Source organism: Sminthopsis crassicaudata, chromosome 6, assembly GCF_048593235.1.
Source record: "Sminthopsis crassicaudata isolate SCR6 chromosome 6, ASM4859323v1, whole genome shotgun sequence".
Classification (NCBI taxonomy): Eukaryota; Metazoa; Chordata; class Mammalia; order Dasyuromorphia; family Dasyuridae; genus Sminthopsis; species Sminthopsis crassicaudata.
Window position 1 is genome coordinate 234565600 of NC_133622.1, and position 72089 is coordinate 234637688.

A 72089-nucleotide genomic window follows, 5' to 3' on the forward strand; every position below is an offset into this window, starting at 1 on the left:
CTAGCATCTGAGACCAGACTTGAACGCAGGAACTCCTGCCTCCCAGCCTGCAGCTCTATTCCTTAGTGACCCAGATGCCTTAACCCCCCAATGGCATCAGCAGTGTCCCTCAGCTTCCTGCCCTGCGAGAATCAGGCAACACTGGAGTGAGCAAATGCCATCGGGGGCTTCTGTAGAGGGCTCCATCCGAAAAATAAAAGGGAATGAGGAAGTTGGACTAGATGGTCTCAAAAGCCTCATCTAGCTCTGAGCTCTTAGGAGATAGGGAGCTAAAGTAATGAGGGTGAGGTCGGAGCCGTCCTTCACATTCAGGAAGATCGTTCCTGCTCATCCAAAGACCCTTCACCTGTGTCCCAGTCTGGGGAAGCGCAGGGGCTCCTGCCCAGAATAATGCCTTAAATGCATAAAACAAAATACACGAAATTGCAAAGAAAATTAATTTACTGAAATGCAGTCTTCAGTTTTTATTTAAAAACTCCAGGTTAGGAGTTCTAGGGCCAGTGGTAGAGGATGGTTATAATAAAAGTTGTAGTGGTAGTAATGGTGGTGGTGGTAGTAATAGTTAACATTTATGTACTTCCAAGTTTGTAAAGCTCTCCTTTGATCCTCACAACAGTCCTGGGAGGCGGCTGCTCTTATTAGTCCTATTTTACAGTTGACAAAACCGAGACAAACAGAAATTAAGTGATTTTCCCAGTATCTACAGCTAATAAGTGTCTGAGACTGGATTTGAATTCAGGTCTTTCTTACTTCATCCTCAATGTTGTATTCTAGATAATATGTATAGAGTGTTTTAAGATTTGCAGGGAAAAAAAAAAACTCCATGTGTGTGTTATATACACATACACACGCATGTACCTATACCTGTACACACGCACACACACATGCACACACACAAAAGGCAGAGGGATATGGGAAGTCTGGGGGAGCTTTCTCTCCCACATCCCTCTGTGTTTTACATCCCAGCTTCCCCAGGCTAGAGCTTTGCCGGGCGTAGGAAGTTCCTCTAGCTAGGTCACTTGGGAGGAGAGGGAGATAGTGGGCAAGGGGCCAGGAACGTTTATTTTTATGCTGCTTTTTAAAAGGAAATGTCTCCTCTTGCACTCTGAAAAGGCATTCCTGAAATAAAACCTCCCCGGCTCGGCCTCCCGGGGTCACCTGCTCAGGGCTCGCAAAGCCCGTCTGCCGCCTTGGCTCAGCCCCACGGAGCAGACAATGGCCTCGGATTCTCTTACTGATGAGCTGGAGTCTTTGGAGGCCTCGGGATGGAGGCTTCCAGTGCAAAGCTGACCCCCCCTCCTGTCCCGGGCTGGAGCTGCCTCTCTGTGACCTTGGAAGAGCGAGTCGGGCCCTCTGGGGAGTAAGGACAGGGCCAGGTCCTGATGAGGGGTCCAATGCATAGTTCCCCATGCTTTTATCTCCAAGGCCCTCTCTGCTTCCAGCAGCTGATGCTCTGCATCCCCAATTCCTGGTTCTTCCCTGGGGGGCCCAGCAGAATATCCCTCTTCCACGGGGCAGCCCTTTACAAGCTCAAGGACACCCAGTCTCCTGAATCTCTTCTTTTCTTTTTGCTGAGGCAATTGGGGTTAAGTGACTTGCCCAGGCTCACACAGCTGGGAAGCATTAAGTGTCTGAGACCAAGTTTGAACCCAGGTCCTCCTGACTTCAGGGCTGGAGCACTAACCACTGAGGCACCCAGCTGCCCTGTCCTGAATCTTTTCTTATCCAGCCAGTGTGCCAAATTCCTTCATCCAAGGATGAACTTGAGATGCTTTGCATATGAGTGTGATCCACAACATAGCATCTCCCCTCCTTTTGTTGTTGTTTGCCTGCATTTTGTTTTGCTTCATTTTTTTCTCTTGTGCAGTACAATAATTGTATAAATATGTATGCAAATATTGGGTTTAACATATATTTCTGCCATGTTTAACATATATTGGACTACTTGCCATCTAGGGAAGGGCATGGAGGAAAGGTTTTTCAAAGGCTAATGTGAAGAATTGTCCATGCATATGTTTTGAAAAATAAAAAGCTTTAATAAAAAAGAGATTCTTTGCAAGCAGCTGCAACATAGTAGGTGCTTCAAACTTGAGATGCTTTGCAAGCAGCTGGAACATAGTAGGTGCTTCAAACTTGAGATGCTTTGCAAGCAGCTGGAACATAGTAGGTGCTTCAAACTTGAGATGCTTTGCAAACAGCTGGAACATAGTAGGTGCTTCAAACTTGAGATGCTTTGCAAGCAGCTGGAACATAGTAGGTGCTTCATGCATGCTTGTTGGTTTGACTTGAAGGCTGTCAATCTGATGGCCTTCCTTTGGACACTCTCCAGCCTATCATTTCCATTCCAAGAATTTGAAAAACTTTATCATGATCCAAGTGTCCTTATTATAATTTTCAGCCCTGACATTTCATATTCTAAAGTTCTTGAGTTGTGATTTTTATCGGACCAAGGGAGATATTTGTAAAGCACTTAGCACAGTGCAGGCACATAGTAGGCACTATATTAAATTCTTATTCCCTTCTCTCGTTCCGCCTCTGGCTCTAGGAGCCCTGTTTTAAGTCCATTTTCAATTCTAAGTCATGATTTCCTGATGAATCCTTGGCCTCTGGTCTCATTCCCAAGAGGCTGTAGCTCCAGTGCTGACATTTGGTGAGTTTTGGAAAAACAGCTCAACTCCCAATTCAAACTGAAAATGAGCAACAAGAAGCCTCTCCAAGTCCTTCCATCTCTGCCTCCATAGGGGTTAATTGAGGGTGAACTCAGAAAATGCCAGCAGCTCAGGCCTTCCTAGACTGAGCTTTCAACTCTCTGAGTCTGCCATGATACAATGGATAAAGCCTGGCATCAGGAAGTCATTGTTGTTCAGTCATTTTTCAGTTGTGGTCTACTCTTTGGAACCCCATTTGGATTTTTGGTTTTTTGGGGTTTTTTTGGGGAAAGATACTGGAGTGGTTTGCCATTTCCTTTTCTAACTCATTTTACAGACGAGGAAACTGAGGCAGAGGTTAAATGACTAGTTAGTGTTCAGATATGTGCCTCTGTACAAATCACTTGATGTTAGGATTACTAAGTGAGAACTGAGGTTTTCTGGACAATTACAAGGTGAGAACTCAGGTTGACTTGATAGAGGGGGCAAGCTCATTGGCTGGGGTGGTTCTTCCCAGAAGCCCTTGCATTATCCCACGCCCATTCTCTGGGAGGATAAAAAGAGACAGCGCTGGGCGCAGAGAGCAGATCGGCCTGGAGAAGGATAAGAGCTGGAGGAGATTCAGAGCCAGGATTCAAGAAGGAAGACTCTCTGCATTACATCAGGCCTGACGGGGCTCTCTGCAGGAAGGGAAGTCACTTCTAAGGACAAGAGTTAACAGCAACTGCCTGGAGACAACGGTTCACTACAGGAAGAAGAATCTGTCTGAGAGATTTGAGTAGACACAGCAGATCTCTTCCCAGAGAGCGATCCGGCAGCTTCTGGAGACGACAGCTCAATACAACTTAATCTCTGTTTACCACCACTTCTTCAGTTGTAAGATGGAGCTAATTTTTTGGTATTAATTCATTAATTTATTTTAATACACTTTGCTTTATGAATCATCTTGGGAGAGAAAAATCAGAACAAAAGGGAAAAACCATGAGAGGAAAAAAACAGAAAAAAGAAGTGAATGTAGTATGTGCTGATTTACATAGTTCTTTTTCTGGATGCAGATGGCATTTTCTGTCCAAAATCTATTGGGATTGCCTTGGATCACTGAACCACTGAGAAGAACCAAATGTTTCCTAGTTGATCATCACAGATTCTTTTTTTAAATTATATATATACATATATATATATGTATATATATATATATATATATATATATATATATGAGTGTGTGTGTGTATAATATATATCTTTTCATTCTCAAATATCTATACATGGATAATTTTTGACATTCAGTCTTACAAAACCCTGTGTTCTAATTTTTCCCTTCCTTCCGCCCACTCTCTACTCCAATCCACAAGTGATCTGATCTATGTTAAATATATGCAATTCCTCTATAGATATTTCCACAAGTATCATGCTGCACAAGAAAAATCAGATCCAAAAGGGAAAAAAATGAGAAAGAAAACAAAATGCAAGCAAACTACAACAAAAAGAGTGAATAGTATTTTCACATTCAATTCCCACTGTCCTCTCTTTGGGTGCAGATGGCTTTCTTTATCACAAAATCATTGGAACTGGCTGATCATCGCACACTCTTGCTGTTATTGTGTAGAATGTATTCCTGGTTCTGCTCATTTCACTCAGCCTCAGTTCATGTAAATCTTCCCAGGCCTTTCTAAAATCAGCTTGTTCATCATTTTTAATAAAACAGTAATATTCCCTTCTCTTCATACACCACAGCTTGTTCAGCCATTCCCCAGTTGATTCTTTGCTACTACAAAAAGAGCCGCTATAAACATTTTGCACGGATGGGTCCTTTTCCCTCCTTTATGATTTAGATAGAGCTAATATTAACAGCATATTCTGAAGGGTTGTCTTGAAGATCAAATGAGATCCTATTTGGAAATCTTAGCCCAGCACATGGCTCCTTCTTAAATGCCTGTTCTTTCCCTAGTGCCCCATTCAGCTAGAGTGGGAAATGACCAGATTTGGAGTCTGAAGTTGCCTCTCAGCTCTATTGCATGTTCCCTGTGTGATCCTCTCTGGGCTCACCTGTGTGTACTTCTGCAGTGAGGTGACCTCCAGGTCCTTTCCAGCTCAGGCTGTGTGCTTCTGAGCCTCTTGGAAGAGGAGCCGGGACAGGGGCAAGGGGGGAGCTTCCGGGACAGAATGTGGTCCCCCTGCCACCATATTAGGCATTGTTGCTTAATCCAATCCACAAAGCATCTATTACGCACATGTCAAGCATTGTGATCAGGGAAACGGTTTCTGCCCACGGGAAGCTAAGCCAAGAAGAACATACAAAAACTATCTGCATCTAGAAGAGAAGAGCTGGGCTCTTGGGGGCAGGGGGAGAGAAGTAACCCCCCACTGCCGAGATCAGGAAAGGTTTCTTGGAGGTGATGACATGTGAGCTGAACTCTGAAGGAAATGAGGATTCCAAGGGGGGGAGGCAAGGAAGGAGTGCGTTATTTATGCCTGTAGGACGGCCAAAACAAAGACAGGAAGATGGAAGATGGAATGTTGGGAAGATTCCGCTGAAAAGGGGGGCAGTGGGAGGGAGAGGTCGGGCCATACATGGTTGTGATAGTAAAACAAAAGCCATCTAGGAAACATATTTTTAAATAGGGAAAAATGAACGAATTGTGTGACTTCTAAATTCTTTCCCTGTCAATCTGCCTTGAATAAATAACTGGTCTCAGATCACAACCAATTACATGCTTATATGCTAGGGGAATATATATGAATGTTCTATGTATAAGTATGTCTTGTAGCAGAAATATTATTTAATGAGTTTTTTATGAAAAAAATTTAATACTGAGAGAGTATACAAATTAAAAGTCGTTAACTAATTGAAAAATTAAAGCTGTCAGAAGCCATCTAGGCAAATTTCTTTCCCTACGTCCAGTTTTATAGATAAGGAAACTGAGACTCAGAACTGACCAGGATAGATGACATACCCAGGGTCATATAGATAGCTAAAGCTTGTTAAGCTACAAGTTCCATGAAAGCAAGTACTTTGTCGCTCACGTGGCCTTGGAGCAAATGCGTTAAGTGATTGCTCTGAGTATCCTCCCAATAATGAAAAATATTGCTTGTCCAAGATACCTCATCCTTACCACAACTCTGGGAGGTGGCTGAGCACATATAATTCCCATCTTGGGGTCTAAATATCAACCAGTCATCCAGCGGGGCATCTCACGGTCTGCAGGTTGCTTCGCCTACCCCTTCTCCTCACCTGGAACAGCCCAGACAGGATGTTCATCTCCTGTCCCAGGAGGAGAGTCAGTTAATCCACTTAGTGTGGAGTTCCTCTCAGGAGCTAAGCTGGGGAAGTTCACTACAGCTACTTGTGTCTCTAATATGTGTCAGACTTATGGACAAGCTCTGTCACCTTCTGATCAGATGCTCTGGCAAGTCATAGTTTCTGATGGTAAAGTTTAAATTTTAATATCGCTAGGTAGCTTGAAATTGGACAAATGAGGTACTTCATGCCTCAGTGGTGGGATGCGTCCCTGGAGGGAGGCTTCTTGGGACTCCCAGAAAGCACCGCCATGTCTGAAGCAGTCAAAAGTAGAGGGATGGACCCTGGCAAGGGCACAGGTGTGCCGGCTTTTTCTTTCATCTTGAATGCATGAGGCAGCTAACATTTACTGAGTAGCTCTTGTCCAGCTCCCAGACCTATAATCCTATGAGCTGTGTTATGTCAGCTTGTGAAAATGCCAAAAATCCAATGATCATCTCTGCTCAGACGACTCCTGGATCTGCGTACCCAGCTCTATTCTGATCTCATCTAAACTCCGGTCCCCCATCGGCAGCTCCCTGCTGACCATCCACACCTGTCCCCTAGGATGCTCCCATTCAGTGTGTCCAAAACGTAATATATCCCTATAAATCCCTCCATATCCAACCCTTCTCCTGCTCTTATTGCTGTTGAGGTACAGAGATAGCTTTGATCATACCCTCTCCTCTCACTCCTTCATTTACAGCTTTGCCTTCCATCACCTCCTCTCCACTAACCCCCCTGCTCCCTTAGTTCTCTAACTCTCACCTCAACTAGGTAACAGCCTCTTAATTGTTCCTTTTGTCTCTGAAAGAGATTCCAAGCAGAATAATTTTCAGTTGAAGGTTCAGGGATGGAAGGAGCCTTCATGGAAGAGGTATTCATTTTTTGGTTTGCTGATTTTCTGCAGCAAATAAACTTCCTAAGGCACAAACCCAACCATGTCACACCTGCTCAAAAAGCTTCAGTGGATCCCTATTACATAGAGAATAATGGATCCCTATTACATAGAGAATAAAGGATCCCTATTACCTATGGAACGAAGGATCCCTATTACATAGAGAATAAGGGATTCCTATTACCTATGGAACAAAGGATCCCTATTACCTATGGAACAAAGGATCCCTATTACCTGGGGAACAAAGGATCCCTATTACCTGTGGAACAAAGGATCCCTATTACCTATGGAACAAAGGATCCCTATTACCTATGGAATAAAGGATCCCTATTACCTATGGAATAAAGGATCCCTGTTACCTGTACAATAAAGGATCCCTATTACCTATGGAATAAAGGATCCCTATTACCTATAGAACAAAGTATCCCTATTACCTATGGAATAAAGGATCCCTGTTACCTGTAGAATAAAGGATCCCTATTACCTATGGAATAAAGGATCCCTATTACATATGGAACAAAGGATCCCTATTACCTATAGAATAAAGGTTCCCTATTACATATGGAACAAAGGATCCCTATTACCTATAGAATAAAGGATCCCTATTACCTGTGGAACAAAAGATCCCTATTACCTATGGAACAAAGGATCCCTATTACCTGTGGAATAAAGGATCCCTGTTACCTGTAGAATAAAGGATCCCTATTATCTATGGAATATAGGATCCCTATTACATATGGAACAAAGGATCCCTATTACCTATAGAATAAAGGATCCCTATTACCTGTGGAACAAAGGATCCCTATTACCTATAGAACAAAGGATGCCTGTTACTTATGGAACAAAGGATCCCTATTACTTATGGGACAAAGGATCCCTATTACCTGTGGAATAAAGGATCCCTATTACCTATAGAACAAAGGATCCCTATTACCTATGGAATAAAGGATCCCTGTTACCTGTAGAATAATGGATCCCTATTACCTATGGAATAAAGGATCCCTATTACCTGTGGAACAAAGGATCCCTATTACTTATGGAATAAAGGATCCATATTACCTATGGAATAAAGGATCCCTATTACCTATGGAATAAAGGATCCCTATTACCTGTGGAACAAAGAATCCCTATTACCTATGGAATAAAGGATCCCTATTACCTGTGGAACAAAGGATCCCTATTACTTATGGAATAAAGGATCCCTATTACCTATCGAATAAAGGATCCCTATTACCTGTGGAACAAAGGATCCCTATTACCTATCGAATAAAGGATCCCTATTACCTGTGGAACAAAGGATCCCTATTACCTATGGAATAAAGGATCCCTATTACCTGTGGAATAAAGGATCCCTATTACCTATGGAATAAAGGATCCCTATTACCTGTGGAACAAAGGATCCCTATTACCTGTGGAACAAAGGATCCCTATTACCTATGGAACAAAGGATCCCTATTACCTATGGAATAAAGGATCCCTATTACCTATGGAACAAAGGATCCCTATTACCTATGGAATAAAGGATCCCTATTACCTATAGAACAAAGGATCCCTATTACCTATGGAATAAAGGATCCCTGTTACCTGTACAATAAAGGATCCCTATTACCTATGGATAAAGGATCCCTATTACCTATAGAACAAAGGATCCCTATTACCTATGGAATAAAGGATCCCTGTTACCTGTAGAATAAAGGATCCCTATTACCTATGGATTAAAGGATCCCTATTACATATGGAACAAAGGATCCCTATTACCTATAGAATAAAGGATCCCTATTACCTATGGAATAAAGGATCCCTATTACTTATGGGACAAAGGATCCCTATTACCTGTGGAATAAAGGATCCCTATTACCTATGGATTAAAGGATCCCTATTACATATGGAACAAAGGATCCCTATTACCTATAGAATAAAGGATCCCTGTTACCTGTAGAATAAAGGATCCCTATTATCTATGGAATAGAGGATCCCTATTACATATGGAACAAAGGATCCCTATTACCTATAGAATAAAGGATCCCTGTTACCTGTAGAATAAAGGATCCCTATTACCTATGGATTAAAGGATCCCTATTACATATGGAACAAAGGATCCCTATTACCTATAGAATAAAGGATCCCTATTACCTATGGAATAAAGGATCCCTATTACTTATGGGACAAAGGATCCCTATTACCTGTGGAATAAAGGATCCCTATTACCTATGGATTAAAGGATCCCTATTACATATGGAACAAAGGATCCCTATTACCTATAGAATAAAGGATCCCTGTTACCTGTAGAATAAAGGATCCCTATTACCTATGGATTAAAGGATCCCTATTACATATGGAACAAAGGATCCCTGTTACCTGTAGAATAAAGGATCCCTATTACCTATGGATTAAAGGATCCCTATTACTTATGGGACAAAGGATCCCTATTACCTGTGGAATAAAGGATCCCTATTACCTATGGAATAAAGGATCCCTGTTACCTGTAGAATAAAGGATCCCTATTACCTATGGAATAAAGGATCCCTATTACATATGGAACAAAGGATCCCTATTACCTATAGAATAAAGGATCCCTATTACCTATGGAATAAAGGATCCCTATTACTTATGGGACAAAGGATCCCTATTACCTGTGGAATAAAGGATCCCTATTACCTATGGATTAAAGGATCCCTATTACATATGGAACAAAGGATCCCTATTACCTATAGAATAAAGGATCCCTGTTACCTGTAGAATAAAGGATCCCTATTACCTATGGATTAAAGGATCCCTATTACATATGGAACAAAGGATCCCTATTACCTATAGAATAAAGGATCCCTATTACCTATGGAATAAAGGATCCCTATTACTTATGGGACAAAGGATCCCTATTACCTGTGGAATAAAGGATCCCTATTACCTATGGATTAAAGGATCCCTATTACATATGGAACAAAGGATCCCTATTACCTATAGAATAAAGGATCCCTGTTACCTGTAGAATAAAGGATCCCTATTACCTATGGATTAAAGGATCCCTATTACATATGGAACAAAGGATCCCTGTTACCTGTAGAATAAAGGATCCCTATTACCTATGGATTAAAGGATCCCTATTACTTATGGGACAAAGGATCCCTATTACCTGTGGAATAAAGGATCCCTATTACCTATGGAACAAAGGATCCCTGTTACCTGTAGAATAAAGGATCCCTATTACCTATGGAATAAAGGATCCCTATTACTTATGGGACAAAGGATCCCTGTTACCTGTAGAATAAAGGATCCCTATTACCTATGGATTAAAGGATCCCTATTACATATGGAACAAAGGATCCCTATTACCTATAGAATAAAGGATCCCTGTTACCTGTAGAATAAAGGATCCCTATTACCTATGGATTAAAGGATCCCTATTACATATGGAACAAAGGATCCCTATTACCTATAGAACAAAGGATCCCTATTACCTGTGGAACAAAGGATCCCTATTACCTATAGAACAAAGGATCCCTATTACCTATGGAATAAAGGATCCCTGTTACCTGTAGAATAAAGGATCCCTATTACCTGTGGAATAAAGGATCCCTATTACCTATAGAATAATGGATCCCTATTACCTATGGAACAAAGGATCCCTGTTACCTGTAGAATAAAGGATCCCTATTACCTATGGAATAAAGGATCCCTATTACCTATAGAATAATGGATCCCTATTACCTGTGGAACAAAGGATCCCTATTACTTATGGGATAAAGGATCCCTGTTACCTGTAGAATAAAGGATCCCTATTACCTATGGAATAAAGGATCCCTATTACCTGTGGAACAAAGGATCCCTATTACTTATGGAATAAAGGATCCCTGTTACCTATGGAATAAAGGATCCCTATTACCTGTGGAATAAAGGATCCCTATTACCTATGGAATAAAGGATCCCTATTACCTGTGGAATAAAGGATCCCTATTACCTATGGAACAAAGGATCCCTATTACCTATGGAACAAAGGATCCCTATTACCTATAAAATAAAGGATCCCTGTTACCTATGGAACAAAGGATCCCTATTACCTATAGAATAATGGATCCCTATTACCTATAGAATAAAGGATCCCTATTACCTGTGGAATAAAATACAGATTCTCAGCCTGACCGTTTGAGGCATTTAGAGGCAAATTTTCCCGGAGTGCGGAAAGGCCGAGTCCACACCCAGGCTGGGCCACTTCGGAGCTTGGGCCTCTGCATGAGTCCCTTCATGTCTGTTTGCCCAATTTCCTTATCTATCCAATGGAGACAACAGTAGCTCCCAGAGAGAGTAACTGTAAGCCCTTATTTAGTACCTGGCACGGGAGATGCCGCGGAGATGCTAGCTGTCACTATCATTAGCGCCTCCCGTCTGGCTCCTCCTTCCTTCCTGTTGCCCCTCTTCACGCACCCCACGTATCTGCCAGCCTTAGTCCGCCCCAGCCCCAACCCGGCACTGCTGGCGCCCGGGCATCGGGCACGGGGAAGGCCCGGCTCTTCCTCTCCTTGTCCCCCCTCGGGCTCCCCTTCCTTGGCGCCCTGGCTTTACTCTCCCCTCCATTTTCCTTTGGCCTTGGTCTGTCTCTCCTTTGTTCCGTTGCCTTCTTCCTCCTCCTGGGGAAGCAGCAGACACGGGGGGGACTGCTGGATGCGGACTTAGACGGCCCGGACGCTCGGGGCAGACTCTCGGGGGCCGAGCTTCCCGGACCTTGTCCGCCTCATTTGGAAAGTGAGGAGCGGGCGGGACGGCGGCGGAGCGGCATGTGCGGTTCTGCAGCCCGCCACTTCTCTGCTCGCACCCCGACTCCGGGCGCCGGTCTGAGGGAGGCCGCTCTGTGAACGCCTGGAAGTCCTCCTTGTTTTAACCTTTCCGTCCCTAGCACCTAGGACAGCACCTTGCGCCTGTCAGTCAATCTAGAAGTCTCCGTGAAGTGGCCACTCCGTGCAGGCACATTATTATTAGCACCAGGTTACAAGGACAAAGAATGCAATCATTCCTACTGGAAAAGAGTTGGCTTTTTGATGGAGGAGACAAATGCATACAAAAATATGCGCAGCAAAAATACGGTGAATAAATACAAATATAGACAAAAGGTGGAGTGCCGGGCGGTCTAGAACAGGGTGGGAGCATCTGGAAAGCTCAGGAGATTGTTCTGAGAAGACAGGGCTGGAGCAGCCTGGGAAAGGAAGACATGGGCGACGGAGGGAGCCCACTGCACTCTTAGTGGGAGGGGGCTTTTCCCCGGACGTAGCTCTGGGGAGCACTCTCATTCTTTCCGCGCCCCTCGATTTGCCAACGGGAGGACTCGCTCAAGGTCACCCAGCCCGTGGGCCGCCAAGCCAGGCCTCCGGCCCTTAGCCCAGCGCGCTCCTCCTGACTCACGTGCTTGGAGTCAGGCGTCGGGGAAGACGAGGGGGAGGGGCGGGGGAGGGGGTAGCCCCCACTCGGAAGCAGTTGCCGCCGGCCCTCCCCCCCTCCGCCGGATGGCTGGTCACAGCCTCCCTCCCGCCCCCGCGCCACGTCCCGGGGTCCGTGGTAGCGGGAGGGCCAAGCCCGGCTCCCCCTGGGGCGGCCCCCCTCCCCGTTTTGTTTTCTCTCTCGCTGGCCCGTGGGCGTTTGTTGAATAAATATTATTCTGTGAAACGGGACCCAACCAGGGGAGGAAGAGGGAGGGGGAGCTCTTCAAAGGAATCTGTGACTGGGGGGGGGGGGGGGCAGCGTAGGCACGGAGGCCGAGGACAGAATTGGGAATTCTCCCGAGCCAGCGGAGCCAGCGAGCTTTCTTCCAATTAATTATCCTGGGAGAGCGGCGGGGGAGAGGGGCCCGGGGAGGGGAAGGGGAGGGGCGCGGGAAGGGGGGCTCAAGAGGATCCATTTATATGAAAATGAGCTCTGGTCTCAGCCAAAGCCTCAAGTAGGCCCCAGTCCGTGGCCCTGCCCCGCCCTGGGCGGAGCCTCGAGGGGCCTGAGCCCCGAGGGCCTTCCCTGCACCCTCCCCCCCGCCCCGCCCCCCCCAGCCCACCGAGGGGAAGCCTGGAGAACCTGGCGGTCCTCCGAGGGGGCGGTGGGCCGGGGCACTTGGTGGTGACAGTGGCCAATGGCCGGGCCTGAGCCCTGGGGAATGTTTTATTAAGGATGGGGGGAGGGGATGTGTTGGGGGGTTAGCGCCCAGAGGGAGCCCGCTCCATGGACAGCTGAGAAGAGTGTGAGCTCTAACTAGGGAAGGTAAGGGGGGCATCCAAACAGGGCGCCGCAATCTACAGGTGACTAACAACACCTGCACAAGGCCCGTCTCTGGCAAACACAAAATGCTCAGGGCAGAAAGGACCTTCAGACAGAGCCAGAGCCTTAGAACGCAGAATGTCAGAACGGGAAGGTAACATAGAACATAGAATGTCAGATCTAGAGGGGAACATAGAATGTAGGATGTCAGATATAGAGGGGAACATAGAATGTAGGATGTCAGATGTGGAGGGGAACATAGAACACAGGATGTCAGATGTGGAGGGGAACATAGAACACAGAATGTCAGATGTGGAAGGGAACATAGAACATAGAATGTCAGATCTGGAAGGGAACATAGAACACAGAATGTCAGAACGGGAAGGTAACATAGAACATAGAATGTCAGATCTAGAGGGGAACATAGAATGTAGGATGTCAGATCTAGAGGGGAACATAGAATGTAGGATGTCAGATCTAGAGGGGAACATAGAATGTAGGATGTCAGATCTAGAGGGGAACATAGAATGTAGGATGTCAGATCGAGAGGGGAACATAGAATGTAGGATGTCAGATATAGAGGGGAACATAGAATGTAGGATGTCAGATGTGGAGGGGAACATAGAACACAGGATGTCAGATGTGGAGGGGAACATAGAACACAGAATGTCAGATGTGGAAGGGAACATAGAACATAGAATGTCAGATCTGGAAGGGAACATAGAACACAGAATGTCAGATGTGGAAGGTAACATAGAACATAGAATGTCAGATCTAGAGGGGAACATAGAATGTAGGATGTCAGATCTAGAGGGGAACATAGAATGTAGGATGTCAGATATAGAGGGGAACATAGAATGTAGGATGTCAGATCGAGAGGGGAACATAGAATGTAGGATGTCAGATCTGGAGGGGAACATAGAACATAGAATGTCAGATGTGGAGGGGAACATAGAACACAGGATGTCAGATTGAGAGGGGAACATAGAATGTAGGATGTCAGATATAGAGGGGAACATAGAATGTAGGATGTCAGATCGAGAGGGGAACATAGAATGTAGGATGTCAGATCTGGAGGGGAACATAGAACATAGAATGTCAGATGTGGAGGGGAACATAGAACACAGGATGTCAGATCGAGAGGGGAACATAGAATGTAGGATGTCAGATCTGGAGGGGAACATAGAACATAGAATGTCAGATGTGGAGGGGAACATAGAACACAGGATGTCAGATCGAGAGGGGAACATAGAATGTAGGATGTCAGATCTGGAGGGGAACATAGAACACAGGATGTCAGACCTAGAGGGGAACATAGAACATAGAATGTCAGATGTGGAGGAGAACATAGAACACAGAATGTCAGATCTGGAGGGGAACATAGAATGTCAGATTGGAGGGGAACATAGAACACAGGATGTCAGATCTAGAGGGGAACATAGAACACAGAATGTCAGATGTGGAGGAGAACATAGAACACAGGATGTCAGATCTAGAGGGGAACATAGAACATAGAATGTCAGATCTGGAGGGCCATAGAACACAGGATGTCAGATCTGGAGGGGAACATAGAACATAGAATGTCAGATCTGGAGGGGAACATAGAATGTCAGATTGGAGGGGAACATAGAACACAGGATGTCAGATCTAGAGGGGAACATAGAACACAGGATGTCAGATCTGGAGGGGAACATAGAACATAGAATGTCAGATGTGGAGGAGAACATAGAACACAGGATGTCAGATCTAGAGGGGAACATAGAACATAGAATGTCAGATGTGGAGGGGAACATAGAACACAGGATGTCAGATATAGAGGGGAACATAGAACATAGAATGTCAGATGTGGAGGAGAACATAGAACATAGGATGTCAGATCTGGAGGGGAACATAGAACACAGGATGTCAGATCTGGAGGGGAACATAGAACATAGAATGTCAGATGTGGAGGAGAACATAGAACACAGAATGTCAGATCTGGAGGGGAACATAGAATGTCAGATTGGAGGGGAACATAGAACACAGGATGTCAGATCTAGAGGGGAACATAGAACACAGAATGTCAGATGTGGAGGAGAACATAGAACACAGGATGTCAGATCTAGAGGGGAACATAGAACATAGAATGTCAGATGTGGAGGGGAACATAGAACATAGGATGTCAGATCTAGAGGGGAACATAGAACACAGGATGTCAGATCTAGAGGGGAACATAGAACATAGAATGTCAGATGTGGAAGGGAACATAGAACACAGAATGTCAGATATGGAGGAGAACATAGAACATAGGATGTCAGATCTAGAGGGGAACATAGAACATAGAATGTCAGATGTGGAAGGGAACATAGAACACAGAATGTCAGATATGGAGGAGAACATAGAACACAGGATGTCAGATCTAGAGGGGAACATAGAACATAGAATGTCAGATGTGGAGGGGAACATAGAACACAGGATGTCAGATCTAGAGGGGAACATAGAACATAGAATGTCAGATGTGGAGGGGAACATAGAACATAGAATGTCAGATGTGGAGGGGAACATAGAACACAGAATGTCAGATGTGGAGGGGAACATAGAACATAGAATGTCAGATGTGGAGGGGAACATAGAACACAGAATGTCAGATATGGAGGAGAACATAGAACATAGGATGTCAGATCTAGAGGGGAACATAGAACATAGAATGTCAGATGTAGAGGAGAACATAGAACATAGGATGTCAGATCTAGAGGGGAACATAGAACACAGGATGTCAGATCTAGAGGGGAACATAGAACATAGAATGTCACATGTGGAAGGGAACATAGAACACAGAATGTCAGATATGGAGGAGAACATAGAACATAGGATGTCAGATCTAGAGGGGAACATAGAACATAGAATGTCAGATGTGGAAGGGAACATAGAACACAGAATGTCAGATATGGAGGAGAACATAGAACACAGGATGTCAGATCTAGAGGGGAACATAGAACATAGAATGTCAGATGTGGAAGGGAACATAGAACACAGAATGTCAGATATGGAGGAGAACATAGAACATAGGATGTCAGATCTAGAGGGGAACATAGAACATAGAATGTCAGATGTGGAGGAGAACATAGAACATAGGATGTCAGATCTAGAGGGGAACATAGAACATAGAATGTCAGATGTGGAGGGGAACATAGAACACAGGATGTCAGATCTGGAGGGGAACATAGAATGTAGGATGTCAGATGTGGAGGGGAACATAGAACACAGGATGTCAGATGTGGAGGGGAACATAGAACACAGGATGTCAGATCTGGAGGGGAACATAGAACACAGGATGTCAGATCTGGGCAGGACTACTATTACTGAAGAAGTGGGATCCTGAGCACTTGTCCCTTCACCCCCCAGACTTTGGCTGTAGGAGAATCCCTGGAGAACCTCTGACTTAGGATCATGGATTTAGGAGGGACTTCTGGAAGGGACTTTGGAGGCTGGTCTTTTGTCAGAAGACCCTCCCCAGGAAGGCCAAGGGGAGCCCTTTCCTTGACAGTCCATAGCATCCCAAGTGGGCCGATGCTCTGAGCTCTCTCCAGGCTTTCCATCAGCATCCTCCATCCTGGCCTCCAGCAGCCTCAGTCCCTTGCCCCCCAGAACTGGAGCTAGTGCCTGGTACCAGCAGGAGGGCCCCCTCCCTTGTGGTAGTCCCTGAAGCAGCTTCGGAGAAAGACGTCAGCCAGCAGGAGATGAAACCTCGTTGAGCCGGGCTCACTGTGAGCTTGGCTGACATTCCACCGGCTTCCTTTGCGAGGGAGTTAGAAAATTGACCCCATTAAGTTACAAAGCGCTGGGTAAACTTTAAAGGATGCTCGGAGAGTCCGCCTGATGCCCGCTGACAGTAACGGAGGCCTCCTTGGGAAAGCCCGGGAACAGAAGCCCGCCGCCGAGTCCCTGCCGGCCCCGGGGACTTCGGGGCTGGGGAGTCCGCTGCGCTCCTTCCCAACGGGCCTCTGCACAAAGCTGTCACTGGCAATCTCGGAACTTGAGCTTATTCATCCAAAGAGAGGCTGGTGGCCGGACACTGCTTCTGGGGAGGACCTGGAGGGCAGGGATCACGGAGAGTTCTCCCAGCCCATGACCCCGTGCACAAGGGCAGCTGCTGCTTCCATCCAGTCATTCTTACCAACTGGAGGCAAAGCTCGCTTGTTCCTAGCACCATACTGTTAGTACTGGCTAGACTTAGAATCTTGGGAGGAAGCCCTTGTCACCTCACCCTAGTTATGGCTCCTGCTCCCTTCTGAAACAAAAATAACAGCTCTGCACCTTCCCACTCCTCCATTCTGGAGCTGTCCCATGCCCCTGGATAGATCCACGACCATCCAGGTGCGGGGGAGCCCCCCTTGTGGACAGATGTACAGCCCAACATTTCAGCCAGACTGTAGCTTTCTAACGTGGCAAAAGCTGAAAAGCCAGTGAATAATCTCGACGCGTGTTTATTTAACTAAAATGTCCAAGGCACTGTGCTAGGCACTTGGGTGCAAAGCTGAAAAGGAAGCAAAATGTCTATGTCCTCTTGAAGCTTCCATTCAGTGAGAACTGACGTCTATAGGACATCTCACACAGATGCTCCCAGGACTATAGATCTAAAGCCAGAAGGAAGCATCTCATACAGCCCTTCATTCGGCAGATGGGGAAACTGAGGCAGGTCACACACAGTAAGCATCAGAGGTGGGGATGGATCCCAGAGTCCTCTGATTCCACAGTCTGTAATTTTCCCACTGCCCCACACTCTCAAGAGTTCCTCAAGGTAAAAAAGACAGGTCAGATCTCTGTCTACCCATTTTACAGACTCAGAGTAACAGAGACTGCATTCAGAGTCTTGGGTTCGAATCATAATCCACTACTATTGCCGTGACAATTTTATCTTTTCATAGACTCAGGCACCTCATCTATCCCATGAGGCTTTGGCTCTTTCCCCTCTCTGGATCTCCATTCCCCACCTGTAAAAGAAAGGCCCTGTATTCCTTTCTAGCTCTAAGCCTCGTGTTCCTAACGGCACCACCTGGACAGCGCCCTGCCACCCCTTTCCATGCAAAATTGGCCGGGAATCTGAGGCTGAGGCAGGTGGGAGCCCCCGAGGATTCCGGGGGGCTGGCTAAGAATGGGCCCAGAAGGCTCAGAAGTCAGCCAGCTCCCTCTGCCTCTTCCCCTCAGCACCTCCTGAGCCTGAGCCGGGTCTCCCTGCCAGGAGGATGATGAAACAGCCCCAAGAGGTGTCACATCATTTCCTTCTCCGAGCCCTGGGCGCCCCTCAGCCCCATCGATTGCCCGGCCCTCTCTCAGCCCGCTCCACCCCACCCCCAGCTTTCCGCAGCCTTCTCTAGTCCACACATGCGTGGCTTCCAGACCCAGCAGGGGTTTGCCTGAAAATCACTGGGATTACTATCCAATTTTTTCTCAGATAATTCAGCCGAGAGGCTTGGGTGAGCTGCACGGCTTGGCTGTTTGAAACCACTAATCTGCAGGATTTAGGGCTCCCCCTCTCCCTCTCACTAGCCCCGAAGTCCAACAAAGCCCTTCCATATTTTATCTGCAATTGGAAATCCGATCGGTTAGCATCCAGGAGGCTCGTGGGGTCTGGGGGTGATGTTTGCTGTGCTCCGGGGTTTTGCTGTTGCAGAATTGTGTGTAAGGTTCTGCAGTGGGAGAAGAAAGGTGGGCCATTTGGAGGGAGCATTCGGTGGGGGGGATGAAAATGACCAGCAGAGGCTTCAGAGGGCTTGTGTTGGCTTCTGGTGGGCCTGCCAGCTGGTCTCCATGTCACCCATGTCTTCTCTTTCCTGGGTTCCCCCCCACCTGGCTTCTGGGGCAAGCACCCAAATGCCAGCTTCTAGCAGGGGGCATGGGAGAGAGAGCAAGCTTCCATTCTCTGGACAAAATGTACTGAAGATAATACGATAACTCACATTTAGATAATGTTTTAAGGAGTGAGCCCCCAGGGCTAGAAGCTAGATCAAAGTCTCTCTGAAATGATGGATTTCAATTTAATTGAACATCATCTAGGAGAGCTGGAAAGGACCTCAGAGTATAAAATTTTAAAGTGTTAGAGCCGGCAGAGACCTTTAAATACAGACCATGGAATCCTAGAACGAGAGGGGACCTTCGAACATGGGCTGCATAGAATTCTGGGCTGGGAGGGCTATCAGGAGATAGATGCCAGAACGTCCGAGCTGGAGAAGGCCTTCCGCTACAGACCTTAGAACATGAGGGCCGGAGAGAACCCTAGAACACAGACTTAGAATGAGCCTTAATGCAGAGAACCGAGGGTTCCAGGCTTGGGAGAGATATTAATGCACAGAAGATGGAAGCTGAAGGAGACCTTCAAAATCAGCTCCCTCCACATCCTGACGACTGAGCCATTACCAAGCTAGGTAGAAAAAGTCAAAAGCAAGATCCCAACCCCCACTAAGCTCACCAGGAGAGAAAACATAACCTTCTTTCACTCACAGAAGCCTAGCTGGAGGGAACCAAACTCTAAAAAGCCGCCGCAACATCAGTGACCGGTGCAGACACCTACATCAAAGCTTCTTAAACCATGGGTGGAGACCCAGATGGGGTCACGGAACTGAGTGTGAGGGTCGGGACAATTTGGCAAATCTTTCACCAAGATGTAATTCTTTGTGTACAAATAAAGGAGCACATCCATTCCGCTAGTGTGCAAATTTATTTTCATCTTTAACAAATGGTAAAATTATACCAAAGAACTGTTTAAGATAAATTATCAGTCAGTGTTTGATTTGTATATCTATTTTATTTACCTATAAACCTGGGCTCATGTAAACATTTCTTGGGCAAGAAGGGGTCACAGATAGAAAAAGTTTAAGAAGCTTTGGTCTATATTGTTCCAGTAGAACTGGCCTGTGGATTGTTCTCCCTACATAAGATTATTTCTCTCCTCCGGGCCTTTGCCTAGGTAAGTCCCTTCTCCTTGGATGCCCTCCTCTTTCTCCTCCTAAGTCTTATAGAATCCCTGGCTTCTTTCAAAGCCCATCTCAGGTTCTGCCTAGGCCATGAAACTTTTCCTGCCCCCCCCCTTCTATCTCTTGGAATTACTTTGCATTTACTTCCTATGTACATAATACCGTATATTTCCTCCCCTCTCCCATCTCCAGAATGTGAGCTTCTTGAGGACAGGAGTTCCTCTCATTTTGTCTTTGTAGACCCAACGGCTGACACATCTTGTCATTGTTCAGTGGCATCCATGTACTGCGGCATCCAGGCCCTCTGTCCTCCAAATTCATGTTCCTACCTAGCACACAGTAGGTGCTTCTCCCCTCCCCAGACCAGACTCGGGATCTCACCAATGGTGAGAAACCTCCCTTTGCCAGTGAAGACTGGCCCCTCGCGGGCTACTTTCGGTCAGAGTCCGTCATCTGGGGCCGGGAAGGGCCAAATGGCTTCCCTAGAGCCGCAGCCAGTGTGTGTCAGCAGAAGGACACTGACTAAAGTCTTCCCTTTATCGCCCCACAATGCACCCTAATAATCCGATCAGATTTGGGGTATTGTTACTCACCACGATTTCTGTGTTAGACTTCTGAGGGTGTGAGACAGCAAGACTGACGCAGTTAAAAGGTGCGAGGATGATGGAATTAAGAGGCACTGTGTAATCCCCTCCGATGCATAATTCTCCCACCTCCACCTTCAGGCCCAGCACTGGCTAGTCTGTTTCTGAGATTTAGATGCGTTTAAGACCTATCTCCCCAGCACAGAATACAACCCACATCCAATTATCCCCCCTCGGGGACGCATTAGAGTTAACTGTTATATCTCTGTCTGTCAATAAAATTATAATCAGGAAATATGGAGGAGCAGCTTGTGAGGAGGGTGGTGGAAGACAGGATGGTTGGGGAGCTCAGTGTCTGGCTGGGCAGTGCCAGCCTCACCCCAGGGGAGCCAGCTTTACAAAAGAATCAGTGCCAATACATGGGTGGGAATAGATGGTGAGTGAGCGGGGGTGGTTGAGGGTACCTGTCCATGTCCACATGTGTATCACGGGTCTTGCCCAGCCATGGGAACAGTTCCAGCTCAGGGGGCGGTGGTCTTCGCCCTCTTGCCCCACTATGTGCCCAGATGTCCCGTGGCTCTGAAGCTACCCTTGCTTGTCCTAGGGGAAAGAACCATAATGGAGTCTATTTCCTTCCATAGAGCTTTAAGGGGGCAAAATGCTCCCCTCACACTGGCCCTCTGATATAGGTCCTACAATTATTATTACTCTTATTTTTCAGATGAGGAAACTGAGGCAGGTTTTAAGTGACTTGCTCAGTATCTCACAGCTAGTGAGGATCAGAGATAGGATGTTGGGTCTAGAGAAAGAACAGACCTCAAAAGTGCTAGAGTACAAACTTCCCATTTTACAGTTGAGGAAACTGAGGCACAGGAAAGGTAAGCAGCTTGGCCAAAGCCACACCGGTAATTGGAAGAGCTGAGATTAGAACAAATTCTTCTAACTTTGGGGACCTCTAGGCAGCGCTACAGAGCAGAGAGCACCAGGTGTGGAATCAGGAACACCTAAGTTCAAATCCAGCCTAGGACACTAAATTGTGTGACCCTGGCCGGGTCGCTTCACCCTGTTTCCCTCAGCGAGCGCCCTGGAAATTCTAGAGCCTAAGTTTCTTTCTTTTTTTTTTTATTTGAGGCTGGGGTGAAGTGACTTGCCCAGGGTCACACAGCTAGGAAGTAAGTGTTAAGTGTCTGAGACCGGATTTGAACTCTGGTCCTCCTGAATTCAAGGCTGGTGCTCTATCCACTGCTCTATCCACTGCACCACCTAGCTGCCCCCCTCTAGAGCCTAAGTTTCACTATTTTCTCCTAGCCTTCAGTCCCCGCCCCCCCCCCCTTGCTGGTCAGCACTGGCTCCAGGTTTTCCTCAGGACCCGGCAGCCTCTGTCATTCATTCATTGACTCATTCATTCCTGCATTTATTCAATGTTATTTATTGGGTGCTAGAGATAAAAAAGTCAAAAGTGAAACTCTGCCCCCAAGTAGCCTCCATTCATTCTACTGGAGGGGAAACTTCACAGAGGTGGGTAAGTCAGTTCAAAGTCATTTCCAAAGAGAAGTTAGGACTGGGGATCTGCACGCAGAAAGGGAAACTGAGACTTGGAGAAAGTGAGGGATTTAAGAGCTGAAAATGAAAAAGAAAAAAAGAAATGAAGAGCAGTCTAGAAGGGAGGAGACAAGGGGAGATAATGTGTGCAAAGTACAGCGACCTTACAACATAGAATACTGGAATTGGAAGGAAACTTAGGGCGCAGAATATAGAATGGTGGAGCCAGAGGGATCTTAGAAAATAGGATGCCGGGTTGGAAGGACTTGAAGAACATAGTGTCAGATCTGGAATGGATCTCGGAAGTTGGAAGGGACGCAGAACATAGAATGTTAGAGTTAAGGAGCCTTAGAATAAGGAATGCCAGAGTTGGAAGGGAACTTAGGACACAGAATATAAAATGGTGGAGCTAGAAGGGATCTTAGAAAATATATTCTGCATTTGTATGTGTCCATTTGTGTATACAAAGTCATGAATATATTTTAAAAAACAGACCTGTGATTTCATTAATCTATGAAATCTTTGGATGGGGAAACTTTATCTTCTATTGAGGGCCAGAACTTTCTCTTTAATTTATATTCTTACAGAGCTGCTGAGCACTGAAATATTTAATAAATTGCCCAGAGCCACAAGGTCAGTGAGCGTCAGGAATGAGAACTGTATTCAGGTCTACCTGTATCCACAGTATCTAGAAATCTGTTCTGTATGGGTTGGCTGAAATTCTAATCAAAACTTTTCCTGTTTAGTTGCTTTCAGTCACATCCAATTCTTTATTACCCCAAAGGAGTTTTTTGATTGTTGTTGTAATTGTTGTTGTCTATTTGTTTTTTGACAAAGGTAGTAAAATAATTTGCCATTTCTTTCTCCAGCTCTTTTTACAAATGGGAAACCTGATTTAAGTGACTTTCCTGCTAGTAAGGATCTGAGATCATAGTTTAACTCAAGCCTTCAGGATTCCAAATCTAGAACTCTATCCATTGTGCCATTTTACTGCCCCATAAATAAGACACTTATGCCAGAGTTGGAAGTACTTGAGGAGCATAGTGTCAGATCTGGAATGGATCTCGGAATATAGAACACAAAATGTCAGAGTTAGAAAGAATTTTAGAATATAAAACACAGAATATCAGAGCTAGAAAGGAACGTAGGACACAGAACACAAAATTCAAAGCTGGAATAGATCTTGAAAAGTCCAGAAAAATCCCCACATTCCCAAACCATATCCATGAAATTCTTCTCATTTGCCAGTTCAGTAATCCTGTCAAAAAAAAAAAAGTATGGTTAGTCTGGCACAAGTTTATCTTGACAAAGACATTGACTTTTCACCACTCCCTTTCTAGATATTTGCCACCTGACTTTTTTAATAATTTATGCTAGCATTTTCTCTAGGAATCAAGATGCTGACTGGCTTTTATTTTGCATATTCTGTTCTCTCCCCCCTTTTTTTCAAAAGTGGGACTTTCTTCTCCAATTCAGCAGCACCTCTCCCATGTTCCAAAGTGTTTTAGATTTCCCTGTCAGTGGTGCAGTAATTACATCAGGAAGTTTCTCCAGGACCTGAAGATAGAGTTCATCTGGGCTAGATGACTGAAATCATCAAGGGCAGCTATATGTTCTCTTCTAATCTTTTTACCTATCAAAGCTATAAAGCCCCTGCTAGTCATCTTTATTCTATCATTTCCAATATAATGGTCACTCTTGTTTGCAGAGAAAATAGAAGCAATATAAGAATTGGATAGCTCTGCCTTTTTTCTGTTCTCATTTATCATCATCCTACCTGCCAGAGGAATGGTCCTATTCCTTCTTTTTTTCCAATATAGTCTCCATCCTCCAAAAAAAAAGATTTTGGTTGTTACCGTTCTTTTAGCTTGCCTCACCTGATTCTGAGCTTTAGCATTTCTAACACTATTTTTACAGACAAGTTCTACTACTTATTTTCATCCTCTGTTACCCAGCTTTGCCTCACCTTCGGTGCATTTCTTTTTAAAATCTAAGTTGCTTGGCGATTTCCTTGTGCATCCATTGGTCTCTAGACAAATCCTGTTTTTTCTTCCTTATTGAAATTGTTTCCCTTGGGTCCTCAGAATTTCATTCTTGAGCATCTTCCATATTTTCAGGAATGAGTTCCCTTGGAGCATTTTATTTACTTCACGTGATCCTATATAGCATTTTTCTGAATTCTCTGAAATCAGTTTTCCCAATAACTGCATTAAATGTCAGAATATGATCATATTTTCTGTTCTCTACCATAGATTCTAAGTTCCCATCATTTTCACCCCAGCAGCTAGGTCTTTCCCATTAGTGAAAATCAGATTCAGAATCAGATTAGAATTTTCCCTAATTGATTTCTCCACCTTTTGAAAGATGAAAATATCACTCTGGAAAGTTAAGAATTTTGTTAGCTACTCTGGTTTTGGCAGAGAAACCGAGGGATAACTGCAAAATCAACGTCTATGCTATCTACATGTCTTGGCCACATTTCTGATCTGTTTCCCAAATTTCTCCTTTGTTTCTTCTTTCTATCCAGATATCTAGGGTATAGTTCAGCATCCCCCCCCCAAAAAAAAAATCAGTTTCTCCTTTCTTTGACTTTTACCTAAATATTATCCATCATATTCTTCCTATCTGGTTTCTGGATCTCTTCATATGGATATCCCTTCTTAATGTCTATCACCTTACCTATGTTTCTTTTGAATAAAGTATACTCATCCTGAACCATACTCCAGTCATAGGTTTTAGCCTCCCAAATTTCGGTGATACCTATGAGATCAAATCATCCTATTTGACCTCTAGATCCTGTTTGTTGCTAAGCTTGGGTATTTGTGCATAAACACTTGGGGCCATGGATTTTTACCACTGGATCCTTTCTTGGATTTTGTTTATGAATTATAACTACTAGTTTTCCTTTTTTGTGACTATTCTCTTTGCAAAGGCAGCCTTCTCTCTCTAGCCCTAGTTTTTAAGATTTAAAGCCTTTTTGGTTCAAGTTCTAACTAAAATCCTCTCTTCTCCAGAAGCTTTTTCCAATCTCTCGTAATTCTAGAATCTTTCATATGTTAATTCTTTCTTGTTTGGTTTATCTTGTTTGTACATTTTTATTTTTATTTTTGCTGGTTGTCTCCCACATTACACTGTGAGCTCTTTTATGGCCAGGACAGTCTTATGTCTTTCTTCATATCCCCAGGTCCTAACATAGTAGGTACTTTATAAATGCCTATAGACTAACTGATTGACATCTGGCAATTACATTCTTATCAGTCTTTGTTAGGCGTACTCCATCTCTGGCCAGGAGTCTGTTATCCTTATATTTTAAGCTATGGTCCAGAAATCATTCTCAGACCCCACATTTTTAGTCAACTGCTCACTTCCCAAATTAATTTTTCTCTTCAGCAATCCTTTAGGTATGTATGGTGGGCAAAAGGGGAAAAAATAACCTGTACCTTTAGGGTCTTCAGATTCTTACCCAAAACTTCATAATCACTGGCAATACTTCTGAGATTCTTTCTGAAAGTGTCATTTGTGCCCAACTGAGTCACTAGGAATAGATAGTTGTCATCAGTTTTGTAAATCTTGCTATGTTCTCTTTCTTGGATATATGCCCTGGAGACCTTAAGTTTATGTCATATGAGAAGTGGCTGAAGGAATTGGGCCTATTTGTCCTGGAAAATAATTGATTTGGGTGGAACACGATAGATTTATTTGAAGACTTCTTTTCGGCCCTGGAAGGAAGAGGGAGAAGCAATGAGTAGAAGTTCCAAAGAGATTTGATTTCAGGAAAGGCTTCTGGACAGTGAGAGCCATCTAAAAACAGAATAGGCTGCTTTGAGAGGGGATGATTCCTCCTCTTTGGAGGTCTGCAATAAGAGACTAAATGACCCTTGTTGGCTGTGTTGTAGTGGTGATTCCTATAGATCAGGGCTAGGCTGAATAGCTGCCTAGACTCTTTCTAACTAAAGGCTTGTTAGCTAATTAGGCTAGCTATTTTGCTAGAGCCAGCTCATAAAGGCTCTCAAAATCTGATTACTAAATTTTGAACGTGAATATTTATTTACACCTTGAAAACTGGTGAATTTTATCATCAATGCTTGTTTTATTGATTTGTTGATGTAGAGTTATAATGATGGAGGAAATGTTAATAATGCAATTAAAACTTAAAAGTGTATTAGGGGTACATTTTCCATCAGTTGTTATTTGTCAGCACACTTGCTTCCAGTTCTCAAATTCTGTGATTCTATAATAGCCCAACATCCTCCCCATTGTATAGTTGAGAAAATTGAGACCTAAAGACATTGAGTAATTTGCCAATGATCATGTAGAGAATAATTATCAGAAAGAGTATTGGAATCTAGTTTTTCTGTCTCCAGAGCTACAATTCTATTTTACTTTGACTGGGTTTGATCTCAGCTCTCCCATTTACTGTGTGACATAAGCCACTTCCTCTCTCAGCCTTGCCTTACCATATCAATAAAATGGGCTTAATAATTCTCGGATACCTAACTCACCGAGCCTTCCAGAGAGTGATCTATAAAGGTGTAATGCTCATTATCATGGATTGCCTTCATCCCTGAGCAGTCCCTCTCTTTTCTAGTACCTCCCCGGCCAACTCTGATGAGATACCAAGAAACCCCCTGCTCCATGCTCTCCTTGACCGACATGGACAATTTCTGGCATCACTAGTTAAGCCTATTTTTTCTTATTATTAATCATAAATGCCATTTTAGTCTCAGGTAAATGGATTAGCCTCGCTCTTGCCTTCGGATTGTCTGCTCCTGGAGGCTCCATCTTCCATGGAGAGTTTTTGGGGCTGGGAAATTAACACTGAGCAGCTTCCCCGCTGAGGCGTGTCTAATATGGAGCTGAGCATCCCGAGCTCATTGTCTGAGCGCCAGACAGACTCCACTGAAACTCCAAAGCCCAGGTCCCCGAGGGGATTTCTTCCCTGGCGCTGGATCTGCAGGTGCCCAGCCTGGCAAAACGGGGAGAGCAGAGCCTCTGGGTCAGCCTCGCTTTGCACCTCAACTAAGTGGAGACCGAAGAGCCAGAGGAAGTGGATTCAAATCCCGGATCCTCCACTCACTCCCTATTGGTGATTTCCTGGTGTATCCAAAGTCCCTTGCCCACTCCGGACATCAGTTTCTTGCTCTCTAAAATAAGGAGGGTTGGATTAGATGGTCTCCAAGATCCCTTCTGGCTCCCAACCTGTGATCTGGCAATTAAGTGACAAGGACCAAGAAGTCTGGGTCTGAGCAAGTCCTGGGCAAGCTTCCACTTCTCAGATATAATAAGAGATGTAGTTGTATGGAAAGAACACGGGTTTTGTATTAGCTGCCATTGGGTCAAATTCTGTTGTCAAGGAATCTTGACCTTGCCACTTATCTAACTCAGGACAAGTCACTGTAGGTCTTGGTTTCCTCATCTGTAAAATGAAGGATTGACCTAAATAATCCCCAAGGTCCCTTTTTCTTCTATAGAAGATCCTTTCAATAAGAGACATAGGAAGCAGCTATGGCATGTGGGGGAAAAAAAGTCTCAGTGTCAAAAAGACATGGATTTGAGTCCTGATTCTGAACCTCTCTGGTTCTGGGATCCCTCCCATCCATACTTCGGTCATTTGCTGAGTGTGCAAATTGCAGCCCAGTTTCGACTCAGAAACATTATAACTGATATGCCTCTGGTCTCAGAGCTAAGTGAAAGAGGATGAATGTAGGTTTTACCCTAAATCCTTGGAACAAATACGCATGGTCAAGCAAAACAAATCCCCGTATTGGCTGTGTCCAAAAAAATCTTAAATCTTAAATTTGTTACCTCTCTGTCAGGAAATAGTTACCGTATGTTCCTCAAGCGAGTTCCCAGGATGTTTATCTTTATCTCTTAAATGTCTTCATCTTTCCTGATGCTGCCAAAGGAACGAGACAGTAGCCAATCTCCATTTAGGAATTTCTGTAAACTCTGGGACAATTCTGCTTCTTACTATGTTTGTCAGAGCCTATCATTTTCTCAATGGAGACAAGAAATACAGATATACTGAAATTTTTTTAAAGTTCCAAATCATTTTAAGGATGGAAATTTTATAGCCTGCTGTTTATATGGCATAGTAGATAAAGGACTGGGTCTGCAGTCAGGAAGATTGAGTTTTAGTCCTGCCTCAGACATTAGCTATATGATCATGGGTGAGTCACTCAACCTCGGACTGTTTTCTCATCTGCAAAATGGGGAGAGAGGAAATAACAGTTACCTGACAGGGCCATTACGAAGATAAATTTGTAACGCGCTTTGCAAGCCTTAAACTGTTTTATAAATGCCAGGTATTATTGTGTTCAGATTTCACAGGCTTATTTGGACTTCTGACAATAGGTGGGGTAGAATTTGAGTGAAAGAGTATTTCATCGGGAAACATTATCTTATTTCACTCTTCAGTACTCCAGGTTTTGTACTGTCTTGCTTATGCCAAGCATCTTTTCTTCACAGCAATGGCGGGCGGTTAGGTTCCCCCCTCCCCCATCCAGTTCCTCACTAACGTCAAGCCTCTATATCACACTATGATTGACTCCTTAATAACCTCCTAGCTCCCAGGTCTCCCTGAAGAGCTTTATTTGTTTTCGGAAGGTTCATTGGGCTGTTTTACAATAGTTCTTGATCTTTGATTTTTCATTTTTGCCTCAATTTTTCTTTGTGCTTTGGTGTGACTAATCCTATTCCACTATGGGTTTGAGTGATGCTTAAAATGCTTGACTTCTCCACACCAACAACCACAACAATATATCTATCAGCCATTGAAGCGTGCTGGTAAGGGCTAAAACTTTTGTTCAATTCATTGAATAGTTATTTTTTAAACCCAAAGAATTAAAAACACAACAAAAGAAGGCAGTGAAATATGTGTATACCATAAGATTCAGGACTCAACAGAGAACTAACCCAAAGTGAGAAACCAGCTCAGCCCAGTTTCATCTGGTCCACGTCAGGCTGGTGTTAGAAACACAAACATTTGACCCCTGCTGCCCCAAAATGAAACCGCTTTAAAATTATTCACTTGTCCTAAGTAATTCACATATCACAGCTTATATGTACCTATAACTTCCGTTATTATGTTGACTCTGAGGCAGGATCTGGCTCTTCTTTACATCTGTATACTCCCCACTATCGAGCCCAGAATCTTTAGTGGGATTCAGCATAATGGAAAGAGCACTGTATTTGGAGTGACAGCCACTACCTAAGTCCAAATTCCAGCATCCAGTTTGCTATCTGGGTACCTCTTATCAATCTCGCTGTCTTGATATCTTCACCTGTAAGATAGAGGGGGGTGATATTGAAGCTGTTGCCTTTCTAAGATCCCTTCCAATTATCACTCTATTTTCCTACCCCGGTGAAAAATAGGTCAGAACAAATTAAATGTCACAGATAAATGGGGACATTAGGATTTAGACCAATAGAATAAGAAGAGACCTTAGAACATAGAGTAGTAAACCTGGAAGGGACCTTAAAAACCACACGGTCAAGTCTTCATTTTCTAGATAATAAATAAGAAACAGGAGATAAATTCTAAGAAGGAAGCCAATAATAAAACCCATGAGCTGGGTACTGACCAAAATGCATAAGTATTTTATGTACACAAAGCAAATGAGGTGAATTAAAGACCCCTAAAACAGGGAGAAAAAAAATTTATCTATATTGGAATCACTAGGATGGAACTTGGCAGGAGAAATGATTGTAGAAGGGGAAACCTTTTTCAAAAAGCACAGGATATAAAGGTAAGGCAGAATATCATTGTAAATTAAGAAATCATTTTCAAAGGAGGAAACTAAGAAACCAGAGAGGAAAGCATAGTTAGAAGAGTATTTGGGTAAAGATCGATCGAGGGAAAAAAATCAATGATATTATGATTGGAATAAACTACAGCCTGAGCAGAAAGAGGAAATAGATGAGGAGCTCAGGAAATAGGTCAAAAGTCTAACAAAAAAATATGATATTCTAGGAGGAATGGAGAGCAGCTTGGACAGGGCTAAAGGAAAAAAACTTTAGTTATCTGGAAATTGACTGGAACACTTTGTAAAGAAGAGCTGATCATTTTTTTTTTTGATTTGCCTTAATGATCATTTCATCCTTGAAAAGGTGGCCTGAGTCTTGCCAACGAGGAAGATTTGGTTACTAGGTAGAAATTGTAGAATATAGTTTTGGATGCCATTACAATTTCATCTGAGAATTTGTGCCAGCAAAGCAGAAGAAATCTAGCCATAATCAGTCATGTACCCTTATATGGGGAAGAACGCGTTTCAAAATGATTAGAGAAAGAATAACTAGATTCCCTTGGACCAAATTCTACATGAGATGTCAGTCTGTAAGGGATAACAAATCACCCGAGTATGAAAATCTGAACACAGAAAGGGAAACAATTTTGTTGAGAAAAAAGAGAGAATTGTTCAAACAGATTGATGTATGTATGTACAGAGACTCATCCACAGGCGTAGAACTGAAAAGCATCATGGTAGGGTGGGAAAAGTGCAGGATTTGGCATCAGAATTCCCAGAGGGCAAGCGCTGGCATTTTCTAGGGTAGCCAATCCTTTTAAAGACCAAGGGAAAGAAACAGGATAGCCTCAGGAACCACAGCCACGCGGCTCAACATGCTGGGACTTTGTCCAGTAGGAATGGAGGAAGTTCTTTCGCCTTGTTTCCACCTCAGCCATGCTCGGGGATTTTATTTTAGGTAGGCAGATGGTATGGGGGGAGGGGGAAACTTCTAAACTGGGAGTTCAGAATACTGAAGTTCAAGTCCTTGCTCTCCTATTTGTTGCCTGTGTACAGGCTTTGGGAAGACCATTTAATCCCTTTGTGCCTCTGTTTTCTGCCTTATAACAAGAAAGTTTGGGGTTCCTTCCAGTTCTAAATCATGATGCTACGATCCTGGAAAAAGCACGCAGAGAATTGAACAAAAGGGAAATGGTGGAGAAGGAACATAAAAGCATGACATGGTCCTATAAGAATAGTATCAGGAATGCTAAGGCTCAAATAAGCTGAAGCCAATGAGGATGTGGAATCGTAACAAGAAGGGGCAGTTTAATATTTTTACTCACTGGGGGAAAGAGAATGATTGAAGGAGAGATGGGACCACCTCTTAGAGGAGATGGGATGAGAATAATGGATGGCCAAAAGAAGGCAGAGCTGCTCGGCTTGTGACAGCTGACATTTACATGACACTTACTATGGGCCAGAAACTGTGCTAAGCATTTTAGAACGAATACTGTCTCATTTGGTCCTCACAAACCCCCTGGAGGTTAGGTGCTATTATTATCTCCATTTTTAAGGAATGAGAACAACTGAGGCAAACAGACGTAGAGCAGCCTGCTCGGGAAACAAGACTGAGTAAATATCTGAGGCTGGATTTGTATTCAAATCTTCCCCATTCCAGACTCAGCGCTCTGTTCACCAGGCTATCTACCTACTAATTTTGCATCTATTTTCTCTGTCAACGAGAGAGAGACTGCAAAGGACAGAATAAAAGTGACCCCTGGGAAGGATAAGTCCAAGATAAGGAAACAGAGGTCGTAATCAATAGGTCTGTTTGACTTTTCTCAGAAAACTCATCATGAAAGGGAGGGATAGTGGATATCTAGAGAAGAAAGCAAAGGTCACGAAGAACCCGCGTGTTTCATCAAGAACCAATCTGCTACTGACCTCCTTCCCTCTCTTTGGGAAGGGCTCCTCAACTAGCAGGGACGAGGAGTACTGTGACTATTGCTCTCATTAAAGCATTTGACAAAATCCTTCACACCGTTCTCAGGAACAAAGTCGATCGCTGGGGGCTAACTGATAACATACTTAGTTAGATTTAGAAGTGGTTGAATTGCTAGAACCAAAAGGTGATTATTAATCTTTCAGACTTGGCAGGTTTCCAGTGCAGCGTCCCCAGAAATCTCTAATTGGCCCTGTGTCATTTAACATTTTGATCAGTGACTTGGATAAAAATACAGACAGCAAGCTCAGGAAACCCAAAGCTAGGAGGACTGTGTCGCAACGACAGGGTCAGGGTTCACAGAGTTAATGACAAGCCAGAATACTGGGCTGAATCTAACGAGATCAGTTTTAATAGGGATAAATGTAAAGTTTTTCATTTGGGACCAAAAAAAGGAACTTTCTAAGTACAAGATGGATGACGTGTGGCCAGACGGCTGTTCGTGGCGGGTGAGGAGATGTAAGGAATATAAGGGTTCTTGGTAGTCTGAAAGTTGAGTAAACAGTGTGATGCACCAGCCCAAAAATGCTAATGTGATCTCAGCCCGCCTGAAAAGAGAGCTTGTGTCTGGGACAAGGACACAATAGTTCCCTTGTATTCCACCCTTGTCAGAACACATTTGGAATATCGAACGGAGGAACGTAAGAATGTCCGGAGGAGGGCACCGAGATGGGAAGCAATGGAGACCAGGCCATAAGAAAACGGGGGAAACTGGGGGTGGCTGTTTGTCTTGGAGAGGAAAAGTTTTTCTTGTACAACATGATATTTGTGGAAATATGTATAGAGGAACTTCACATGTTTAACATACATTGGATCACTTGCCAACTGGGGGAGGGGCGGGGAGGAAGGAGGGAAAAATGAGAACACAAGGTTTTACAGGGGTGAATGTCGACAATTATCACGTATATATTGTGAAAATGAAAAGCTACAGTTTAAAAAGGAGATGAAATGTTCTAAGAGAGAGGGGAGAGCAGGGTGTCACAGGGAAGAGGATTCTCTTTCGCCCGGAGGTCGGAGCTCAGGCCTGTGCAGGGATCGAGGAGAGGGAGAGGCTGTAGAAGGGCAGATTTTGGAGAGAAAAATCTTCCTAGTTGGGGCCAGAGATTTCCCCAGGTGGAAGGAACTGCCTGGGCAGGGAGTCGGTTCTCCGTGACCAAAGGCCATGCAAGATGCACTGGGACAGACCTCAGAGACCAGGCAGTTCTGTCTTCTCATTTTACGGATGGGGGACTGAGGTCCAGGGCGGCCACACTCTCTGGGGCTTCACACAAGCAACAAACAGGCCGTCCCCGTTGGAAAATTCTTGGTCCTAAGTACTTGCCCAGGGACCTGCTTGCTCTGGTGGAAGCCTAGCCAAGAATATGATGAGCTGCCCAAGTGAGGATCCCACACCCAGCCTAAGAACATGAAGCAGAGCCGAACAGCCAGTCCCGGAGAGAGAGGAGCCCCGCCCCCTGGGGTCAGTGAGCACAGGCTGGCCAGGTATGCGGCTCGTGCAAGGCTCCGGGAAAGAGGATTCCTGTCCGGCTCGAGGCGGGGTCCTTTCTGACCATGGGATTCTCTGCTGGGTCATTTTGTGAAACCGAGATGCAGACAGAGGTCTCCCCCGCGGTCTCCCCCGCTGTCTCCCCGAAGTTAGCCCCTGGATGTGCGCTCCTCGGAGGCCGGGATTCACAACGCTTAGCAAGGTGCTTAATAAATGCTGGCCTAGCTCCTGCTGACATATTTAAATCTCAAACCAGTAAAGGAATGACACAAGCCTTCGGCTGATGAGCACTGATTAGGCACTTACTGTGTGCTGCGTACTATGCAAAGTGATGGGTTCAAAGCCTTCAAGAAGCTTATATTCTACCTAGAGACAATCTGAATATGTTAAAAAATATGTGCAAACACATGTGCAGAATACGAAAAGGTAAGATATGTGCAGAGGCAGCTCCGCTTCCCCAGTCCCAGCCCCAGGTATTTGGTAGTTGAGTAAGTCACTTAACCCTGCAGGACTCAGTTTCCTCATCTGTAAAATGAGCTAGGGAAGAAAATGGCTCCAGTGTCTTGGTCCAGAAAACTCGAAATGGAGACATGAAGAATGAGACACGCTGCAATAACTGAGGGAAAAGTAGGGGGAGGGGAGGGAATCCAACACTGGGGGCGGGGAGAGCACAGGAAAAGCCTCAGGCAGAAAAAGGACATCGAGGTGAGTTTCCACAATCACTAGAAATTCCAGGAGCTGGAGACTAGTGGGAAGGGTACTCTCGGTATAGAGTGCATGGGCAGGGCAAAGGCTCGGAGGTGGGAGATGAGGCCAGAGTGTGTGAGGAGATGTAAGGCAGGAACAGCTGGGGGGGGGGGGGCAGTGGAGTCCGCGCAGGAGGAGTCACTTGGGCAGAGCTGCCCTCCGGCAGCCCCACGGGAGCAGACTGGGAAGGGGCAGCTGAGGCAGGAAGAGCGCCTGCGCCGGTGCCAGTGAGGAGCGCCGAGCCCGGCCGGCAAGGCCGCTGTGACGTGAGCGGAGCCCACGGAGGGAGGAGGGATGCGCTTGGGCGCCTGGGGAACAGCAGAAAGGTGACAAGGCGGGGGAGCGCCGGGAGTCCTCCCCAGAGCCTCGGAATGAGAGCGGAGGGAGAGAATTTCCCAGAACGTGGAGAACGACCCCCCCCAGCACCAGTGGCCGGACACACACTCACCCCCAGACCACCTGGGTCAGTGACTCGGCCACTCTGCTCCTGCCGAGGCCCTGGGGGGGGGCGCTGGGAGAGGCAGGCTGCTCTGACTGAGGCTGGGGGCGCCCCGAAGCTGGAAGGCCCCCCTGCCCCGACGCCCCTGCAAGGCCCCGAGCACTGACGGGCCCCCAGAGGGCGGGGGGGGGGGGGGCAGGGACTGCGGGGAAAGCGCTGCCTTTGCCGGCTGGGGAGGGTGAGGCGTGGGGGAGGGGCGGCCCGGGCCCCGCTACCCCCTTCCCCGGGGCGATCGGGCTTTGACGTCAGCACCCACCGAACTCCTCTGCTGGAAGGGGAGGCTCGGGCCGTCCCCGGCGAGCGCCGGCAGCCGCAGCGCAGAGGCCGGCGGGGCGCGTGGCGGAGAGCCGGCGCTCCCGACGCGGGGCCGTGTGAGCGGCCGCGGCCCGCAGCAGCGGGGTCGGCCGTGACGTCACGCCGGGAGCCGCCGGCTCCGGGACGCCGGGCTGAGGTCACCGCTGCCCGGCGAGGAATCCGGGGCAACGGCCGAGACGACGACTGCGTCCGGCGGCCGGAGATCCCGGCGCCCCCCGCGGCGCGCGCACTGGGCCTCGGTTCCAGGAGACGGACGCTGGACAGCGCCGGGCCCCGCCGGAGCGGGAGGCGGCTCGCCGGGTGCCAAGGTGGGGAGGCCGTTCCGGGCCGGAGCGGGGGGCGGGGCGGGAGGGTGACGGCAGCCAGGCCCGGCGCGGCCGCTAGGGGGGAGAGGTCCTCGGAGCAGGACACCCCGGCCCGCTGCGGGGCGGGACCGGGCGCACGGTGACCCAATGGGCCGCGGGAGGCCGCGCGAGGGAGCGCGAGGAAGAAGAGGACGGATTCGGAGCCGCCCCGCCTCGGGCCCTCCTGGCGCGGCCCCGGGTAGAACTTAACTGGCGGCCTCAGTTTCCCCGCTCGTACCTCAACAACAATAATCACTCCTACGCGGCCTGGAGGTCGGGCCCCTCGCGGGTTATTCCTACCCGTTACCCGCGGGGAAACTGAGGCAGCCGGCACTTGATTGGCGCGCCCACGGTGACGTCAGCACTCAATCACTTCCCCGTCCCGCGGGCCGCCGGGATAACCCTAGCTGCAGGCCCTCCCCCCCCCACCCCCCACCCCCGGGTTTCAGTGGAGCCCTCGCGTCCCAGACTGGTTCTGGAAGGGGCTGCAGGAGCCTTCCAGTCCAGCCCTTTCTTTTTCTTAATGAGGCAACGGAACCGGGAAGGGGACGAGGGAACGAGCGCGAGAGCTAAGATGGGATCCCGACGATGTTGCCTTGAGCTTTTCTTTTCTCTCGTTTTGCAAGCTCTATGATGACGTCACTAAAGGCCTCTGGGCTGTGCGCTCTTTGAGCAAGGGGATTGCTCGTGGAGTTTGGGGGACTTTTTGCCCTTTTTATAGCCCAGCACTTAGCGCGGCGCCTGGCACACAGGTGCTCAATAAGTATCTGGTGACTTCACTTCTGGGGAGCAAACCTGCTCGGCCAGGCCGCGGGCGATCGCTCTGCAGTGTGTAGTTGTAGAATCTCTCGGAGCTTTGCAAGGGTGCGGGATTTGGCCAGGATCCCACAGGGCTCTAATCCGTGCTGACTTCAGGACAGCGCTCTGTCCATCAGGCGTTCACTTGCTTGGTTGTGGATATTCTGTCTAGTTCGCTTGTTGACATCCAGCCTCCCGGCCTTGTTCGAGAGGGGCGGAGCATCCGGGTGGTCACCGCCCCACCCCCACCCCCGCGTGGGTCCGAACTCCCGCCCCCGCGTGGGTTCGGCCAGAACTCCCGGGCTCTGTCCCACGTCTGACTCATCCTGACCCGGGATTCTCTGAAGTGACTTAAGACCGGCGGTTTTGAAACTCTTTGGGCTCAGGACCCTTTAATTTCTTTCTTTTTTTTTGACCCCTTTAACCTCCTAAACATCATGGAGGAGCCCGAGAGGTTTTGCTTACGGAGGCTACAGCTCCTGGACTCGCCATATTCAAAATTTAAAATGATACATTTTTGAACCGCTTGTTAAGTCCGAACAACAATGAATGCAAAGTTGTCCATATAAATAACATTTTACGAAAACAGCCTATTTTCCAAAGTGAAAGAAAGTTAGCGAGAAGAGTAGCAGTTTTAAAATAGGCTTTTCCAAATCTTTTTCATGTCTAGGCGAGGTGTCGGAATTCTCCGTTCTCCTCTAGTCCGTCTGTTTTGATGCCTTGTTTGGACTGAAGTAGCTGAAGAACACCCAGCCCCGCACAGACACGGAGTGGGAAAGGAAGACAGTGCTGTCTCAGTGACATTATGGAAATCTCTGGCCCGCAGACCTTCGAATGGGTTATGGGACTCTCAGAACCGCTGACCCAAGATTATCCCTTGTCCGGAGCATCGACCCGAATTGACGGAGGGAGCTCACTGACACTGAGGAAATCTGGGCTGAGTGGGGAAGTGCTAGGCTTGGAGACAGGACGCCGGGCTCTGCTCACCAGAGCTCGGTGAGGGGAAGGACACAGCTACCTAAGCCCAGGGGAAGGAAGCAGAGGAAGAAGAGAAACCTGAAGAGATCCGAGGGTGTTGACAGGCAGTGGGAGGGGGCTTCTCCCCCTCCTTACCCTCTCCAGCCGAGCTTCCGACCTCGCCACTCTCCAAGGCGGCCAGTGGCCTTTTCTCATCCGTGGGGCCTGTGGGAAACCTCTGACTCTTGTCAGTCACCCTCTTCTCCTTGATGGTCTCCTCTCTCCAGGCTGTTGTGACATCACTCTCCTCCCATGGTCCTTCTCAGCCCCTTTGTGGGACTTCATCCAGACGAGGCCTAACCCAGCGCGTCCTCCAGGATTGTCTCCCTCCAGACGATTTCACTTGTGATCTTCTCATTCCCCTCAATCCAATTATCAGACAAATGCCAGTGAGTCTTAACTCACTGCTGACTTACAGACTTGCGTCTCAACTGCCTCCTGGACATTTCAAGTTGACTGTCTCTTAGACACCTCGCATTCATCCTGTCTAAAACTGAGCTCATTATCTTGCCCATGATATTTCCCACATATCTTCCCGATTTTCCTGTTGATATTGAAGGCACCATCATCCTTTTAGTTCTCTAGTCTTGAAACTTAAGTGTCTCTCCCATCCTCGTCTCCCCATCCTCTCTCCCGTCCTCGTCTCCCCATCCTCTCTCCCGTCCTCGTCTCCCCATCCTCTCTCCCACCCTCTCTCCCGTCCTCTCTCCCATCCTCTCTCCCATCCTCATCTCCCCATCCTCTCTCCCATCCTCTCTCCCATCCTCTCTCCCGTCCTCTCTCCCGTCCTCGTCTCCCCATCCTCTCTCCCGTCCTCTCTCCCGTCCTCTCTCCCGTCCTCGTCTCCCCATCCTCTCTCCCGTCCTCGTCTCCCCATCCTCTCTCCCGTCCTCTCTCCCGTCCTCTCTCCCGTCCTCTCTCCCATCCTCTCTCCCATCCTCATCTCCCCATCCTCTCTCCCGTCCTCGTCTCCCCATCCTCTCTCCCGTCCTCGTCTCCCCATCCTCTCTCCCATCCTCTCTCCCGTCCTCTCTCCCGTCCTCTCTCCCATCCTCTCTCCCATCCTCATCTCCCCATCCTCTCTCCCGTCCTCGTCTCCCCATCCTCTCTCCCGTCCTCTCTCCCGTCCTCTCTCCCGTCCCCATCTCCCCATCCTCTCTCCCATCCTCTCTCCCGTCCTCTCTCCCGTCCCCATCTCCCCATCCTCTCTCCCATCCTCTCTCCCGTCCTCTCTCCCATCCTCATCTCCCCATCCTCTCTCCCGTCCTCGTCTCCCCATCCTCTCTCCCGTCCTCTCTCCCGTCCTCTCTCCCATCCTCTCTCCCATCCTCTCTCCCGTCCTCTCTCCCGTCCTCATCTCCCGTCCTCTCTCCCATCCTCTCTCCCATCCTCTCTCCCGTCCTCATCTCCCGTCCTCTCTCCCATCCTCTCTCCCATCCTCTCTCCCATCCTCATCTCCCCGTCCTCTCTCCCGTCCTCGTCTCCCCATCCTCTCTCCCGTCCTCGTCTCCCCATCCTCTCTCCCGTCCTCGTCTCCCCATCCTCTCTCCCGTCCTCTCTCCCATCCTCTCTCCCTCCTCGTGGCTAATCTGTTGCCCCGGCCTGTCCATTTTACCTTCATCCCATCTCTTGAGCATTCCCCCTTCTCTCCTCTGACAACCCCCACTGTAGGACAGGCCCTCATCACCTCGTAGCTGGACTTCTGTGATTGCTGGTGACATCCTTCAAGTCTCTCCCCAATCAAGCCCATCTTTCACTCAGCTATTACAGTGATCTTCCTAAAAATCACATCTGACTGGGCCCCTACCTCCCAAAAACTAAGCTCCAGTGCCTCCTCTCCATCACCTCCAGAATCAAATATAAAATCTTTTTTGTATTAAAGTCCTTCATCATTTGCTCCCCTTTTCCAATCTTATTTTTTCCCTACTCTACCACGTTCTTTAATCCAGTGAGATGCTTCCTTGTTGATCCTTCCATAAAATATTCCATCCCCTAACTTCAGACACTTTTACTGGCTGTTCTCCATGCTTGGAATTCTCCATGCTTCCCAGCTTCTTTCCAGGCCCAGCTAAGATTCCAGCTTCTGTAGATTTTAGAGCATAAATCAATATCAGGAGGGGACAGACTGGAGATATTGGACCTAAACATGACCTTAGGGGCTGTTTAGCTCAACCCCTTCATTTTACAGTTAGGGAAATAGTTTCTAAGTTTGCTAAGTTTCATTTCAGCATCCCCTTCCTATTTGTGTATAGGACTTCTAAAAGCCTTCCAAGACCAAAATTCCATTTTTTCCCTTTTTCCTATACTCCCATCCCTCCTTCTATCGGCTTCAGGGAAGGCACCTTTCCCAGAGGAAGCCATGACAGGGTGGGAGGTATAGGGACAGCCAGATAGACGGTTGTATCCTGAGATTCCCTTGGTCCTTAAGGTTTCACTCACACAGGAATGCAGGAACAGCTGGCCTGAGTCAGTGGGGAAGGGGTTAGCCATGGAAGGGAGCCTCAAAAGAAGGGGCTCTTCCTTGTACCCCAGACTGCCAGTTGATTCCTCTCCCCTGTGCTGAATTGCAGGTTATATTTCATTAGTCACCAGCCAACTCTGCATGGACATTTCTGAAAATTGCTCAGCTCCTGGGGACAGGTGACAGATGAGGCTGTTCCCTGCTTCCTGTGGAGGGTGGGGGTGTTTATTTCTGCCAGCCATGCAGCTGCAGCTGGGGGAAGGGGAGGCAGAGAAGGCTGTGCCTAAACTCTGAGCTGCTCATCTCTTGATGGGGGATGACCCTGACCTTGATGAGGGATGGTCAAGGTGAGGGAACCTCAGATATCCCCATCAGGCTGGAGACGTAAGACAGAATTTTAAAGCTAGAGCATATGGGACATAGAATTTAAAGCTGGAGGGGACCCTGGAACATAGAACATCGAATGCCGGAGTCGGAGGAAGCTTTAGAACCTATAGCACATGGGGAGGGACTTCCAAATGGAGAATGTTGGAGCCAGAAGGACCCTGAGCTGATCCTGGGTCGGTATCCTACCTGCATCAGAGCTTTGTGGAAATCTCTCCAGTTCAACACACATTTGTTAAACTTGTGCTGTGCTCTGAGCACCTCAGGAATCCCAGGAGAAGTGACCTTGAGCAGGGAAGGATCTCGGAGGTCACCAAGCCCAACCCCCACTTCTGCATTTAGAGACCGAGGTCACGAGAACTAAGAGATGCTATAGATTTGACACGAACTCTGCCCTCCCAGAGCTCAGATTTAGAAGAAGATTCGAGTGCAGGTAGAGTGTTACATGATTAATAATAAGTACAAAACAAATGCTCTAAGAATTGAGGAGAAACATCTACTAAGGGGATCCAAGAAAGCTTCCTGCAGGAAGTAGCTGACCAGGAGTCGGGAACTGAGCAGACAGAGATAGAGAGGAAGGGTGTTCCAGCAGAGGATATAGCCTGAGCAAAGGCTTGGAGGTAGGAAAAGACAGAGCATGTTCAGGGAGCACAGACTGAGCTAGTTCAGGATCAGAGGGTTTGGCCATCAGTTAGGAACATAAAGTAACAATGGATGGAAGACTTGGGAAGTGCCATTTTGTAAAGAGCCTTGATCGGTGGATCCAGGAGTCTGAACTGTATTCAAAAGGCAGTAGGGAGCCTCTGAAGGTCGAGGAGCAGATAAGGGATAGAACAAAGGTTAAGGGGGCAGGAGAAGATGAGGATCCTTTCTCTGAATCCCCAGGAGTAATCACCACCTCACATTCATATTGAACTTTGCCCTTTAAAAAGCACATTAACCCCAGAGACCCATGCGATTCTCTCAAAATTCTCACATCCCTTGAAAGGTAGGATCAGGATTATTGTCCCCATTTTGGAAGGTTAAACAGGGCCCAGAGGGTAAACTACTTGCCCAGAGTCACACAGCCTGCGAGTAGACAGAACCTCAGACCTTCTGATTCTACATCCAGGGTTCTTAGCACTAATTTATTCACCTAAATGCATAAGGGGCTATTCATCCCAAGCAGCCACCCTGCCAGGTGGACCCTGTCTCTCCCCTGCTCCTCCTCCCACACTCCCCTAGCTTAAAACTGAAGCCAGGATAACAAAGGCTTGGCTCCCAGAGGCTGCTGGGATATGAAAAGGAATCAGAATATCCCCCCCCCCCTCCTCTGCCGCCTTTGTCCTCCAGCCCAGTTGCCCAGGCAGGGAAGGAGGTAATGAATGGCGTCCGTCTCTCGGTCCCTTTGGAAATGGCCCGGGCTCTGAGAATGGCCTTGCCCTAGTTTCTATAATGGATTTCTGCCTCCTGGACAGACAGCAGAACCAGGGGGCCAGGAGGGAGGGCAGGGGGGTGACAGGGAGTGAATGCTTCACTTAATATTTCCTGCCTGGGAGCTGACGGCGGCTACTGCTGAGAGGAGAAAGCTTCCAGAGTGCTCTGAGCAGCGGGGACCGAGTGGGCAGAGAAAGGAGAGTTAGACGTGCAGTCCGACCTTGAGAAAGTTTCCCTGTGCTGGGGGGGCGGGCCTGAGCAATGTGGTCAGATGGAACCATTCCCCCTCCCACTGCCATCTGGAGTTAGTCTATGGGAGGACCAGGCCCCGGGAGGAAGGAAATTTCATCCCCGCTGCAGGCCCCCACAAACACATGGCTTAGTAACTCTCAGGTATTTCCTGGACGCTTGGGGCTAGGAGGGACCTCAAAGATCATTTGCTTTCTCTCCCTGCTTCTGGACAGTGGAAGTCCAGGATGTGGGGTTTTAGCGTTAACCATCTGGGTGGTCATAGGAGACCCTCCGGGGTCACAGTGAGGGTCAGAGCTTAGAAAAAAGAGTGATGGCCCCTACAGGCCCAGTGAGAAGAGTGGGACTGCTGGGGAAAGCCTTAGATCTGGAGGCAGAGGAAGCGAGTTCGAATTCATCTGGGATCCAGTGCCGCTTCTGGATGTAATCTTGAGAAGTTCAGGTCCCTTCTCCCAGCCTGTTTCTTCATCTTTCCAAGGACCGAGTTGGATTAGATGACTCAGTTTCCTTCCTATTCTAAATTTTATACTTGCAAAACCTTTGGGGAAAAGGTGGGGGGGGCAGGGAATCTCTCCAAAGTTCTTAGGATTTAGAGTTAGGAGCGGCCTTGGAGGCTGGCTGATTCAAGAGGCCATCAAGCTCATTGATGGCAAAGCCAGAGCTCGAACCCGGATCTCCTGCCTCTTGTTTCTCCCCTCCCTTTCCGTCGGGATTTAAGCTCTGCTGCCAGAGGGCCGAGTGCATGACTGGGCAGGAAGCTGGCTCTCAGAAGACCCAGAATGCAGCTGATCTGGGCCTCCTCTTCCTTCCCCAATCCTGCCTCCCCTTCACCTGCCCCCATCTCTCAGCAGACTCTGCGCTCCCTCCCACCACAGACACGGAATGTTTGTTCCCTGCTCTGCGCCGGGAACTTCATCATCCGAGCGCCTGTCCCTCTTAGGAGATGTGTCATGACACCCCTAAAGATAGGATTTGACAACCTGGAGAGAAAAGGAAAAAAAAAAAGCTGCAGTGAAGGAGCCTTTGAAAAATCCACCAGAAAAGTGCAGGGAAAAGGGAATTCTGGTTAGAGGGGCCAGCTGACAACCTTGGGCTCCTGAGAGAAATATGGGTCAGGGTCTCCAGAATCTGCTTCAAAGGTGATCTCTGAAGGCCTTCCCGGGTCTGGGGCTCGGGCGTTGCCCTTGGGATCACCTTCTCCTTGTGTGATCTGGAGCAGATCTGGGCTCCGGTTTCTCCATCTGTCCTTTCTAGTCCCAGCAGTCCAAGATGATTCGGATTCTGGCATCCTACATTCTAAAGCTCTGACCTGCTAGGTTCTAAGGTCCTTCCCAGTTCTGACCTGCTAGGTTCTAGGGTCCTCTGACTCTGACCTGCTAGGTTCTAGGGTCCCTCTGACTCTGACCTGCTAGGTTCTAGGTTCCCCTGACTCTGACCTGCTAGGTTCTAGGGTCCCTCTGACTCTGACCTACTAGGTTCTAGGTTCCCCTGACTCTGACCTGCTAGGTTCTAGGGTCCCTCTGACTCTGACCTGCTAGGTTCTAGGGTCCCCCTGACTCTGACCTACTAGGTTCTAGGGTCCCCCTGACTCTGACCTGCTAGGTTCTAGGGTCCCCCTGACTCTGACCTGCTAGGTTCTAAGGTCCTTCCCAGTTCTGACCTGCTAGGTTCTAAGGTCCTTCCCAGTTCTGACCTACTAGGTTCTAGGGTCCCCCTGACTCTGACCTGCTAGGTTCTAGGGTCCCCCTGACTCTGACCTGCTAGGTTCTAAGGTCCTTCCCAGTTCTGACCTACTAGGTTCTAGGGTCCCCCTGACTCTGACCTGCTAGGTTCTAGGGTCCCCCTGACTCTGACCTGCTAGGTTCTAGGGTCCCCCTGACTCTGACCTGCTAGGTTCTAGGGTCCCCCTGACTCTGACCTGCTAGGTTCTAAGGTCCTTCCCAGTTCTGACCTACTAGGTTCTAGGGTCCCCCTGACTCTGACCTGCTAGGTTCTAGGGTCCCCCTGACTCTGACCTGCTAGGTTCTAAGGTCCTTCCCAGTTCTGACCTGCTAGGTTCTAAGGTCCTTCCCAGTTCTGACCTACTAGGTTCTAGGGTCCCCCTGACTCTGACCTGCTAGGTTCTAGGGTCCCCCTGACTCTGACCTGCTAGGTTCTAGGGTCCCCCTGACTCTGACCTACTAGGTTCTAGGGTCCCCCTGACTCTGACCTGCTAGGTTCTAGGGTCCCCCTGACTCTGACCTGCTAGGTTCTAGGGTCTTTCCCAGCTGACCTTCTAGGTTTTAGGGTCCCTCCTACCTTTGACATTCTAGGTTCTAAGATCCCTCCCAATTCTGCCATTCTTTGTTCCCTGGACTAAGTTTCTGTTCCATGTTTTCATTTTACTTTTAAGAGCCTTTTCAGGTCTAAATAATTTCTGTTTCTAGGTGGCCCCCAAGGCCACCCTTCTATGGTTCATGGTCTAGGGTTCCTCACTGAACTGAAGCTCTGTGCTCTCCGATTCCTTCTGGCTTGAATATTGTCCATCCCAAGGTCCCTTCCAGCTCTGGCATCCCCTCTCCCGGTGGTTCTCAGAAGAGAAGCAAGAAGTCTCAGTTTCTGACTCATAATCCTAGGGCGATGTTAGCATTTGTAAGCCGGCTTTTGTATAGTGTCTTAAGGTTTGCAAAGCAGGATTTTAAACAGTATCTCCTCTGATCCTTCCAATAACCCTGGTAAGGGAGGTTCTCTGGTTGTTATTATGACCATTTGGCAGATAAGGGGATTGAGATTCAGAGAGATTAACTGATTTCTGCCCACATTAGCAAGATCCATTAGTGGAATTGAGGTCCCTTAGGACTTCAGACCCAATGGCCTTTCCAAAATAGGACCCTGCCTCTGACACTTCCTTTCTTGGGGTTCAGAATTCGGGGACTGGAGACAAGACCCAGAGATTAGCCCCCTTCCAGTCTGGGCAGAGCTCCCAGTACAGGACACACTCACCTACAGTTCTAAAGTAGCTCCCTGTCCTCGAGCCCTCCCCGGCTTGGCAAATGGGCCTGCTGTCCCCGGGAGGGAGACCGTGGGCAGGATGCTGCCAGCACCAAAAGGCACACCCAAAGGTTCACCCTCAGGACCTCTAGAAACAAAGTGCCTTTTATAATGAAAATTACCTATGTCTTTGTTGTTGTTATTTTAACAAACCAAAAACCCTCTGACTGGAGGCTGGGTGGGGAGCGGACCGTCTGCATGGGCCTGGGACCCGGGCTCCAACTCCCCATAGCTTTGGTTGGAGTCAAGAGACCTGGGAGTTCTGGCCCCTCCTCTTATCCGCCATGTTGCTTTAGGCAGATGAATCTCTCTGAGGTTCAAAGTTCTTGGCTATAAAATGGGAAGGGAGAAAACCTAAATGTTGTCACAAATCCCTTCTGGCCCTAGCGGTCCTGATTGGAATTGGGATGGGGAACTCCATCTCAGTTCTCAAAGGATGCTCCAGGGACTCCCAAGGGTCCCCAAAACACTTTGGGGGGGTCTGAAGAGCAAAACTACGTTTATAATAATATTGAAATGGTGAATGCTTATTATCTAAACCACATTAGCAAAAGCTCTTTGGAAGGTCCTCGGCCATTTTTCCCTCTACACTTCCTTTTTAGCTCTGAGACACAGTAGGGAAAAAGGGAAGGAAGGGGACTCATCCATTTTTAAATATAAAAAAAAACCTCTGTGTTAGGGAGGGTAAAAGGAGGAAGAACCCGAGGAATGGAGGTGCTGGCTATCCTGGGGGGCTGATAAGTCCTGAATCACTGAGGGCGAACACTCTGGCAGGGGCTGGGCAGGGGACAACCTGGCCTAAAAGAGAGAGGCAAGAGTAGTTATGCTGGTGGGAGCTGACCAAGCTAGAGAAGATAAATTCACTCTCTCAATCTTCATATCCATCCGGAAAGTTCTGCCCTTATGAAGACCAGGTACACAAAGAGTATCAGAGAGTGGAAATTACCTGCCCACAGTCACACAGCCAGTATGTGTCTGGCTTCAGATCTAGCTCTTTCCATTATACACACTGTCCATGTTGGTTCTTTCCAGGCCTAGATATACAATCCCATGATCCTCTCTCACCCTACCAAATGACCTATGGGTCATTACTTCATAAATGTCTGGGCAAGAAAGAACCTTAGAACATAGAATGTCAGAGGTGGAAGGGGCCTTAAAATATAGGAGCTGAGAAAGATCTTAGAACATAGAATGTTAGACCTGGGAGGGGACCTAGAACTTGAAATGTCAGAGCTTGGAGGACCTTAGAATGCAGAATGTCAAATATGGGAATCTTAAGGAATATGGAGTGTCAGAGCTGAGAGGTCTTAGAACACAGAATGTCAGAGCTGAGGAAAACGTTAAAACAGAATGTTAGAACGAGGAGGAACTTTAGAACATAGAATGTCAGAGCTGGGAGGGGACCTAGAACTTGAAATGTCAGAGCTTGGAGGACCTTAGAATGCAGAATGTCAAATATGGGAATCTTAAGGAATATGGAGTGTCAGAGCTGAGAGGTCTTAGCACACAGAATGTCAGAGAAAGACCTTAGAATATAGATAATGTTAGGGGCAGCTAGGTGGTGCAGTGGATAGAGCACCAGCCCTAAAGTTAAGAGGACCCAAGTTCAAATCTGGTCTCAGACATTAACATTTCCTAGCTATAAGACCTTGGGCAAGTCACTTAACCCCAACTGCCTCAGCAACAAACAAACAAATATAGGGTTTTAGAACTGGGGGTTTATCTAAACCCCCATGGTTTATAAAATATATTCCTCACAAAAATCCCTCTAAGAATATCCAGGATTGCTCCAAATCACTAACAATAAGAATTAAAACAACTCTGGTATTTTACCTTAGATCCAATGAATTGGCAAATAACACCCTCCCCCACTCAAAAAAAAATTGGTCAAAATGTTGGAAGGCCTGAGGGATGGCAGCCATGCTGGTGTACTGTTGGTGGAGCGGTGAATTGGCTCTGAAAAACAAGTGGGAATTGAGCAAGAAAATGATTAAGCTGTTCTTACCTTTTAGCCCACACAGCCAACCACTGGGCCGGTGCCTCCAAGAAAACCAAGGACACAGAGAAAGGCTTCTCAAACACCAAAACATCTAGAGCAGCTGTTTCCAGGAGGCAAGGACTAGAAAGAAAATGGTGCTTATAGACTGGAAAAGGCCTGAAAAATTGGGACACGTGCACGGTATTAGGATCTTGTCGGGCCAGAAAAATAACAAAATGATCAATTCAGAGAAACACAGAAGGCTAGTATGAGTGATGCAAAGCAGAATAAAACTGATGATAATGATCTAGCCATAACAATAGTAACGAATATTTACTTCAGAGTTTTAAAAGTTTACAAAGTTTTATATATATTTGTGTGCATACATAGGATTACATATACACGTAGCTTCATTGGAATCTCACAACAACACAGTGATAGATTCTATAGGGATTATCGTCCCATTTTACAGATGAAGAGACTGAAGTTCAGAAAGGCTTGTCCATGGTCACCCAATTACTGAGAGACAAAGTAAGCAGAGCCAAGAGAATAATGGGTACACAATGACTACAACTGTGAAAATTAAAAGAGATGTGAAATAGCCATTGAACTCTGAACAATCATAATAATGATCTTGATTTGAGAGAGCAAATAATTTAATACGCCATCCTCTTCTCTTAGCATGGCACAGTGTCCGGCACATAATAAGTCCTTAATAATGCTTTTCTGTCTTTTTATCTGCCTATCTACTTATCCATCTACCTGCCCATTTAACAGTCTCCCCATCCATTTATCCATGCATTCATCTACCTGTCTGTCCCCTTTGGCTGGGTGGGGGGACTACGGAGACAGAATGTTGCCTCCACTGTCCGAACCACTGGTTGTTTCTGCGTAACTGTTTTGCTGCTACTGTTGTTGTTTTTGTCACAAAGGAGAGGCCGGTGTTGAAGAGGGAGCCATATCCAGAAACGACTGGAATATAAACACAAACAGCATGAAGAAAATGCATTTTAAACAATCTCTGAGGTAGAGAATACAAATATTATCATCCTAATTTCATGGATAAAGAAATTGAGGATCCTAGGGAAGTTGTGAATTGTTCGTTGGTGTGTGTGCTTGGTAAATAGGGGAGCTGAGACTCAAACCGAAATCTGCCTTTGAGTCAAATGCCTCCCCCCGCCCCCACCATCACGTGAGCTGCTCGAGGTCAGACAGCCACCTGGTCAAGACCAGAGCAAACTGGCCTTTTGGCCCCTAGTCCAGAAATCGTTGTTACCTAACACACTGGGAACTACTCACGAGCTAAGAGCAGAACCGTGCTCCAAGGTGACCCAGAAATTAGGGGTGAGGAAGGAAGCAGCAAAGATCCGACACGGATAACCCGATCTTCCTCTAGAGGCCCATCGAGGGGCCCATCTTGCCCCCAGATCTTCTCCCTGAAGCCCCCACTCACTTCCTCTCCCCATCTCCCCTTCCTCCTTCAATGGCCCCTGAAAGCAGAGCTCGCTTCCCTGGGCCACCAAGGTCCTGTCAGCTTTCTGTCCTATCTTCTCAGCCTGAGCCATCATTGTAATCCAGTAAGGTTGTCTGGGATTCTGATTCCTGCGTCAGATGCGCTGCCCTCCTGGCCGTCTGAAGGGTGATAAGTGTGCCCTTCACACCTTCCTCCGAGCCATCCAGAGAAGGGCGGTGCAGCTGATGACAGACCCCTTTGACATCCCAGTGTACACTTCCCCTCCTCCCCCTTGACACTGATCATCCTCTGGCTGATGCTGGACTGTCACGTGGCCCCCTCTATCTCCCCACAAGGGCACCGGAGTTTGCAATAACTGGGTCACTAGTAGGTATCTGCAGAGAGGCACTAAATGGCACCATGGTGCAAGAGTGTCGGACCTGGAGTCAGGCCCGAGTTCAAATCCAGTCTCAGACACTCACTAGCTGAGTCACTTCACCTGCTTGCCTCAGTTTCCTCATCTATAAAAAGAGCTGAAGAAGGGCAAACATGACTGAAAATGGCTTAACAGCAACAAGAAGCTGCTGCTTCTGGTCCGCCAGTGCAGTCACTGTTCAAAAAGGAAATGAAGTTACTGGACAGTGAGTCTGTGGGTAGAACCAGTGGCTCTGGCTGTGACCGGGGGGAGGAGCGGCTTTGGAGGCAGCTCATGTGCCAAATCTGGAGTCACTTTGTGGCTGGGAGTAAGGCTCAGTTTGTGGCTGAAGGAGAGTGTTTTGTATTATTTGCTCTGCTGCATCCTCCCCTCCCTGCAAGATGTTCCATGTTCCAAATACTAGTTAATTGGCCCAGAACCTTGCCCTCCCCCACCCTTGCTCATCACCCCATCTTGCCCAAAGCCTCTCATCCCCTGGAGAGGCTGAGAGATGAACGGTCCCTCCCTAGACACAGTTTTTCCCCCAAGGCCCACAATTCCCCAGATGTTTCCAAGTACTTTTGAGTCACCACCCTTGGGCCCTGCCATCCTACCTCAGACTCCCCAAAGCATTCTGTCTGGTCTGGCCATCCTCCCTCCAACTCATGTAAACGCCACAAAAGTCCATTGCCCAGTGACACTGTCTTACCCAAGTAGCTTTTATTTTATTTTATAAACATCTCTTATTTTGATATTATCCAGTTTTTCTCTTTCCTTACTCCTAATAGAAAGAAATCCCTTTAAAATGGACACACACACACACACACACACACACACACACACACACACACAAACGAGTTGTTATTTTTTTAAAGTTCCAACCAGTCCCCAACACACGGATCCAATCTGCCATTGTACGCAGTGTTCCAAAGAGGTAGCAAGGCCTTGCCCAGGGACTGATGCTTCGCAAAGCTCTGCTCCCAGCATCACCTCCTCTACTCCTCTCAAAAATTCTTGGCAGATAAAATAATTATAAATAATTATCTCCATTTCACAGATGAGGAAACTAAGACCCAAGGGGGTGGATGTGATGATTTCTAGGTCTTCCATCCCTAAATGACCCTAAAATCAGTGGTAAAGCCAAGCCCTTCAGCTAAGGCTCTTGTGCTGTGGGGCCCAGCCCCGGGCCTTTCTTTCTCTGATGGGGAGAGGAGAATTATCAGTGACTGTTCCTGTCCCACAGCTGGCATCCCTGGCAGGCACTGCCTGGTTGACTGATAGCTCCCCACTTCCTCCTCCCCTGGCTAAGGTGCCTTATTGCCAAGTGCCTCAGCTCTGGCAATTAAACACTCCGTTTAATTTGGGGAACCAGCTGGAGCCCCATGCGACCAGGGTGTGCAGTGGAGTTAAGCCTGTGCATTAAGGGGAGGGGGGACAGGGCTGTAATTGATTCTGCAGCACTTTTACCTTTAGTCTGTCTGGCATAATCCAGGTTCTCTAGACTCGGTGCCAAAAAATCTGAGTTCTAATCCCAGCCCAGCTTCTTTCTTCCATGGAAAAAAGGGAGATCAGACTGGGTCAGAAATCTAGAACTCGAGGGATCTCTGAAGCCGTCTAGTCCCATCTCCTCATACAGTTGGGGAAACATTTGTGCAGCATAAATGGTTACGGTCACACGTCTTCCTAATCCTAGCTCCAATCTTCTCCGCCTTCCAAAAGACACATGATCACCTCAGGTCTAGTGCCGGTCCTTTTCTACCGGCCAGTCAGTCACCAAAAGCAGATGCGATGCGTCCTGTGCCCAGGCACGGCGGACGTTCTGGGGTCCGACTTCCTTGGGCCATCCCGCCGGTCCTTCCAGCTCTAGGCCCGAGCTCAGCCCTCCCGTCGTCCCTCAGACAAGCCAACAGCGGGAATCACTCCAGCAGCTGGACCCGACTTCAGTTCCTCCTCCCTTGGTCCCAGGACTCGGTCCCACCCCGCCCCCCAAGCCCTTCATTTTGTTCCCCACACCTTCCACGAGCCCCTGGAGAGGTGCGTTTCCCATCTGGGGTTTGACTCAGACAGAGGAAACAGCTGCTTCCAGAATGGAAAACTTCTTCCCTTCTCCCTTCCTTGCAGAACAGCTGAAAATTCTGCCTAAATTACCACCAGGGGACTCAGCCGCCTCCCTCCTCTAGTTCCCCAACCCCTGAATAAAGTGTGGGGAGAATTCCCTCTCCTCCTTTTAAATCTTTTCTTCAGATATTGTGTTTCCCTCAATGGCAACCATTCCAGCTGCTGTTCTGGGGGAAATGATCTTATTAGCAGCTGCCCCCCTTCCCTGGAGCTGACTGACACAATCCCAAGACGCTGCAATGAGTACTTGCTTTCAGGCCTGTCTCTCTCTATCTCTTTCTATCATTTTCTCCTTCTTCTCTCTTTTTCTCTGTTTCTATGATCTCCTTCTTTTCTACCCAAAGAAGATTCTCTCTCTCTCTCCCTGTATGTCTCCTTTTGTCCTTTTTTTCTCTTTCCCTCTCTTTCTTCTCCATTCTTAGCTCTATTTTCAATGTCTCTCCATCTCTGCCTTTCCTCCCTCTTCCTTAGCTCTCTTTTAGTATCTCTCCCCCTTTCCCGTTTTTATAGAATCTCAGAATTTTGAAGATTGGCAGAGGATTCTGGGCATGAAGCTGAGCTAGAATATATCAGAACTGGTCATTCACTCCCTGCCGAGGGAGGGGAACCCATCCCTTCTCCAGGAAGCCCATTCACTTCTAGACAACCCTAAACTATCAGATGGGGTTCCTGAGTGGTGAGAGGGATGTAGAAAATGGCGTCCAAGGGTGAAATTTGGACTTGGGGACCAGGGCTTACAGTACAGACGGATCCCTAGCCAGAGACAGGTTAGTGGGAAAATCTATTTGCCTTATTTCTCACAAATCTAAGCAAAGGGGGGTTAAACTAAAATGTATGGGAGTGGGGAGGACTGTCTACATCCATCCCCAAGTTGGCTTCTCTGGAGAGTAACCAGGAAGAAAGGGAATAGCAGTTGGAGGAAAGAAGAGAAAGAAGCACCGTGAGAGCCCTACCCTCAGGGTCCAAAGTTTAGGCAGTGAGCGAGAAGAATTAATGATCCCAATACAGGGAGGAGAATCTGACCTCATAGGTACCGTTGAGAATTGGTGAGACTAAAAAAGACAGAGCTGCTCTGTCAGTTTGGGTAAGTGTAGACAAGACCCACGTTGTCTACACCTTTCTGCGGTTGTAGCAGCGTGTGACAAAAGTGTATCCTCATGCGAGGCGATTCAGGAGCCAGGGGAGAGGAGAAGAGTGAGGGAGCCTTCGGGTGAAGAAAAAGGGGGCGGGAGAAACAAATATTTCATCTTCAGCGTGTCCTGCAGACCGCCTGTTCGGAGAGAGGACAGGAAGGAGGTAGGTAGAACCCCATCACGGGCCTGGCACAGTATGTAGTGCACGAGGGACGGCAGTCTCCGGTCCTGGACCTCGGATGGAGCTCCCGCTGGCAAAAGCCGAACCCCGAATACCTCACCTCGTCCCCTTTTCAAATGTCCGTGGGTCTTTGTTCTGTATTTCTGTTTGCACTGTTTGTCTCTCCCTTCCCTTAATTCTTTTTGGTCTCTTATTTCTCTTTGTTTCCCACATTGATCTTTCTGTGTGTCCTCTTCTCTTTCTCTCTGATTATATCTGTATCTCTCTCCCTGTCTCTCTCCCTGTCTCTCTGTCTTTTTGTTGTCGTTCTCTGTCTCTCTCTATCTCTGTCTCTGGCTATCTCTCAGTCACACACACACACACACACACACCCCTTCCCCAGTGTAAGGGACCCTGGTCCATCCCTGGTTCCCAGGACAGCCTTTGTAGGAGCCAGCGCTCCCCCCTGCCCAGGCCCCCAGCCCCGGGGCTTGGCGGCGGGCAGTGGTCCCCAGGCTCCTTCTCAGGTTTCTCCTTCTCACCAGGCTCTGAGTCACGGAGCCAGCGGCTGGCTCCCCGTGTTAGGCCGCCCATCACTCAGGCCGAGGTGGCTCCTGGGATGAATAACAGCCTTTAATTAGGATGTTATAGGAGAGGGGCCCCCGACAGGCCCTCACTAGAGACGCCATCCGCAGTTCCAGGGCCAAGGTGGAGACAGCCAGATTCTGGACCCCGCCCCCCCCATCTCCTTCCCTCCCCACCCCAGCTCACTTTTAAATGAGATTTCTCTTTCCCTGAAGAAAACAATTTAGATTCTTCTCCTTTTTTTTAACCTCCCACTGATTGTCTGGACTTAAAACACTCACAGGAGCTCTCATCGTTTTCAGATCCCATTGCCTGAGTGGGAGTCAGTTGGCTTCCTGGTCCAAGAGTGGGGGGGCTTAGCTGAGCCCAGCAGGGATGACTCGGAGGCTGTGAGAGGGCAGCCCCCCATGCACCTCCATTCTGACTTCTTCTCCGGGTCTCCTCCCAGCATTCACTCCATCTTAATCCATTGTCAGTATCATCTTTTAACTTTGGAAGTAGAGAAGAAACAGGAGGCAGTGGGGAAAGCACAGGTGCCCCCTGGGTCCTTCTTCCTGTTGGGCCCCGTCTCATCCTGGAGACTCAGTTTCCTCACCTGAAAAATGCCACTTTAGGCTACATCGAGAAGCATGAACTTCAGGACAAAGGAAGCTAGAATAGTGTTCAACCCTGGTCAGAATGCATCTGGAATGCTGTAGTCAGTTCTGAGTGACATATTTTAATAATTTACCAAGCGTCCGAGATGTCTAAGGGCTTCAAGTTAATGGATTTGTGAGGATTGGTAGGAGGAAGTAAGAACGTTTACCCTCAGGAAGACCAGGAAGGGGGGTCTTTGTTCAAGGATTTGAAAAGGTGTCACGAGGAAAAGATGCTGTGGTCTTAAAGCTGTGGGTACCCCTTTGCTTAGAAACCCCAACCCATCCATGTCTTCTCAGCGTCTGCATTTCTTTTCTGGGTCCCCCAAAATCAGAGAACCAAAAGGGACTCCAGGGACCATCCAGTGAAACCCCCTTGTTATATGGATTATAAAACAGAGGCCCTGGGCAGGAAAGTGATTTCCCCCGATGTCCCAATTGTCCTTCTCCGAACAATCGTCAAATCTGCTTGAACACAGTTCCCCGGACTTCAGAATTATGGCGTCTCCTTCACCACTGGCCCAGAATGCTTTGGGTCTTTTTAAGATGTGTAATTATCAGTGTAATGCTTGGGCTCCCAGTAGAAAAAGAACTGCCCTTTCACCCCCCACCCTGGGCCCGTTTTTCCTAATGTGACCCTTTCTTCTCAATTGCCTTTGCTTCCGGTGCTAGGCTAGGTACCAGTAACACAGGACAAAAATGAAACTCTCCTTGTTTCCAGGGAGCAGGTGGAGTGATTAGAGACCTGGATTTGAATTGGGAAGATCCGAATTCAAATCCAGCCTCAGACACTGTACGCCCCTAAACAAATCATTTAGTCTTGCTTTTCTCAATTTTCTCATCTGTAAAATGAAACAGAAAGGAAATGGCAAACTACTTCAATATCTTTGCCAAGAAAGCCTCAAATGGGGTCATAAAAGTTGGACATAACTGAATAAAACTGAACAAAACGGAAGATGGAAGCAATTGTCAAGTGCTGGGGATAAATGTGCCAGAGTAACATGATCTTATAAGAAACTGATGAAGATCAAGAAAACCCAAAATGAACCAAAGCTGGCAATTAAGGACAACACCAATAATAATAAAAGATTTTTTAAAGTTCTTTGGGGCACAAGAACAGGATCTAAGAAGACTAGCACCACTCTTGGGATGGATGGGAAATAAGGAGACAGCTGAGCTAGTCCGCTCTTGCTTTGCTTCTGTTTTCTCTGCCAAGAAGACTAAGACCCCTTTAAAAAAAATAATTAATTCACAATTTATTTCAACTTTCCATTACTGATTATTGCTGCTTTTATGCACAGAACTTCCTATAATAGACACAGGAAATCTTAGAAGAGTTTTACTATTCCTCTTTTCTTTTTTTTAGAAATGTTTTTTAAAGCTTTTTATTTTCAAAACATATGCAGGGATAATTTTTCAGCCCTGACCCCTGCCTAGCTGACTAAGACCTCTTTAGACTGGGAAAGATAAAACAAAAATCCTGACAGGGAGTATGGTAACCCAAGATATGTGTGAAAATGCTAAGATGGTATCTAGCTGCCTCGGTGACTTCAAATCAGTAGATGAACAATATCCTAAAATACCCAAAGAGCTGGCAGATGTGTTTGTGGAGCTGCGGACAGGGTGCTTTAAAAGGCCTTGGAAAATGGGAAAGGTGCCATGGGACTGGGGAAGAGCAAAGGTCCCAATTTTCTTTAAAAAAAGAAAGAGGGTGTAGTCTGCAAACCATAGACCAATGACCATAACTCCAATTCCTGGCAAAATCCTACAACATGTTATTAAAGGGAAGGTTTGCAAAAATCCAGAAAAGGAAGTGGTGATCACCAAAGACCAAAATGGCTTCCTCTGTGACAAACCATTCCACACCAATCTCATTCCCTTTTTAACAGGGGAACAAGGTCAGGAGAATGCTATAAATATAATATACTTAGATTGCAACACAACATTGGACAGAATGTTCTATGCTCTCCCTATGGGCAAACGTGGAGATTTAGGGGTGACTTGGGGGCTAGAGGGTCATAGGGCCAAGTGGCTATGGGACAAGTTCGGTGCTTGGAGCCGAAGGTTATCAATGGCTCCATATCAGCTTAGATGGGAACCTCAGGAGCTCTTTCCTTAGCCATGCGCCGTTCATTATCCAGATGAAGGCGTAGATGATGTGCCAGTCAGGTTTTCAGATGACAAGAAACTGGGACATACGGTTAACATTTTAGATGGCAGTCACACACCAGAGAGATCTCAGGGAGCCATAAACATTGAACCAAATAGAGCAAGGTGAAATCTAGTAGGCCTAAGTGTAAAGTCCTCCTGGTCCGGTTCAAAAAAGTCATCTTTGGCATGACAAAATATTTTCTTCATCTTCTAAAAAAATGAGTGAGTTTCAAGCTCAATATTAGGCACGTGACTGGGTGTGGGAAAAAGCTGGTGTCTCCATAAGCTGCACCGTCCAGAAGAAATGAAGTCATAGTTATTCTGTACTCCGGCTAAATCGGGTCGGTTCTAGTCAATCTCTTTAAAGAAAATCCTATGTGAAAATCCAGAAAAGGGGAGCCTGTGTGGCGAGGGGATTAGAAAACAAGACACATGAAGAATAGTTGAAGGAACTGTTTTAATTTATAGAAGAAATGGCTAAAGGGTAACATGGTTGTCTTGTGAAAAGGGATTTGGCTTTCTCTGCTTGGCCCCGAGAGTAGAACCACAAGGTGAGAGGTAGATTTAGACTCGATGTAAGGAAACATCCCGATAATCAGAGCTCTCGCAGACTGCCTGGGGAGGAGGGCTTTCTCCCTGAGGGAAGGCCCTCGAGCAGTGACTGGAGGACCTCGCTCATCCCCAGTATGGCAGAGGTTGAGTTGTGTATAGGTTAGATCGGGTAGCCTCCAAGACCCCTTTCAACTCTGAGATCCTGTACTTTTGTGTCCTTTCCAAGCTCTTGGAAAATGGGAAAGATGTCATGGGACTGGGGAAGGGCAGATGTCCCCATTCTCTTTTAAAAAGAAAAGGACCCTTGTGTGTCCTTCAGAAGTCTCTGAGGTGATCTGGTGGCAGGCAGAGGGAAGGAGTCTGATAAGTCCTCACGCTCCCTCTTTCCCATCACTCCATCTGAAGAACGAGGTGACTAGAAGGGAGAGCAGAATGGACAGAGCCAGCGCTGGAGGAATTGTGGAAAGAAAGCTGGTCTTAGAACCCTCGTTCAAATTTTTCTGGAAAAGTGGCTGTGGGCAAGTCACACGATGGAAGGCAGCACGATGCGGTGGAAAGGACTGGATTTGAGGTCAGAGGGCCACGGTTAGAATCCTGATCTTCCCACTTATTAGCTATGTTTTGTTGGGCAAATCTCTTCTGCTTCAGTCTTTTCCTCCGTAAGATGAGGACAAATGACCTCAAGGGTCCCTTATTGAGCCCCTCTTCCACGGGTGGCCTCCTCCAGCTCCCTCTCCTGCATCTTCCCATAGTTTGGATCATACACTTAGAGCTGGAAGGAATCTTGGGGACCGTGCTGTCCAACTCTACCATCGTGCGGAAACTGAGGCTGGAGAGATGCAAGTCACACAAGCTAGCCCTGTACCCCCACTTTCCCACTGGGCCACGCGTTTGCAGGAAGGAATTGCGTGATCTACTGCCTCCAGTCCTGCTGGCCTGGATCCCACGGCCATGCAGGCTTCCTTCTTCATGGGCCTGTACTTGCCCGGTCTGGAGGCAGATGAAATGGAGACCAGGAGCTTCCCTGCTTTCCTGCCACTCAGGTGTGACTCTGCAGCCGACTGGCCTCTTGGGGCCTCTCATGGACGTGGGAGGGAGGAGAGGAGACAAAACTCAGGCTGCTTGTGGTAGATAATGTCCTCCCGCTGCAACAGCAGGGAAAGTGCAGCACTGATGTCTGGCACGTCAGCAGGAAAGGAGAGAGAGACTGGCCTGGAAATAGAACAAAGACAGTGGGGACTGACAGCCCCCTCTCTTCCCCCATCCCTGCTGTAGAGTCCCACTGGGCGTGAGGTCCCCAGTGCTCCAGGAGGACGGGGGGAGGACAGAAAGGGAGAAGTCTTCCACTGGCCCAAAGCCAGACCCACCCCTACCCCCCTCAGACCCCTCTTCCAGTGGGAATGTTTCTCCTCTCAAACCGTGAGTATCTCAAGGAGCTTCACATCTTTCTTCATCTTCCTTTTCTGAGTCTGAGGATTTGATGAGCCAGGCCCGGGTGCCCCCCAATAGGTCATCAGACCATAGGTCAAGGATGAGAGATGTTGTATCATAGCTGGAGACCCAGAAAGAACCTGTAGTCCATCTCCTTCATCTTATATTAGAAGGAACTGAAGCCCACTGTTGGTGACTGGTCTGCCGAAGGTCACACAGGGCCCGAATAGCAGGTTCAGATCCCAAATCTTTTGGCCCCAGATGCAGATGTCTCTCCAACATGGTACCATGCTCCCTCCTGCCACTTCCTCTCCTTGTCCAAACTGTGCCGCCATCATCATCATCATCATCATCATCATCATCATCATCATCATCATCAGTGGGGCTAGGTGAGAACTGGAAGGCATTTGCAGCAAAAGCAGAAACGGCCAAGAAACTAAAGCAGTATCAGCTAAGGGAGTTTCCCTCACCGTTTCTCTCCCCATGCCATTATTCTCTTGCATCAGTTACTTGATCACCACGTTTGTTTCTTATTCAGCTATTTCACCGACATCCTGGGATCGGATGATTCTTTATTCTGGAGTCACACATTTATTCTACTCTTCCTCCCCACGCTCTCCCCTACAATACCCTCGACCTCCAACCTCACTCAGAATTTGGGGATGGATAACATCACATTAGTCACGCTAGAGCTTGTAAACTTGTAAGGGATTGGCTCCATAACTACCAGTTGGCAGACTGTTCTTATTCCTCTCTTTGAACCCCCTCATTACCTGTCTGCCCTGAAATCACCTGTTGAAGGATTCCCACTCCTGGGTCTAAGGGGGGTCTCCCATAATCCCCCACCCTTGCCAATGCCCAGATGGATGCAAATGAACCAGAGTCTCTCCTACCTTCTTCATGCCTGCTGCCCATGCCCCTCCTTAGAACATCATCCCTCTCACTCCGTTCCTCCTTCAGGAATACAAAAATAATAAGGAATTAACCCTGCCCCTCAGGAATCTGCGTTAACACCGGACAGGAGTTTTCAGAGAAGACAGTATGGCATGAGGGGAAAGAGCATTGTCCTGGGAGACGGGAGACCTGGATCCAGATCTTGGCTCTTACTAACTGACTGATTTATTCTGTGTCCCTAACTCACTCTGTAAATAGGGGAACATCTTTTTCCCTCTCTGGGATTTAGTTCTCCCTCCTATAAGATGAGTAAGTTGGACTAGGGTCTATAAAGTCCTACCAGATCCCTTCCATCCTTTTAGCCTCTGGTTGTAATGATTCATGAAGGGAGGAGCCGCTTGGAAAGGGTGGAGAAGTGTGGTAATATGGACAGCATTCCAGGAAGGGGCTCAGCGATGGGAATGACGGTAAAACAAACCCAAAAGAACCTAATTTGTTGACAGGACAGTGGAATCTATCTGCTGCTTTATGGCCTTCCCAGCTCAGACATTCTAGATTCCAGGACACTTTGGGTCTCTAATGTTCTGGATGCTTCCCCTCCCCCAGATCGCCCAGCATGAACATTACTGTGTGTTTGAGTCCCCTTCCAGCTAATTTATTGACACGACAGTGGAATCTGCCCTTGAGATGTTTGTTGGCTTGTTGTTTGTTTTTTTTTCCTCATTTTCCCCCTTTTTGATCTTGTTTTTCTTGTGCAGCTTGATAAATGTGGAAATATGTTAGAAGAATTGCACGTGTATAATCTGTGTTGGGGAGGGAAGGGGGAGGGAGAGAGGGAGAAAAAATTGGAACACAAGATTTTGCAAGGGTGGATGCTGAAAAACTAGCTTTGCATGTATTTTGATAAGTAAAAAGCTATTATTATTATAAAAAAGAGAAGGCTCCCGAAGTGGGAATCCTTGACTTCAACAGGTGATTTCAAGGCAGACAGGTAATGAGGGGCTGCATTACGGAGAAAGCTAAAGAGTGCTGACTGATATTCATGGAGCAAATCCCTTGCAAGGATGCCAGCTCTGGCCCACCCATTGTGATCTTCTCTATCCTCAATATCTACAGGGGGGTTGGCAGTAAATGGCATTGTGGGTGAGAGTGGGAAGGATTTCAAGAGGTATGATCATAGCCCAGAACACATCTAGTGTGCTGTTGTTTTGAAGGAGTAGACAGTGATGTGTTATTTGCAAAAGAAACAATCGTCTGGCCCCGTGATGTAGTACTCGAGGCGGTAGCTTTACATATAGTAAGCACTTAATAAATGAGTTTTGGATTGATTAGTATTTCCCTCCCTCCTTCCCTTCTCTTCCACTTAGCATCTGAACCATGCATTAAGAGGGAGACTTTCAGGGATGGAATCCAGCTAGGAAGAAGAATCACTCAAGATGGAGGAGATTTATCTAGATAATAGTCTCTGAACCCAAGGCAATATATGTGGGAGACTTAGCAGGAAAGCTCTAGTTAGACGGGGAGTGGGAAAAAGAGAAACAGGGTAAAATTCAGGGGAAAAGCTGGATCTCGGCACCAGACCCAAAGTTCTTGGCCCAACGGATGGCTGGACTCCTCAATAGGGAAGTCAGACATGGAAGGCAAAGCGGTAAAGTGGGTTGGAAATCTCAACTCTGCCACTTGCTTCCTGAGCCTCTCTGGTCCTCTCCTTCCTCATTTGTAAGATGAAGGAGGTCGTCTTTCGGGCCCTCAAGTCCCTTTCAGATCTAATCAGTCAGTCAAGAAGCCTTTATTGAGTATTTACTATGTACCAGTCACTAAGTTAAGAACTAAGGAGACAAATACAAAACAGTTCCTTCCCTCAGGGAGTTTATTCCTTCAAGGGACACAACATGTAAGTAAATAGATACAAGAGAGATGTATATACAATTGGTAGCCTCGGAAGAGAAGGTGGACAAAGGCCTCCTTCACAAGGAGGTATCTGAGCTGACTCTAACTCCATGACCCTATAACTCAAAGGTCCTTTATTCAAATACTATTTCTGTCACTTATCCCTTTTTCTTTCATGCCTCAGTTTCTTTATCTGTAAATGAGAGGCTTAGACTAGCCAATTGGTGAGATTCCTCCCCACTCTAAGTCCTAAGACTTTGGGCAAGTCCAGTTTCAGTTTCCTTAACTCTACAATGGACATGTGAGATTTGTACTTCCTACCTCACGAGGATGTTATGGGGACCTACTATCCATGGAGCACCTTGTAAAGTCTTAAAGCTATTTAGCTGCCAGCTGCCCTCCTCCTCCTCCTCCCCTTCACTATCACTATCATAAGCCTGTGTTCCATTTCATTGACTCTTCCCGCCCTGGTAGTGGGTAAGCCCCTAACAGCTGCCCTGACTGAGGAGAGGAGAGGAAGGGGCAGTAATGCATTCTGGTTGCCTCCAGCTGGGGAAGCATCTGGTCACATGCGATTGGTTCTAGCTGATGCTCAGGCCTTTGCACCAGTCCATCCCTCCTCCAAGGTTAGACGCGTCCACCTGGAGACCCGCCAATTCCTCCAGCCTCTCAACAGGAATGTTCCAGTGCACCATGAAAGTGGGAACGACCTTGTTCTATGTCTCTAAGGATTTCCAGGCCTTTTTACTCAACTTCCCCCACTCTTGAGCAGCCAGAGATTGAGGAACAATCCATCAAACTTGCAGAGAGAAAAATGGAGCATACTGAGCAGGCCCATCAGAAATAGCCCCCGAAGGGCAGCTCTAGGCTCCTGGCTTTTGCCCAGCCCTTTTATCTAGAACTATGGCAAACTAAACATTCCCTTATTCATTCAAAACATTACATTCCTATTCCACAGTGGAAAAGTCACCAGATTTGAAACCTAGGCTCAAATCCTACTCAGGTAGCCTCAAATAAACCATTCCTCTTCTCTGGGTCTCAGTTCGCTCATCTGTCAACATCAGAGATTAGATGATATGAGCTCTAGCATCCTCTGAGCTCTGACAGTCTGCGTTCTCAGGTCTATCTGATGCTTTATGGCCTTCCCAGCTCAGACATTCTAGGTTCCAGGACTCCTTCGGGCTCTAACGGTCTGGATTCTTCCCCTCCCCAGATCCCCCAGCATTAGCATTACCGTGTGTTTGAGTCTCCTTCCCCAAGGAATATTCTCTATTCCATGGTCCCAGGACCCTTCTGGCCCTGCCCTTCCACATAGATCCTCCACAGAATCGCTGTCACAGCCTTAGGGCTGGAAGAGATCACCGGGCCAGAATCCCACCCACGTCTCAACAAATATCCTCTCCCCAACCTATCTGGCCAGCGGCCATTCAGCCTTTGTCCGAAGACCTTAAACGAGGGGAAACCTGCTGGGGCAGCACGTCCCACTGTGCGCCGGCACGTCCCACTGTGCGCCGGCACGTCCCACTGTGCGCCAGCACGTCCCACTGTGCACCAGCACATCCCACTGTGCGCCAGCTCTCCTTGTTAGGATGGTTTTTCCTCCTTTCCTACCTCTTTGCAATCTCTACCCCTCTCTCCAGTTCTGGGGCCAGATAAAACACACCCAATCCCTTTGGCACCAGACAATTATTACTATTATTGCTAATAATACTAATAGCTCCCATTTATGTAGGGTTTTAAAGCACTTTACGTGTCATTCCAGCTGACAAGCCTTCAGATTCTTGAAAAGAGCTCTCACATCTCCTCTGAAGCCAAGGCTTCTTTACTCCGGGTAAAATATCTCTTTTAAACCCTCCTCCATGAGCCGCCATCCTTCCCTTTCCAGCTGCTCCCCTCCGGAGGCCTCTGCTCATGGACGGTCTTCCAGGAGCAGCCAGAACTGACTGCAGCCCCAGGTCAGGCTCCCCCAGGGAGAGCAGAGAGGGGCGTTCCCCTCCCAGCACATCTCATGCCCTGAGAGCAGCATCTCTCCTTTGGTTCTTACACTTCAGGTAACACTAACCTGCGGATGAACCTCAGTGAGAGCCAGCATGTGCCTTGGTCGTAGAGGGGAGGGAAGAGGGGGCTCAAAGAGTGTGGGAAGAACGGGCTGAAAATAAAAGGCACCCAGGGGATCAGACCCCCCACCTTCCCTCAGGCCGCCTCACCTCACCACGGGCACGAAGCAGCCCGAGGGACCCCCCGGCCCTGGGGACGGCGGCCCGGGGCACAGGAGTAGCCGGGTGCCTGGCGGCCCCCCTCAAGTGGCTGATGCTTTGCTGAGAGTCTGACACCCGGAGAAATAATTCTTTGTAGATATGAAACAACACTGATGCGGCCTTTGAAATGTAAATGAAAGGAACCCCACGGAACCCTGAGAACAGACCTAACCTTGGCGGGGGATTTTCATCTCTCATTTTAATGGGTTAATTACTTGAACAGGTATTAGGATAAGAGGGCTCCTTTCTGTTCCCAGGCAGAGAGACACAGGCCGGGCAGGGCTCTCCTGCACAGCTGCAGGTGCCGTCTGGGCAGCGTTCTCTGACCCCGGGCACAAGAGGGGCTGATTTCAGGCACCCAGGAGGGATCCTGAGAGCTCGCAGGCTTTCTCTTGGAGGATCCAGATTCTGTTATTAAGCCACTAGGCAAACAGCAACACCCAAAGTGGGGAGGCAGCAGAAAGCAGAAATCTCAGGAGGCACGGGTTCCAGTCCAGACAAATCTCAGGAGGCACAGGTTCGAGTCCAGACAAATCTCAGGAGGCACGGGTTCCAGTCCAGACAAATCTCAGGAGGCACAGGTTCGAGTCCAGACAAATCTCAGGAGGCACAGGTTCCAGTCCAGACAAATCTCAGGAGGCACGGGTTCGAGTTCTGACAAATCTCAGGAGGCACGGGTTCGAGTCCTGACAAACCTCAGGAGGCACGGGTTCCAGTCCTGCTTCAGCTCCTGTTTGACCCATTTCCCCAGCTATGAAATAAGAGCTTTAGACTAAATGGTCTTTAAGATTCCTTTAAGCCCTTTTCTATCTTTCTTCATTAGCTTAGGGTCTAGCCCTAACCCTTTCAGATCTGACATTCTGTGTTCTGTTCTGTTCCTTTCCAGACCTAATATACTATTTTAAGGTCCATTCTAGCTTTAAGAGTCAGTGTTCTAAGGTCTCTTCTTCAGTGAGTGGGAACTACTAGACGGACCGTCATGTACCGAATGGCAGTGCCAAAAGTTCTGGGCTAAGAGTTCAAGTCCAGCCTCACACACTTGCCACTTACTAGCTGTGTGACTGTGGCTGAGTCACTAAGCCCACTGCCTCATCAGGAAAAGGAAAAAGAGTTCTTGATTCAGAACTCAGCAACGACACTAGCTTTTAAAACTGGAAATTTTAGCCGTGCTGCTACTTTCTGACAGTGGGAGGATCATTTCCCTTTTCTAAGCTTCAATTTTTATATCTATAAAATATCTAGTAAACTTTACACTGCTTCCTGATAGGTTTTCTGAAAGTGCTTTGTAAACCTTACGGGTTGGAGAGAAATCTTTTTTTTTGATCCAGACCTGTAACTTCCCCACGGAGAGTTTCCTGGATAGAAATTGCTACCACTAAGGCAGATCAGCAGCTGTCTGAAACTTATATTTAAAGGGTGGTCCAAAGGTTGGATGACTTGACCATGGTTACGCAGCCAGTACGTGTCAAAGGCAGGATCTGAATCTGAGCCATTCTGATTCCAGTCAGCCCCGCCTGCCCCTCACCGTGTCGAGCCCGACTGGTCTTGTCTCTGTCCTTCCTTTCTTCTCTCTGAGTCTTTGTACAATCTTTCCCTAACATCTGGAATATGTGTGTGTGTGTGTGTATACATATACATACATACACATATATTATATAGACTCTTACGTCTCCATATCAGCAAGCCTCTCTTCCTTTGAGATCTTGGGCAGGAAGCCTTTCTTATTTCCTCACCCCTAACTGCTAGTGCTCTCTCTTCCAAATGCCTTAAATTTACTTTGTATATAGTTGCATTTATTCACTTTCTATTTATACAATACACATATATATAATATCTATATATAATTTATATATATAAATTTACTTTGTATATAATTGCATTTATTCACTTTCTATTTATACAATCCATACATATATAATATTATCTATATATAACTTATATATAGATAATATATATATAAAATTACTTTGTATATAGTTGCATTTATTCATTTTCTATTTATACAATCCATACGTATATAATATTATCCTTCCCATTAGAACGTAAACTGTTTCTCAAGTACGGGCTGTTTCATTCGTTGTAATTTGGACCCAAGCCCCTAGCGTAGCTCCTGGCATTTATTAGGCCCTTCATGATATTAAGACATAAACAAGACCTCCAAACCCAAGGGGTTCTTTTAAAGTGTATGTAGCCCTGACCAAAAAGCCAGATTCAATTCCTATTATATTGTCTTTTTACAAATATAATTGTTATCTTTCTTGTTAGAATGTAAACTTTTTTCAAGCAAGGATTATTTTATTCATTGTGATTTGGGTCCCCCGCCCCTAGCTTAGTTAAACCCTTCCCAGGCTCCAATCAAGAGGTCCCTATAAAAATACCTGGAAAACCTGGGTAAAATATATATATATAAAACGGCCTATTTGGGATCTCCTTTACAAGGTTTCTTACTTTATCTGGCCAAGAGATTGTTTCAAGGAAGATGCAGTGGTGCACGATAAAAGCTATATTGTATTTCCAAACTATAAAACGGTGATAGAATTTGGTGGGCTTCTAATGCCTTCAGAAGGGAAATTGCTCCAGTCTTCCAGTAAAAACCCAGAACCCTGGCGAAATCCTCCAGCTGAGAGGCAAACAGCGTGGGGTGTGTGTGTGTGTGTGTGTGTGTGTGTGTGTGTGTGTGTGTGTGTGTATTTGTATGTGTGTGTGTATGGGTGTGTGTATGTGTGTATTTGTGTGTGTTTGTATGTATGTGTATGTGTGTGTGAGTGTGTATTTGTATGTGTGTGTGTTTGTATGTGTGTGTATTTGTATGTGTGTATTTGTGTGTGTTTGTATGTGTGTGTATGTGTGTGTTTGTGTGTGAGAGTGTGTGTGTGTTTGTGTATTTGTGTGTGTGTGTGAGTATGTGTGTATTTGTGTGTGTTTGTGTGTGAGAGTGTGTATTTGTGTGTGTGTGTGTGTGTGTGTGAGGTTGGGGAGGGGACCAGAATTGGGCTTCAGTGCAGATTTATTGTAGGTTTCTGGATAACCTCATCCTGGGCCTTGAGGGGAGAGCTTTGGCAATAGGAAGGGTGGAGAAGTGGGAGAACATGATTGGTTGGGAGGAGGGGAGGCGGGCAAAAGGAAGGTATCCTTCCCTAAGGACAGCAAACATCAAACCGTGTGTCAGGCTGCGTTTTTCAGAAGCCGAGAGGGCCGGAGTGAGAGGCGCAGTTTCTCCAGCCCCAAACCTTGCCTCTGCTCAGATGACGTCTTTGCTCATCTCCTAAGCCATCACTCCTGGCAAGTGCTTCTGTTTGGGGAGGGCCTGAAGCCACTGGGACTTCGGCAGAGAGGCAGGCCAGGGTGCCCCGTATCTCCCTCCCCTCCAGCCCCCTGCCCCCAGAAGCCATAGTGAGAGGGGCCTTGACTGACATGTGTGGTTGCCATGACAGGTGTGCTACCTGTAGCGGGATCTAAAAGTCGTGGTTAAGCAAGGGAGGGACCCCAAGAACGAGAGTACCTCTAAAAGGAGGGATCCAGCTCTAACCACGGCTCTTCCTTGAGAAGAATGTGGTCCTGTTGGCTTGGGGAAGGGGAGGCTTTTCCCCGTAGTCATCCAAGCAGCATCCAGCAGTTCATTCACCTCATTTATTCGCCTTAGTTCATTCATTCATTGAAGCCATGACTGGAGGCAGCCAGGGAGTAAGACCTGCCCCCTCATCCCGGCTTTGAGGAGTCAGGAGGTGACTTCTTGACTTTAGAGAAAGACCCTTCCAGGAAGTCAGCTGATTCATCCCACCCTCCCTCCTAGACAAGCGGAAGGCAGTCACCAGGTGAACCCCAGACCCTGCGACTGAGAGCAAGCCCAGCCCTCTGCCGGCACAGGCCAGAGATCAGCACCCCTGCGGTTGGGCGGTTTCCCGGGCTGTTCCCCCCTCCCCCGCGCTGGTCCCCCACTGCCCAGGCTTCATCTGTCGAAGCTCCTGACAAGGCCCAATCCAAAGCCCGTCGCGACCCTAATGCGATCCACGGCGCCATCACCACCCTCCCTGAGGCCGGCCCTGCCCCTCTTCCAAAAGGAGAGGAACCTCTGCCCTCAAATTTCTGCTAGGCGTGCTGTCTCTCCTAGGCTCCTGTTACTTCTCCTTAGAATCACCCCCTCCCCACCATTAAATGGCAGTTCCCTAAGAGAAAGTTGATGCTGTGTCCATGTTCGCATTCCCAGCCCTCTGTGGGTGCTTCTGCTAGGAAATCTTAATTGAACTAAATTATCCCACAGGGAAGGCTAGCCACCCCAAGGAACAAACATTAATGGTGGCATTTGAGGGAAGGGGGAGGGGAAGAATTAATGGAGACCCCAGCACCCCATGGAACAAACAGCTTCTCATTCTGCTACTTCTGGGACCCACTCCCCAAACCCTCCTTCTTCAGCTGCCCTCACAGCCTCCCCCTCGGGAGGAGCTAAGGCCGCCCCTAGCCTTAGACTCCTGGGATTCGGCCCTCGGCACTGAAAGGGCTCCCTAAACGTAGGGTGTTAGCGCTGGGAAGGGAAATAGACTCTCCAGTCTCGGGTGGATTCAGGGCGGTGACTTGCCCAAGATCACACAGCTTCTGAGTGACTCTCACTGAATCCAATATTCTTCCCACTATGTCGTGAGGAGCCAGAAGGGACCTTCAAACTCAAAGGGCAGGCTGGGGGGGCCTGAGAAGAGACTGCCTCCAGTTAGTCTTTACAGAGAGAATCCATGGCTTAGGAGAAAGAGTTAGAGTGGATCCGGGAAGACTTGGATGAAGCCCACTTCTGGCCCCTGCTGCATTAGACCTGGTTGCCTAATAATCATAATAATAACTGACATTCACATAGCCCCCCTACAAAGCTTTTTGCACAGGACTGTGTATATATAATTTACTTTAATTCCCACGACAGCCCTCTGAGGCCCGTGTCCCCATTTTACAGATGACAGGCAGGTGTCCCGAGCCAGTCCCTTAATCTCCAGTCCTCTCCGAGATTATATTTTGCTAAGATTCCTCCCAGTATTGTCGGGGGGATTTCCCTCACCTCGGAGTCACCAGAGAAATCATAGGTACATTCCGTATCCCTCTACCCACCCAGAGCTCTCTCGAGTATGTACTCAATGTTTATTAGATTTAACTGAATTCATTTTACAGATGAGGAAACTGAGGCCGGGGCCAAGGGGCAAGGAGCTATTTTACAGGTGAATTAATTAATGACAGTTTCATGTGCTGTTGCCTTTTTAATTATGCTGTATTACAAAAATGCTTGCTTTATTCCACAAATTAAAAATAAAATAAAAAAGTGAATGGCGGAACCAGGACTAGACTTCCCCAGCAGCACCCCCTTACTATTTCTATGCTGGCTCTGTGAGGTGACAGGGGTTGACACCCACGGGAAGGCAGAGCAGGGGAAGGGAAGGGGGAGGATACACCCTCCCTTCATCCCATGCCTAGCACCCCATATGCAGGAACCCCAACCAGTGCCCTCGGGTCCCAGGTCTCTGCAGGACTGCCGGGGCCTTCTGCACTGGGAGGCTCCCAGGCCGGCCCCTTACGTTCAGATCCTTCCTCCTTCTGGCCCGGAATGTCTTCCAAGATGTCAGAGAGCCAGCTTTGCTCGCAGCAGATCTTCATTATGGGAAGATTAATGGGGCCACCGATCCCATTAATTTGTTATTGACCCTCACCTCCCGAGAACGGGTCAGGCAATCCAGCCGTCCTCTCCGGGCTGGTTTCCACGCACAAGCTCCCTTCGCCTCCTGGAGAAATACCCAGCCAGAAAACCCCCACTTGAACCAGCCTCGCCCTGGCTCTGAGGGGCCCAGAGTTACAGATGGAACAGCCCGAGGCAACAAATGAGGAAAGCCTTGTGCCCGGGGCCTCCCATCGGCGGGCATCATGGGCACGCGAAGGGGCGACGTTCCGGCACTGTAAGAGCCAATCTGGTGCCCCGGGCAAGGAGCGTTAAATGATCCCCTAGACTGACCGTGGAGGGGGAGACCCCAAAGTGCCCAGGAGCAGGAGGCCATGAGAGCAGTTCCGGGGAGCCTCTGCCCGGGCCGCCATCCGGCAGCTTCCCAGCCTACCCAGCTATCCTGGCTAACTACGTCCGGCTAAGGCCCTGGAAACACTGTCAGCGTGTCGGGGCTGGTCCGCTTTCAGATCACACGGCTCTCCTCTATGTAGCTGCTAAATGTCGCAGGCCCAAAGCCTCGTCATCCCCCCTCGTCAGGCCTCCAGCAGGATCCGTGCGTCCCGTAGATCTCGTTAGTGAAGCACTTACTGGAAGAAGACCAACCGATTGTAGGTGAGGGAGGTCCCATCCGAAGGAAGAGAATGGCTTGGCTAAGGTAGCACAGGAGTTGTGTATCAGAGCCAGCCTTTGGGCCCAAAACCGTTCACACCGTCCGCGGACATCGTCTCCTTTAAGGGGCGCCCCGCAGACACATTCCCAAACATCTCCCTCACCGCTATCTGTCGTGCTTCCTTTTCTTACATCGCTGAAATTCTCCCTCTAAAAATTCACTTCTTTGTACCCGTTACTCGAGAATGCAGCTGTTCCTTGTGACTGACCTGAAGGGAGGAGGAAAGGCTGAACTCTGACCAGAAAGGGGAAGGGGACCTGGGCAAGAGCAGGAAAAAAAGCCTTTAAAAGGGCTTAAAGGGAGATGGGTGGTCAAGTGGGAGAACCGTTAGCCTTGGAGTCAGAAGACCTACCCCCTGGAGAAGTCTCAGTCTCCTCCTCTGTAAAATGGACATCATACTAGCGCCCATTTCCCTGCGTTGAAATGCTCTACGAACTTTCTCACAGCAAGGCATTCTATATTCTATCTTATGATGCTATTCCATAAGATGGAGGCAAAGAGCGAGCACACTCCAAGAAGACAGCCAGCTCTTGGCCAGAGGTTCCCCAGGGCACGTTCCTCTCCTCCTTCCACTGGCCCCAAGCGTCCCCACAGGCAGCCGGGCTGGCTCATGGAGGGGAAAAACAAAGGCTTTTCTTTCCCTCCTTTTCATTGGAAAGCCTTAAAAGTCCCAGAAGAAATTTATAGGAATATTTTAACCTTTTCTTGGATCCTTGAAATGTCACTGTTCTGAGGCCGCCTGGCCAAACCTGACCTTTCCCAGAAAGCCTGGGATGGCTGCCTGAGAGCCCGTTATCTCTTCGCTCTCTCCCCAGGGGGTGTGGGCTCTGAGGAGGGGCCGGGGAAGGGGAACAACAGGAAGGAGAGCGCCTTCATCCATCTCCACCCCCACACTCCTTAAATTGAAACCATAGAATCAGGTTAAAAAACTGGAAATGAGGAGAGAAATGGGTGTGTTGTTACTATGGCACCAAGAAAACGCGTTTTTTCCCTAATGTTCAGATTTCAAAACTTTTGACTCTGGAGAGTGCTGGGAAGGAGAGAGGGCGAGAATCTCTGTCCCCACTTCACAGATGGGGAAACTGAGGTTCGAGGTGCATAAGAGCCCGTCAGTGGCCAAGGCCGGAGTCTGGGTGTCCTGACAACCAGCACCGGTTCTCTCTCCAGCACAGTGCATCTGGTCGGGTGACAGGACAGTTAATGGGGACCGCTAACTAGCATGTGATTGGGGGGAGTCCCTTCATTTCAGCCACGTCAGGTGCTATGCTAGGTGCTGAGAATTCAAAAAGGAGACAGGACCAACAGAAGGGCCTGCAGAGGTGCTCAGATGGTGGTCCGGGTTCTTTTTGTCTAAGCGATTGGTGGTTTGGGGGGTTTGCGCTTGCAACTGATGGATCAAGAGCCGTGTTAATGTTTACATGTGTTCCCCGAAGAGATCCAAGGAGGGCATTTGTAGAAATAAATGTGATCTGAAACAAAGGGCCTTCACAAAACACTTTCTAAAAGACAAAAAGCATTGCCAGGTAAGAAGGCACGGAGGGTGGAGCCCCTTATGGAGGGAGAGTCCAGCTCTGTCCCGGTGCTCCCATCAGCTGAAGTGAAGCACGCCACCCCTGCCCCCAGCACTCATTCCCTCTTTCTTAGAGCAGCGCCCATAGATCTCGACTGGTCACTTGTAAAAGCGGGCTACACAGCCATGTGGCAGCACCTCCGGGTCCCACGCTAGTGGGGAGTGTGCTGCTCCGTGGGCTCCCTTTGCCGTGTTCCTCATCCACAAGAAAAGGGAGCTGGACTGGATGACCAGTGGTGCCTTCTCTGCCTCTCTCCACAACTGTGGTTTAAACTAAACGAGCCCGATGCTGGCGCGGAGTCAGAGGGACAAAGTCACTTGTAACAACTGTGCCCATGCTCTACAAGAGGCGTAGCTTGGCTCCAATGGTACCTTCCACTTCCCCCAGAGGCACACCGAGCAGGCCTGTCTCTTCTTCCCTAATGTGAAGGACCGGATGTGTCTTTACGTGACGCACGTGTGTAACCTGGATCAGCTGGCTCGCCATCTCGGGAAGGGGAGAGGAAAGGAAAGAAGCGAGAAGAAATTGAAATTCCTAATCTTATTTTACAAATGAATGTCGAAAACTGTTTTTACATGTCATTAGAAAAAATAAAATACCATTCCCAAGAAAAAGAAAGAAATTAAAATAAAAGGACAGATTGGGGCTAGCTATTCTCTAAATTCTCCTCCTCTTCTATGACCACAGAGATTGCCAACAGCGGTGTCCGAATCTGAACCTTTGGCCCTTCGTCTTCAAATCCAGCGCTGTTTCTGTATCGCACGCTGGCCTGAGTCAGATCTGCAAGAAAGCAGATGGATGTTCTAGAGTGAAGGAATCAAAACTGCACACAGATATACATATCTACGGATAGTTGTATATTATTATATTATAATTTGTTAATCACATCACATACTAGTTATATATTAAAATATATTAGATTGTGTTAGACTGTTGCTTTATGTTATAAATCATAGCATCATATTATGTTATATATTTTATCATATTAGATTGTAGCTCTAGGTTATATCATGGCATCATACTATGGTCTATATCACCCACATTTTATATATTATGGTACAGTGTGAAGCAGCGCGCAGAGTGGATAGACAAAAGGCCGCAGAGTCCAGGACAGCCTGGATCCAGGCTCGGATGTATCCTGGCTGCGTGACTCTGGACAAGTCCTTTAATCTCCCACTTCCCTAGATAATCCCCTAAGATGCTAAGTCTTAGAAAAGTATGGTTTGCCTCTGGAGACACAGATACCCACGTGTTTATATCATTCCCTACAGACTTATTTCACTTATTGCTGAATGAATGCGTCTTGTTCCAGTATCCGTGTGTACAATGGACGTGTGGTTTCATGAGTGCAGAGATAGAGCTGTATGCGGGGTGTCTGAACGGGGCTCGGATCTGCGTGTGCATCAAGGTAGACAGAAAAACGGGGGATGGAAATTGTTCCGATCACCCCACTGGCAAAATCCCTTCAAAGGACCTTTCCTCTTCCTGAGCTGGAAATCCGGGCCACGGCGCCATGCCCGCGCTGTGCCGAGGCCGGGGGAGCTGGCCGGGCTCATCCTTAGGGCAGAGAGCTCCTCGTGGCGTCCGTCAGGTAGAGCTGGCATCCCGAAGCTACAGGGAGTCCTGGCTTTTTCCTTTAACAAGAGATTCATGGATGCAGAGATGTCAGGGACATCCAGAGCGGTCCCCTGATTTGTTCAGATGAGTCCCCCAAAGTCGTGTCAGTCAGGGGAGACTTGAACTCTGAACCACGGCTCTCTGACTTCAAGCACAGGCCCCTAACCCAGCATGTGAACACTCCCGGCAGCCCCCCGCCACACGTACCACCCCCTCCCGCTTCTCACTCCCTGGGCCATGGTGACTGTACATTACAGAATAAAGTCTTTGAAGGT